This window comes from Haliotis rubra, unplaced genomic scaffold (assembly GCF_003918875.1).
Source record: "Haliotis rubra isolate DU_JTF1 unplaced genomic scaffold, ASM391887v1 Scf77, whole genome shotgun sequence".
In the NCBI taxonomy this organism is placed as follows: domain Eukaryota; kingdom Metazoa; phylum Mollusca; class Gastropoda; order Lepetellida; family Haliotidae; genus Haliotis; species Haliotis rubra.
In genome coordinates this window covers 154,782-215,729 of record NW_025767490.1, presented here as the reverse complement: position 1 = coordinate 215,729, position 60,948 = coordinate 154,782, and the positions used below count along the sequence as shown (strand labels likewise).

At 41.2% G+C, this 60,948-nt stretch overlaps 4 protein-coding genes and 1 long non-coding RNA gene across 6 annotated transcripts; 3 read left to right on the top strand and 2 right to left on the bottom strand.

Moving 5' to 3' along the window:
* The first annotated feature begins 2,438 nt into the window (after positions 1–2,438).
* LOC124260611 (calmodulin-4-like) lies at positions 2,439–5,775 on the top strand. The gene is made up of 5 exons (XM_046694933.1): positions 2,439–2,707; positions 2,756–2,977; positions 3,271–3,374; positions 4,139–4,679; positions 5,080–5,775. Exons 2-4 carry the CDS (start codon positions 2,822–2,824, stop codon positions 4,338–4,340), a joined length of 462 nt encoding a protein of 153 aa, XP_046550889.1. The 5' UTR covers positions 2,439–2,707; positions 2,756–2,821; the 3' UTR covers positions 4,341–4,679; positions 5,080–5,775.
* An 8-nt stretch (positions 5,776–5,783) lies between these two features.
* Positions 5,784–16,324, top strand: LOC124260610 (calmodulin-4-like). Its single transcript, XM_046694931.1, has 4 exons — positions 5,784–7,130; positions 12,251–12,556; positions 13,330–13,433; positions 15,888–16,324. The coding sequence occupies exons 2-4, from the start codon at positions 12,254–12,256 to the stop codon at positions 16,090–16,092; spliced, it is 612 nt and encodes a 203-aa protein (XP_046550887.1). The 5' UTR covers positions 5,784–7,130; positions 12,251–12,253; the 3' UTR covers positions 16,093–16,324.
* A 3,348-nt stretch (positions 16,325–19,672) lies between these two features.
* On the top strand, positions 19,673–35,458 carry LOC124260609 (cytochrome P450 2D19-like). Of its 2 annotated transcripts, none has more exons than XR_006894132.1 (8): positions 19,673–20,290; positions 23,440–23,662; positions 28,419–28,545; positions 30,555–30,714; positions 32,125–32,261; positions 32,748–32,844; positions 33,351–33,583; positions 34,372–34,581. XR_006894132.1 is itself a non-coding variant. In XM_046694930.1 (8 exons), the coding sequence occupies exons 1-8, from the start codon at positions 19,939–19,941 to the stop codon at positions 34,554–34,556; spliced, it is 1,491 nt and encodes a 496-aa protein (XP_046550886.1). In that variant the 5' UTR covers positions 19,681–19,938; the 3' UTR covers positions 34,557–35,458. The 2 variants fall into 2 exon arrangements, 1 of the variants encoding a protein (XP_046550886.1); XM_046694930.1 differs by having other exon boundaries at positions 19,681–20,290; positions 33,374–33,583; positions 34,372–35,458.
* A 540-nt stretch (positions 35,459–35,998) lies between these two features.
* LOC124260612 lies at positions 35,999–37,216 on the bottom strand. The gene is made up of 2 exons (XR_006894133.1): positions 37,005–37,216; positions 35,999–36,919 (listed from the first exon to the last, which is right to left on the bottom strand). It is a non-coding gene; the product is annotated as an uncharacterized LOC124260612 (long non-coding RNA).
* Positions 37,217–37,928: 712 nt separating this feature from the next.
* On the bottom strand, positions 37,929–45,650 carry LOC124260608 (cytochrome P450 2J6-like). Its single transcript, XM_046694929.1, has 8 exons — positions 45,054–45,650; positions 42,694–42,916; positions 41,787–41,913; positions 41,403–41,559; positions 40,229–40,365; positions 39,665–39,761; positions 39,132–39,335; positions 37,929–38,626 (listed from the first exon to the last, which is right to left on the bottom strand). The coding sequence occupies exons 1-8, from the start codon at positions 45,448–45,450 to the stop codon at positions 38,451–38,453; spliced, it is 1,518 nt and encodes a 505-aa protein (XP_046550885.1). The 5' UTR covers positions 45,451–45,650; the 3' UTR covers positions 37,929–38,450.
* Between the last annotated feature and the right edge of the window lie 15,298 nt (positions 45,651–60,948).

The window sequence follows — 60,948 nt, the reverse complement described above, 5'->3', positions numbered from 1 at the left end:
AGAGAGCGAGGAGTGAAAGATAGAGACACAGCGATAGAGAGCGAGAGAGATAGAGAGGATGAGACAAAGAGAGCGAGCGAACAAGAGATAGATGGTGAAATAGAGAGAGCGAGAAAAAGCGAGAGCGAGTGTGAGAGAGTGATTGGGTGAGAGAGCGGGAGAGCGATAAAGTGAGAGTGAGTGAGAGAGAGCGGGAGAGAGAGAAAAAGTGTGAGAGAGCGCATTGACATCTATCGTCAAGTTATCTATCTCGCACACACGGTACATAGACAAGCTTTTCTCGGATGTGCTTTTTAACATATCAGGGCCACAGGGTCAGCGTTTAGTCGGTGATATGATGCAGTGTGTGACAGGAAAGCCTTCTTAATGGAGCTGATTTATTGCCTTAGTAATATGTCCCTGATGGATTCCATCGCCGATGCAAATGTCTGACATTGTCCAACAACTTAGCATATTGCTGTGCCAGATAGAGCTGATAGTACCCACTCTTTATATTGTGTCCATAAATACCAGTTATGCTTAACATGACCCTGGTATCATTCCGTTCCTATGGAGGGGCGGTGGAGTAGCCTAGTGGTTAAAGCGTTGGTTCGTCACGCTGAAGACCCGGGTTCGAATCCCCACATGGGTACAATGTGTGAAGCCCATTTCTGGTATCCCTCGCCGTGATGTTGCTGGAATATTGCTAAAAGCGGCGTAAAACCAAACTGAGTCAGGCAGTCCTTTCCTATGGCGTTATCCTGCCGAGATTCAGCTCATATTCGCACGTTAATGGGTGATAGTTACATACATGCATTATGATCGATCGTTACAAGAAAGACCAGGGTTGATCAGTTATGACTAAGGTCAGCGTGGAAACCAAAACATACCACGTGCACAGACCCATTCCTCCGCCCAAGTTAAGACGGAGGTCGTTTTAACACTTCATTGAAAAGTCGTCAAATATCTCATAAGACTGATTTTCACTAACCACAGTAACTACACTTGCTTTAATAGTACTACAGCACAAAACACTGATTTCTGGGCCCTGCTGGCCCATGTCTATCTTCAAGACGTGCACGTATGGTAACTGTCTATCTCCAGCAGCAAGATGTCACAAAAATGCAATGGCCAGTCATCGGCCCTGACGCCTGGGATGTAATCGGACGACGTGTATGCCGACGTTCTCTACCTTAACGGACTGGCCCATGTGCTGCAGATAGAAGGAATAGACTGACTGACTCACTGAGTTTGGTTTTACGCCGCTTTTAGCAATGTTCCAGCAACATCACGGCGGGGGACACCAGAAATGGGCTTCACACATTGTACCCATGTGGGGATTCGAACCCGGGTTTTCGGCGTGACGAGCGGACGCTTTAACCACTAGGCTACCCCACCGCCCAGAAGGAATAGACGATAACTTGACGAATTGTCATTGAGAGATCCATTTTGGAGGAATGGCCTATTGTTGATCACATCATCTCCTTCAAGACATGAAGATCCGGTTTAGAATTGATCTTCAGTAACCCATGTTTGTCGTAAGAGGCGACTAACGGGGGGATCACTTAGTTGACACATGTCATCGTATCCCAAGTAGGTATATCGATGCGCATGCTGCTGATCACTGAAGTGTCTGGTCCAGACTCGATTATTTACACACTGCCGTCAAATAGCTGGAATATTGCTGAGAGCGGCTTTAAACAACAAACAAACACAGAAATCATACGTTCACAGTATAAACAACACATCCATGTTGTTTTGAAGGTTATTTGCGCCTTTACAATACACATCTGTTGCCTGAAATGTAACACCTAGTGCTTCCTTGTTGACTTTATTCGACACCTCTTCGTATTTTTTTATCAGATTTTTCCAATATCGACTGCGTGTTTTTCAAGAGTACACGTTACAGTAGGCTGCGGAATAGTATGCCTTCGGAAACTTGGCAAAATACCAGAAAAATATAATTTTTTTCCACCGTTACCAATACAGAAAGTCATCCACACTCACCAAAGCATAGGGGCGTTGGGGTAGCCTAGTGGTTAAAGCGTTCGCTCGTCACACCGAGGACCCAGGTTCGATTCCACCCACAATGTGTGAAGCCCATTTATGGTGTCTCATTGCTGGAATATTGCAGCGGCGTAAAACCAAGCATCATTCACAAAAGCTGACTGGTTTAAATGTGTCTGACTGGTTTAAATGTGTCTGACGTGTGTTGTTACTGCCCTATCATGCCCCCTTACACGTATACAAATAGATAAAGTAGAGTGAACGTATTGAACGTATCTCTGTAGTCACACTCCTAATGTGGAAATATGGACATCCTGTTTGTAGAGCAGATTAGACGCTAAGGATGTTAACACGGATGTGGTCGAGGATGTTGCTACTTGATTGTGGAGATGTGTCCTGGTCCAAACAGGAGCTAATATACTGCATCCGCCAGTTCATCACTTGACGTGAATATTCACACACCATACAGCAGTCACAAGACGAGTGTATTCACACATCAGCCTGACGTCACAAGACGAGAGTATTCACACATCTTCCCGGCGTCACAAGACGAGTGTATTCACACATCAGCCCGGCGTCACAAGACGAGTGTATTCACACATCTTCCCGGCGTCACAACACGAGAGTATTCACGAATCTTCCCGGGATCACTAGACGAGTGTATTCACACTTCTACCTGGTATCTGGAGAGGGGAGCATTCCCATATCTCCCTGGTACCTTAACCTGGTACCTTGAGACGAGAGAATTCACACATCTACCCGGCGTCGCGAATCGAGAGTATTCACACATCTACCCGACGTCACGAGACTACCGTGGCATACAATTTAGGCCAACATGGCCCATCTCTCCCACGAAGAAAAGATGGCCTACACTGAGATGTTCCTGAAGGTGGACTCAGAAAGTGGGGATGGAGACGGCGCGCTGACAATTGACGAGTTAGAGAAGCTGTTGATATTCTGTGGCCATAGGGTGCCTAGAGCGGACATTACCGTAAGTTCATCTCATCATACCCATTCAATCGTATTTCACCCATGTCATTATGTATTTATCTGACTGTCCGTCCGCCCATCTGTCAGCCTGTCTGTATGTAAATTGTTTATACAGTAGAGATTACCGAGGCAATATTACCATAAACCGTGGAAAACCACTGAGACTAAAGTAAATTAGTACATCAAATTATACTTATCGCATAATGACATCCTTTTGGCATTTAGGCTCGTTTTTCCATAAGTACCATCTGTTATAGTTATGTTTACTCAGTAGTTCAACGGACTTCTTTCCAGAAAGTCTTTGTACAGCTGGATACCGACGAGAATTGGAAGATCACACTGGACGAGTTCCTTGCAGTCCTCCCACGGTTATCTCCCCCTGATTCGGCAGATTTTATGTGAGTTGATAACAGAACACATGGTTGGGATATGTACATACATAGTGTATGCCAGGCATAGTTTGAGGTTTGATGACGCTAAAATGAAGGATCGGGGAACAATAAACCCAGGTAACGCATGTTAGCTAGTTTGGGAAGACATCTGGAGTGATACCGGCCTTCATGGTTTACAATATTGGTGACTTGATAGACCAGTTGACATCCGATAGCTTAGGACTACTCCGTAGAATGCATGTCATTCATCTGCCACGTTTGCATCTCTGTTATCGTCTACATTAACCGGAAATAATTAGACATAAGACATGTCCATCAATACTGAATTTAGAGAATGTTTGAGTGGAATGCTGCATGCAACAGCTAGTTGTGAAGTCACTGTGACACATGAACCGTCACATCTATACGATGGAACACCGTTTTAGTCATAATCTCCATTGCTATAACCTGTTGTCATGCTGACATGATATATTGTATTCATTGTCGGAGAGGATACTTAAAGGATACTTTTGGATGAAAACTATTTAGAAATAGTAGAATAGTCATATAAAGCACACATTTACCCTCAAAACAAATCTTGTCTGATTTTATTGTTATTAAAAAGTTACAATCGATTACCCTGCCTCTACAACCATATCAACGTCATGATGACGATGACGTGCACGAATTGCAATGAAGTGTCATTGTAGTGATATCAACTAATGAATTTGGTATGTGTTATCAATGTTAATGCCGTGAACTATAAGTCTTAACCTCACATCCTGTTACAGCGCTGCCAGAGTTAGACGTATATTTGACGTATATGACGTCAACAAAGATGGCTACGTGACCCAGGAAGAGTTTCAGATCATCATGTCCAAAGCAGGTCAACCACTCAGCAAGATCCAGATACACGACCTTATAGCCAAGTGTGACAAAGACGGAGATGGCAAACTGAACTTTGAAGAATTTCTCACTCTATACGTAGCCTAATAACGGCATAGATATCTGCTGCAATCTGATCTGGCACACGTGGTCCAATGCGAGTCGAAGCATGGACATTTGGACTGGTCACGGTGCGCCTATGCTGTTCATGCAGACTGGATACCCAGTAACGCTGATAGATAACCTGATACTTATAAACTGACGTACAAAAGAGAGTACCCACCCGATGCTTACCATATATGTAAAAATATTAACGTTTTTGTGACATCCGTGTCACAAACATTGTTTCCTTGTTGGCAAAATACCATAGACGTCGTACAATACTGAGGCGGTGTAAGTCACATTCAAACACTTTTCAAAAACATTTCGTTGTTGTTTTTCTTAAAGGTCACATGCAACCAAAAAATCAAACATAATTAAAACACAGTTATCACTTATTCATGACATATAATATACATTGCTGGTTATGAAAAAACATATAAACAAAATTATAAGCGTACAATCGCCAATCAAAAGTGCAATATTTTGTACTTGGGTTTACTTCCCAAGAAACGAAGCAGCCGGGATACCGAACCCAGTCAGAGCGGGTGGGTGTGCACTCAAGTGTAACGGCTGGCTCATTTGCAGATGCCCTCACGGCTCATTGTGTGTGTATATATAGAGATGTTGGGTTTTGTAAATACATGCTCATTTTTTGTGTATAACATGTTGCAATCAACAGACATAATAACATGTCATGTGTACAAGTATCACACCTGCCTGTCTGTGTAATTACATAATGTGACAGAATAATCTCTTCAAATCCAAACGTGTACTGTCTTTTATACCTCAGTTATATCGTCTAATGAGATTCGTCCTGATTACGTTGAGGGGGTGTGTCATCATCATGCCCTGCTCGTGGGTTTCGTCATTGTGGTTAACTTCTAAGTAGATCTGCATAGATTCAGACTTTTGTCCAACATTGAGCTGGCATGCCGTGATGTATTTAAACATGGTATAAACCTCCCTCGCTCTCATGAGCTTCAAGACAGTTACCTGTTATCAGTCCTTGCTTCAGTTTCAACTCTTCCTGTCCCATTTTCACTTTGAAACAGTTCATATTAATGTCTGAAAACCGTTCATATTAAGGGCAGTGCTGATGATTTTAAGGGGTGGGGTGGGGTCACCCGTTTATTCTGGGGAGTTTGGGGGTCGCCAATTTTGTACACTTGGACCAGGGGTGTGGGGTGTCAGTGATTCTGTACATGACAAATTTTAGGGGTTAATTCACATTGTACATGCGTCTGCATACAAATCATCATCACCCCACAATTTACCATTTTGCTGATATATACCCATACCAATAATGGTTGCCGCCTCCTTCAATTTCATGAATAGGTTGGGGGTATTGGCATGAGTATATTTCTTTGATATTTTCATGCACATAAGCAAGTATTGATCAGACAGTCTGTTTCTAAATACGTCATTTTGCGTTACCTGATGCTAATATTACAACTGTTATACTGTCCTTCATCAATGTCTAACACACAGTCATACAGTAATCAAAATCCCTTGTCGAAACCAGTGACAAACATGATTGAATCATACTGAATAATTATGATGCTTTGTGTTGTCAAAATGACATCAGATAATCCAGTCACTTAACACTAGATTTTCCCCTGCGTTCTACGACAAGCCGGACAAAATGCTAAAGGACAAAATGGCGACTGTCACGCGCATTGTCAGGTGACCTCGATAGACAAACGTTGCTAGTATCATAACCATATCAGCTAGATATTGACGGAATGGGAATCAAACGGTATGAAGACGGGATGCAGTGTCTCTAAATCGGCGCTCATGTGTCATATCTTGGTCGGTTCCCAAGCTGTGGGTCGTCTCACTCGTGTCCAAAGGAAGTAAATGTCCTTTCCCGTGGTAATGCTCTATGTCGTTGCTACAGAATACGGACCATTTTGTAGGGCGTACCTTGTGTCACGTGGCTTTCAAAGCTTATAACATCGCGGAAGATACATAGCGGTGTTTGTACTATTCTAAATCTTGTCTGAATCATCTTTACGTCCTGCTTGTATACTGCTATCCTGTGTTCATGCATTACTCATAATCAGAATATTGTAAAGCTTCAAAATGGTCACATCTGTTGCCTGCATTCCGCAAGACTGATGGGACTCTCTATATGTGCAATATTAATCCATATATGTTTAATACATGCTATACTGTGTCCAACCTTTTGTAACACTGGTTGGCGATGGGCTTGCATTTGACGAGTGAGTGAGTTTGGTTTTACGCCGCTTTTAGCAATATTCCAGCAATATCACGGCGGGGGACACCAGAAATGGGCTTCTCATAGTGTACCCATGTGGGGAATCGAACCCGGGTCTTCGGCGTGACGAGCGAACGCTTTATCCACTACGCTACACCACCACCCCTGCATTTGACGAACCTTTGAAGACAGTTGAATATGTTCGTTCTGGAATTGATTCATGCATCAACTCCAAATACCATTAAACAATTAATGTCTGTAAAATTCAATTTGTTAATGTCCTTAACAGCTATTTATATAATGTTTACGTTAAGAAATGATAAATCGTATGTCATAGGCAATAAGACAATATTTCTGTGAATACAACTGTCAACACAAATGAGTGCTACAGGGATCTGACGTGGCCTGATTCTGTTGGATGCACATAAAAATGGCGACAGATTAATGAATACAAGCTGGCGGTTGCTCCTAACACAGTATCTATTGACGCATATCTACATACATACAGGATCTCGGGATATTAGGTGTCTTGTGAGAGACGCACTATACAAGGTTGAAGCTGTGGAATACAATGCAAGGTTTGAGTTTTCTCTTGATTCTGTCTGTGTATACAACGTTATAGATGGACATCGTGACGTGTTTTAATGAAATTGCAAGGCATTAGTTTCTTGTAGATGTTTCAGATCAATTTAACCTCATCTCATCGAATTTAGTAGTGTTACTAGGCAACGAAGTGGTCTATTTTGCATCAGTTGTTGACGCTGATGATTAATGTATTATTGCTGATGTTTAGCTAAAACATATATAGGTGAAATTTGTGAGGTAGTGAGTCTTGTTTTAAGCCACCTTTAGTAACATTCCTGCAATATCAGGGTGTACCTGAACTGGGCTTCACACATTGACTTATGTGGGGAATCGACATGGTTCTTCGGCGTGACGAGCGAACGCTTTAACCACTAGGCTACCCCACCTTGTGGAATATGTGCATGTGTTAGTTGTGAGTATATAAATATTCAGGTATTTCTTTTACCTTTCTGACTACTTAATGTTCTCCAGGGCCACATTTCCCTTACTGAGTAGAGTATAATAATAGTGTCGAATATCTAAATACCTGGGCATATATAGAGAATGTTACCCAAGTGTCTACTGATATCAAATATATCCACAAGAGTTGAAAAAGTTACAAATATTTTTACCTTTTTCAAAAATCACTCTTCATTAGTTTTCAATGGAAAATGTACACCTCTGAACACTGTACTACCATTAGACTTGCAGTGTAGCGATGTCATAGCATTGTGACGTCATCAAGATCATGACGTCATAGCATTGTCAGGGCATTGTACAAAATCTACTGTCAAAACGACATCTCCTTGGAGATATCGTATGATCTCAAACAAGCAATATCTCCTGTGGAACCCTGTTTGGATGATAAGAACTATAATTACATACATATTGGGGTTACTTAACTATGTTGAGTTAGTATACGTCCTTCTAAGATGCCTAGCGGTTAGAACAATCGAAAAAAAAAATACATTATCAGACAATAAAGGTATAGTTTTTTGATGACGCAACAATTGAATGACGTTATCCCGTCACTGCGCCATTCTAGTGTGCCCCCTCGTAATCGAACCATTTTACATTACGTCACAATGTAAGCGACGTCACGATGCATGTCAGTTGTCATCGCCTCGTACGGCCTCCTACAGTAAACTACACCGTTGCATCCACTTTCTTGGTTTGCTGTTGCTTCACGCAGCTAACATCACTGGTGGAAACATTACGTTTATGTTTTACGACGGTTAAAATGTGTCATTTCGACTCACAAGTTTTCAGCGACACGGTAACGTTCGTAATGTTTACATTCCCACAATGCAATTGTGGAATGTCGCTTGACTACTCAACTTCCTCTGGATGTACTGATCTAAACTTACGCTGGTAGTAGAAATGCAACGTTCATATTGCCCCATATGGTTTACGTTAATGACAGATGTAATTAAAATAATTCAGAGAAGATATTTAATCCCAACGTAAACCGTCATCAAACTGTTATCATTTGTTTTTTTCTGGTAACGTTCGTCTTAATGTAGGGGACAGACACATCTATAGAACAGCGCGCCAGTTAGCCCTGTGCGAGGATTCTTAATTTAGGTCACCGACACCGTCGTTTGTTTTCTGCCTTAAATTAATCGTAATTATCTTTAGAAAGTATTAAATTTGGCATCTTAGAAAGAAATACACTTCGCCCTACCATTCTGTATAGTGTAATAAAAACATTTTCGCCCTGAACTATTATAACGTTAAAGCACTCGGACGCAAGCGTCCTCGTGCTTTAACTATAATAGTTCAGGGCAAAAGTGTGTTTTATTACACTATACATGGTGGTAGAGCGAAGTGTATTTCTTAAATAGTGTGCAATGAGACATGAACACAGCTGCTTCTGTCACCCATAGCGGCGAAATACGACGAGGTGAGTTGTAGGGATGACTATTGAGGGGAAAACAACTACTGCGATACCGATAGTCTATTGTAACCAACTATTGCAATGCTATTGCAATAGTTTTTTCTCCTAGATTCCTCAAATGAATGTATAGTTTATATGAAATAAAAACAAGTTGAAATGAAGTTACAAGCAACGATGAGGGCTCCTTGGCTTTAGTTCTATCTAGCCTATTGTGTCTGTCACATATTTGATGAAAGTTGTAATAGTTTTAGTTAATATAAATCATTTCACTGCTAGTCGAATGCTCTTCGACCGTATGTACTGGAAGGTCTTTAAGTTTTGATAAATTCATCACGAAACCTTTTTTTCTTAGATTAAAAAATATCATTTGGGTATCATGAATCTCAAAACAGAAGAACCCTTTGTTCAAACAGCTATCTTAATTACCTCTAACAATCATGAAGAAGATATATACCAAACGTAGAACAGAAACTGATCAGCTAACGTTTGAGATACATACGGATAACTTTCATTGTGTTCTCTAGAGAACCGATGAAGATAGCAACTAAAGTGTGGAAAATATAATTTCACTTGTCCCTCTGTTGTCTTTGGAGATACATCACTGCAATCAGTAGTTATAATCGACACTAATAGCCCACTTGTACAGGTACATTTTGGTCGAAATCGGACGGTTGGTTTGAGAGTAACGGGTGTTTGAATTGTATTTGAGGGTTATGAAAAATTCGTCCAAAACGGAGCCAGAACACGTTTTTGACAGGCGAGCGGATCTTCCAAATTCAGCCGGGGTCGCGGGGGTGATGTACACATGGCAAAAAACTGAAAACAAAAATAACTGCCAAATGGTACCTTTTAGCGACTTGACCCGTCCAGGCAAAATTGTTTGGAATTCGATTGTGCATCTGCACAAGAGATTTGGAAGTGTTGAAACGATTAGTTCTTGAGATATTTGCTGTCAAACTTTGAAATTTTGGAATTAATTTTAAATTATCTCCCCTTTGCTATTGGGCCTAGAGCCTAGAGATTGTAAAGGGGAATATCTTCATCTCGGTGGGCATCTCTGTGATTTTTTGTAAGCGATTCGGAGCATTGGTTTAGGAGGTATGTTTGGTACAAAAATCGACGGAATAATAAATAATAATAATATTAATCCGAACGATTACAATAGGTCAGCCTAAATAGTTTCAGTCTCTTTTAATAACTGACAAGAAACTTGAAACCCTGATCAAGTAAACAATCAAGTTTGTTTAAGAGGTAACAGGGGCGGATAACTCTAAATCAAAGTGAACGAATCTGGTACTTCCTGTATTTTGCGCCGCACATTTATCAACGAAAGTCAATTACTAAACTATCGATAGTCACACATACTATTGATAGTTTTTCGTTTCTACCATCGAATAATTGCTATCGGAGACTCAACAATTGCAATCCATCGATAGTTCGATGCATCGTTACAGCCCTAGTGATTTGTCTTGGGTTCGAATTCAAGATTGGTTCTGGTGTTTTTAGGTCTGTCAAGGTGGGTGTGTGGGTCCAAAAGCTTTCATCAGTTCGTGCTCCCCCTTCACATTCCATCTTATACAGATTATGTGCAGTCAGCCAAGCCGCATGTTGCAACATTCATTCCCCATCAGCTCGTTCCCATGGCAACTGTGGGGATGAAAACTAAGCAAGCACACCATGCATAATTATATTGGGGTGGCGTGACCAAACTATAACTATGGTACGCATCATTCTCAACCAAAGGTTGGTTGGTTTGTTGTTTAACGCCGTACTCAGCAATATTCCAGCTATATGGCGGCGGTCTGTAAATAATCCAGTCGGGGCCAGACAATCCAGTGATCAACATCATGAGCATCGATCTACGTAATTGCTATACGGTGACATGTATCAACCAAGTCAGCGAGCCTGACCACCCGATCCCGTTAGTCGCAAGTATGGATTGCTGAAGAATAATTCTAAATCGGATAGCTGGAATATTGTTGAGTGCGGTTTAAAACTAAACACGCTAACTCACTCATTGTGGACATCTTCAGGTAAGGAAGGACTGTATTAGAGTGAAAGATCTCATTTTAACCATATTGATACCAGTTGGACGAGACTGGCTCATAGGTCAGCATTTGCCTTTTGAGTGACCTATTGTTTTGATGGCGAGGTCACGTAATTGGGGAAAGCGAGGGAAACATAATGACATTTCTTTCCCATGAAAGATTGCAGAAGCGTCGGCGAGGTAGCCATAATGCATAAAGGGACATAACTCCTCCATGCTTAGACCAGGCTCACCTGGCGGGAATTCGCTTTGGGCCTAGACAGTCTATATACATATTTTGCTTAGTATCATTTGATTTTTTTAGATGGTGGTGTATTTGTGTTTGCAGATTTTTGGTTCTGTTGCCAGCGAATAGTCCTTTTGTAACGCCTTGGACAAATCCAGCTTTCAAATGTACTTATTACCCACCATTTGATATCTTTCAAGATATAACTACATTTGTGATAGTGAATATACATGTATTTCACTTATTTTTCGACACAACTGTTTTCACATAGTAAGTAGTCTTTAAATTAAAAAAAAGTGAAATAGCTTTTTCGTTCACTTGAATTTGAGTTGTATAAACAGCAATGTATATTTTTTATGAAAGACTTTATGAAAAAAATCAGCCGTTCGTTTGTTTAGTTATTTAGTTAAAATATATATTGAATAAGGTTACGAATAATTGAGAACCCCAGTAAAACACCCCATCATTTTCAAATACCATCATTAGAGTTCCAGCAAAATAGTTCAGTTAAAATAATACGTCCTTTTAGTAAAGGAAGTCGTGGCTGCTTACAACCAGTACATGCACAACGATATGTACATGTACATTCTGAATTCAGCATGTCTTTTTCAACTGTAGCTATATCGTGGTCTTGTCATATTCTTTGTAATTTCAATTGCATAGTTTCTGCATTAATATGATATTTATTTGTCTGAATTATTAGTCTATCTGTTAATTACCTGTTAATTGAAAGTGTGTTCCTTGACTTCTGTTATATCTAATAAAGATTCCTGCTTTGCTTGAGAGCCTTTCGGCGATCCCGAAGCTAATTCCCCGAAACTAGTTTTAGGAAGAATCAGTTCCCGCTAACAAGACTGTTTCACCTTCGTCAACGGAAACATGTCTTCATAGATCAGTTGTTATTAACAGTTTTAAGTCCTGTAATCTCGTTCTTGTTAGTAAATTCGATTGTCTCCAATTCCAGAATATGTCCACCAGGAGTCAAGCCAGGTCCTCTCTACCCCTAGCCCTTGCCCCCCTCCCCGGGCAGTCACTGACTTCCAGTCCTGGAACGGTCGCCGTACACCACCAAACACAGGTCGTCTCGAGTAACGCACCCAGCCACCCAGTCGGGAGAAATCAACTGCCCCAGGAAGAAAGGAAAGTGTACATTGACCTGTTTCTGAAGGTGGACTCAGAATGTGGCAATGGAGACGGCGCGCTGACCATTGACGAGTTTGAGAAGTTGTTGATTATCTGTGGCCATAGACTACCGAGAAAAGATATTGCTGTTAGTATTATATTTATTTTCTCATGCTGGTGTGGAGATTTATTTAGACCTGTTCATGCCCTGAACAAATATCAGAAAATTCCTATACTTGAATATTGCCGATCTCACTGAATTCAAACCTTAGTTTCCGCTTCCGGTGAGGACATCAGTAACATACAAGTTACACTGAAACGATTTTGATTGACCAATGAAATTACTATATGAATTTGACATCAGCCAATCAGAAAGGAGTTTACACGAGCTATTTCGGCACGAGCTATTTTGGCGACTTCCATTCCAGACTACGCAATAATGTCAGAATTTTTTATAATTCTCGAGTCAGGATATGAAACCTAAACAAAAGTTAGGGAATGTCCCAGGTTGTACGGTAGTACAAAGTCTCTTCTGTTCAAATGTGTATCGAATTGAAGCGAGAGTTGGACCATGATTTGGTCGGAATGAGTCGTACAACCCCTCAGTGTCATTATCCCACATTGACGTTTTCGAGGTTGCATGATTAGAAAACCCATTCCGAATGTCCCTTTCATCATATGGTGGAGGACGATGGGATTGGTCAGTATTTTTGATGTGACGCGTATCTTGAAGTCCTCAAAGCATTGTTTAGCAGCCGCTTGAAGTAAGATCTGTTTATATTATTTTGAGTAATGAGATTTGATTAAGTTCGGTAATCAATCTCACGGAAACATAGATGTGACTTGTATTTCACATATAACAGAAAAAACTAATAATAATTACAGTTCAAACTTTGTTCATTTGAACTGACTTCTTTCCAGCTCGCATTTGTGCAGATGGATACTGACGGAAATTGGAAAATCACGCTGGATGAATTTCTTGCTGTGGTCCCAGCACTAGCTCCACCAAACTCTACAGAATATATGTGAGTAGGAACGAGACATGCCTTCACTGTTACAAACCATTGCAGAGTTGCCTCCCTTAGGCGTACCGGAAACCTTCATACGTAGGTCCCAAATTCCAAGTTCGCACAGATTCTATTTTGGTATGTCAGTACTATGTCCGTGTTCAGTGTTTCATCCAAAGTATCAAGGTCTAAGACCTCCATCACCTCTGGTTTTCTTCATCCATAAAGCTGACAAGCCATGATATAAAACCATTAAACCACAAGCTCGTCACGCCGAAAACCCGGGTTCGATTCCATACATGGGCAAAATGTGAAGCCTATTTCGAGTGTTCGCTGAAATATTGCCATAACCATACCCCCACACTCCCTCATCAGTATGACATTCAATGATATGCCTGAAATGCCGTTGTAATCGGCACAAAATCAAACTTAATCTCTCATTCTTGACTGCAAGATATGACAGGGTAAAGCAAAACAAAATACAAAACACATACAAAACAAAGTAGAAGGATAACGTCATTGTTTTTTCTTAAAACATACCAATTCTCTAAACCTAAATACCTCTCTCTTAAACACTCCCTGAATTAAAGTTTGAAATCTTTTTTAATTTTAATGTATTCAGTATTTCACTTTTCATGCATGTTTGATGGAATGCGTCCATATTAAAGGTCCTTAGGATTAAAAAGAAGGTTTTATGACTCACGAGTGAGTGAGTTTAGTTGTGCGCCGCTTTTTAGCAATATTCCAGCAATATCACGGCAGGGGACACCAGAAATTGGCTTCACACATTGTTCACACATTGTGATCCGTGTCATCAGTTCCCAATTGCGCAGATCGATGCTCATGCTGTTGATCACTGGATTGTCTGGTCCAGACTCGATTATTTACAGACCGCCGCCATATAGCTGGAATATTGCTGAGTGTGGCGTAAAACTAAACTCACTCACTCACTCATTGTGATCCGATTCCACTTAAAATAACGAACTGTCGGATTATCATAGGGATAAAGCAAGAATCCGGTTATGGTTGACATAGTAAGACTTGAGTTTCGCAGCAGCGCCCCGGGCCAGAACTGAAGGCTATAGCTGTTGGACGAATATTTTACATTGTCAACCAAAACCGAAGAAAGGTGTCTCATCCGACACTTGAAACAACCGTTATGAACGCCGGTGTGTCCAACTTACGTTTGCCTCAGTAAAGGTATTACTTCGGTAATTTGGACCTTGACAATTGTGTTTGACAGAGTGTGTTTCTATGATGGCATGCGTAAGAGTGCTTTACCTCTCTTACAGAAACGCTCGTAAAATATATCTGGCTCGGAAACATATTAAGTTGGACAGATTAGCTTCAATACAAGGGGGACTCAGTGAACTCGGTTATTCCGTACCTAGCGGGATTTAGATTTGCTTCATTTAGGGATTTTGTATTGCGGGGAAGGACTGTTTAGGGACTTTGAGACAGGCTATGTCACTTCGAAAGAATCTGTTTGGTGGTCAGCTGGTTAGAGTATTACTTATGGGTTCGATTCCCGTCATAACCGCCTCCGTGGTGTAGTGGTTAGCTATATAGAGCGTCCGCCCGGAGAGCGGAAGGTCGCGGGTTCGATCCCCAGCTGCGTCATACCGAAAGACGTTAAAATATGGTACTTGTTTGTCCCTGCCTGGCGCTCTGCATTAATGGGTACAACAAGGACTGGTCGGCTCGGAGTCCGTATAATGTGTCTGAGTTGGGCATTCATGCTTAATTGCGGCATGGTATCTCAGTGGGCTAGCATTATAAAACCAGCTAAAGTCTGGGCTAGTACAAGCAGCCACACATACACACGCATGTACGTGAAATATTCTTAAGTACGACGTTAAACAACATTTAACCTCGCCTCACCTCGATTCCCGTCATCCACAAATGTTTCTATTCAGTTCTGTTTCATCTCTCATCACCTATCGGTTTATGTTTAACATGAAACATGCTACAGCCGCGATCATGCAGACTAATAAATCTAAAGTATGTGATTAGAAATTTTGTCCAAGTGGTTACCAACAACCGCCCAGTCACATACCTGCCCTGAAGATGTGTGCTGGGAAGATCCAGATGGGAAGAATAGACATAGTGACTTCACTTCCGTGTAGACCCGTGAAGATCCGGGTTAGTATTGGTCTTCAGTAACCCATGCTTGTCGTAAGAAGCGACTAACAGTATCGGGTGGTCAGACTCGCTGACTTGGTTGACACATCGTATCCCAATTGCGTAGATCAATGCTCATGCTGTTGATCACTGGATTGTCTGGTCCAGACTCGAATACTTACAGAACACGTCCATATAGCTGGAATATCGCCGAGTGCGGCGTTATACCAAACTCACACACTCACTTCCGTGTCGAATGGGTCCGGATATATTATGGTAATAAAAAGGTTATATCATACCCTGGATTGTTGAGGATGTTCCTGTCAATGATAACCACAAATTATGTTACAGCGCTGCTAAGATTAGACGCGCATTCAACGTCTACAACGTCAGGACGGCTGGTGGCGTGACGTACAAGGAGTTCCCGGCGCTCATGGCCAGTGCTGGTCATCCCCTCAGCGAGATTCAGATCCAGGAGTTGCATGCAAACGGTCAAAACGCCGGAGAAGAACAACTGGACTTGGAAAAAGCCCTAATAGTTTATGCTCCAAAGTAATGACATCTGAAATTAACTCCCGAAGCTTTCTGAACAAGGGACTGTATACGGCTTGGAGCGGGCACGTGACTTTCTTGTGATCATCGGTTGATTGCCTGAAGCTGGATTGCCTCAATGGTCGGAGACGATCGTTGTTGTCCTCATGTGAACAATAATATTCAAAGTACAACTGTGAGTGCTTAACGTATACTAACATTCCTCATAAATGCGGAATGAAATAAATTGATTCAAAGGAAAAAAACACTTTTGTACTTTTGTATACCGTTCCCTCGAAGGTATTCCCCGCTGTGATAAAGCTGTTACATTGAGTGGCGTAAGACGAACTCACTCTCTTTCGGAAATGCCGAATCGACTAGTATAACTACAAGCCAACGCTCATAATGAGTAAAAGTTAATACTTATATGGCAATGGAAAAAATGTTTGTATGTCTGTGACAAATGCATGTGTGGATGTTAAAAATGGGGCGTGGCTAGTAGTTGGGTTATGTTTGCGTGCGTGCGTGCGTGCGTGCGTGCGTGCGTGCGTGTAATCCACAACTTTGTGGTGAGGAGGGGTAGGAACGGAGCTGTTAGCAAAATATATTACAGTCCCGTCACCCAAAACACTAGATCGCATACTCTAATGTTAAAGTAATAAGAGCGAATTCAATGCTACAGGATCACTTGGTCACTGTAAGGTTGAAAAGCGAAAGAATACTGTTCCAAGTCCAAAATGTCATGGGTGGCCATCTTTAACTCTTGGCAACTGATGTTTTTGGTAGTCTGTCATACAAACCCGGTAACAAATATACCCAATACAGCCCCTGGAAGACAAGAATATGTGGCAAGTCTAGATTACCACAGATTTTCACAAAATATATTAGGGTAACTCTCTGGGTACCTTTTTACTATATTTTAGGAATGTAATTTTCCAACCTTTTTCTAAGTGTATGTTCATTTCAGAGACTAGATGTTTGTCTAGGCTTTTGGTGAATTCTTTGAAGACAAACATGGTAATCTATTCATGATCGGACTTTGCTGACCACTGACTAAATTCTAGAAACTGCGATATTGCTCTCGCCATCGTAGTTTTAACGATATTTCATCCATAACGTTACAACAGCACAATTCAACGCTGTCAGCCTTTGTGAAACAAGTTTCATAAATAAATAAAATAAAATAAAATGAACAAACAAACAAAAAGTATCCTGAACAAGGTGACCAAGATGATGGACTTTCCAGGCATATACATTGTACAGGGGGATGTTATTTGTTCAAATGGGAACACGGATACATTTGGTACAAGTCCAAATATGGTATTGCATGGAGCATCATGTTTTTACTGATACGGAAAGTTGGAAAATGTTCTCCACATGTCTTAAACTCCATAAGCGTAACTAAGACCTGAAATATTTAAAACTGACCAGACAACCTGTGAACAAGGGTCGCATGATGTTGAGACCAAATAATGGATCTGCTGAAATATTGCTGGACATAATACTACACCAACGATGCCAGCGTTGTTGGTAGTGTATGCTGTATCACCCAGATAATAGCAGAATCATTTTACATAACAAATATGCAGGGACCCATTTCCGGATGATCCATATTTCAGGGTACCCATCCTGTTCGACATATATGACGTTATAGTACTGTCGGAAAAAACCCTGTATTTTCTCATTTATCTCTACAATTTATGTAGTTGATATGTGCAAGTGTGAAATATCTCTTAAACTAAGTTCGGCCTAACTACAGTCTCAATGGTAGGGACACAAGAAACGTTGAAAAAGGACTTTACTGAGGAGAGATTAGTGCAGAAATGAGCAATGCGATTTTTTCTAAGTCCAAAACGAATTATTTGGAACAGACCATGGCTGTATGCAAATTAGTGTGCGACGATATTGTATTATAAAGGACACTTTTTAAGTGACCAATTTGAAATTAGACGTAGCTTTATTATAAACGATAGCTGGAGTAAAAAATAATAACTTTCATGCTGAAGCTATTAAGGATGTAGCTACCATGGAGTCTCACTGTCACTATAAAAAGAAACAGAAAGGAGGGTTCGTCTAAAAAGCAACACCTGGACGGGTGTCGCAGACGATCGTTGGGTCGGGCTTGGGGATAGAGATATCAGCTAAGATACGATAATCCTTTAGGGCAATTATACTGGGGAAGTACACGGCATGTCATAACAATTTACAAATAATATCCAGTCCTGTCGATCTTCGGGTGGTCATGCCACTTATTTACTACTATGCGTTTCTATGGTTTTCGGGTATCATACTCTTTTACATATCTCAACAGAAACTATATGAAACTATATGAAAGAAAGACACGTTAGATGTGAATCAATAGATGAGACATAGTCAACACACATGAAAAAGCACAAAATATCTTTGAGATGACCCCTTGGGCGCCTGTAGGCAGCACATGCATTTCATGCCAGGTGAGTCGACGGTCCGTCGTCATACCTGTCTGAGCGACCTAATTGCCATCTATAGTCTGATCTATTGTTTTCAGCAGCTATTCGTATTTTTTCTAAGTTTTGCCCGATTTTACGAGTAAACATGCTTTTCTGGATATCCTATTACGCATCCCACTGAATGCCAAGTTAGGCCGAAGTGGGTTATTTCGACATATGCTATTTGCAGTTGTGTAAATTTTAGGGATACAGAGTAAGAGCCTAAAAACAGTTTTTTTCTATTTCCGACAGTACTTTAGTGTCAAGTTTGTTTTAATAAAATTGAATTTTTATGTAAACGTTTGTTTTCGTTTACGGGGGAGAGTTATTTCCTGACTTTAATGAAGAAATTGAGACGAGTGCATCGCCTGCAGTTGGTCTCGGTGATATTTATAGTGTTTGTTTGTGTTATATAGAGTGTGCTTGTTTGGCATATGTGTGTGAGTGCATCGCATTCAGATTCTGTATGCACTACTGTAAGCTTAATAAGTGCTGGGAATTCCTTCATATAGTTTTCGTCCTTAATTATGTTAGAAAACCTATCACCAGATTATATAGTGTAAGTGTTTAGCTTTATTTGAAATGGCTGGCCGCTTGCCTCTGAAACCTCCCCCTGAATAAATAAATACAATTAGACACAACAACAAAATCAAATCAAAGCAACAACAGCAACAAAAACAAAAACATAAAAAAGCATCAAAACAAAACAATTCAAACAAGTGCCCTTTGCCCCCAAAAACAATAACAAACAAACAAACAAACAAAAAAAACAACCCCCAAAAAACAAACAAAACAAAAACAAACAAAAACAAAAACAAAACACAACAAAACAACAACAGAAAACAAACTTTGAAACAAAAACAAGAACAATATATTAACAAACAAAAACAACAACACGCACAAAAAACTAAGTATAAAACATCAACGAAAGACACAACCAAAACATAACCCCTACCCCTCCCAAAATATCCCGAGCCCCAACAGACCCCCTCATCCTCCCACTCGACCCGGGTCTGTTTGTGTGTTGAAGTGGGGTGTTCATTGTACTGTTAGCGCAATATCAACACAACTCTTGCGTGGCAGTTTTGTGTTTAGTGTACACGGTTGGGGCTCCTGTATCTAACATCTCCACCTGTGCCAAGGACTCGGAATATCGACATCACAGTCAGGAACACAGCTCCTTAAACTGTACCTGCACTTGTGCATCGCGTTCCATGTTGCACCAAGCATAAACTGTAACAACACACTGGAATAAAAACAGGTGCATTGCATGTCAAGGTAACCCATGTTCGCCTCACTGGCTATGAGCCCCGACCAGGGATTTTAAATGAAGATTCGCTGAGAGATCGCAGTCACTCTTCCTGGAGAAGGAGGGAGGGGTAACTCCACAGCTTCACTCAAACATGTATACAATCATATACGGAGGAATTCTGGTGGTGATTTTACTCCTGGGTTATACACGTCTGTTTCGCCAGTCCGGATGGAGGGGTAAATCACCCCCGGGGCCGTTCCGCTGGCCACTATTGGGATCCTACCCCCAGATGGCGATGTTTGGGGCAAAGAGAGTGCAGGATTATTTTCAACTGATACGTAGAAAATATGGCTCGGTGGCTAGGATATATTTTGGAAGGTATCCCGTGATTCTAGTGTCTGGGTATGATGCGATCCACGAGGCGTTCATCACCCAGCAGGACAACACTGCTGCCAGGCCAGACTTCCTCCCGGGGGTAAATGCTGTAAAACAACACGGGAAAGGTAGGTGAGTGGTGAGTGATGGCTGAGTGGGGTGAGTGAGTTTAGTTTTAAGCCTCTTTTGGGATTCTCCCAGCAATATGAGGGCGGGGGACAGAAATGGGTCTCACACATTGCACCCATGTGGGGAATCGAACCTTGGTCTTCGGCGTGAAGAGCGATCGCTTTAACCACTAAGCTACCTCACCGCCCATGAGTGAGTGAGTGAGTATGGTTTTACGCCGCTTTTAACAATGTTCCAGCAATATCACGGCGGGGGACACCAGAAATGGGCTTCACACATTGTACCCATGTGGGGAATCGAACCCGGGCCTTCAGCGTGACGAGCAAACGCTTTCACCAATAGGGTGCCCCACTACCCCCACCGAAAAGGAAGCTAGTACGTTCGAGTATTGTCCAGTTGTAAATGTTTGGTGAGGCGAAATGGTAGCTCAGTGGCTACGTCACGTTACGTCGATGGTCCGAGTTCTATTCCAGTGTAAGTACTATAGGTGAGACCAATGAAAATCCAGGTAAGACCTGATTGTGAGCAACCTATGCTTGTCGTAAGAGGCCACTGACGGGATCTAATGGTCAGGCTCGCTGACTTTATTGATATATGTCATTGTATCACAATTGCGTAGAACAAAGCTCATGATGTCAATCACTAGCTTGTCTGGGCAAGACTCGATTATGTACAGCCGTCATATATAGCTGTGATATTCTGAGAGTGGCTTTAAACAACAAACAAACAAAGCAACTAACACAATGGGTTCATCAGAAACTACTCCAAATGATGTATGCAAAATATTCATTCAGATTCGAACACGAACGTATTGAGTGTAAACCAACACGCTATCTGCTAGGCTACACACATTGCTCCTTACACAAGTGTGCCAGGTAACTACACTATAATAGTCCAGCTATATGGCGGCGGTCTGTAAATAATCGAGACTGGACCAGACAATCCGGTGAGCAACAGCATGAGCATCAATCTACGCAGTTGGGATATGTGTCAACCAAGTCAGCTGAGCATCCAATCCCCATAGTCGCCTGTTACGATCAGCATGGGTTACTGAAGACCAGGTCTAACCCGGATCTTAACGGGCGGTGTGTGTATATATGTACATGGGTCTACGTGCAAGCGTGCATGCATGAGTGGCTGTGTGCCTGCCTGTATGCCTGCCTGTATGCCTGCCTGTGTGTGTGTCTTGTATCTGGCAGTTAGTCTAAAGTACTTGGTGACATTCAAACTGCACACTGTTGGTGACATCCAAACATCCACACATGACACAGCATGTAGCATTTTTATATGTAATTACATAATGACATACGGAATTGACCTTCTAATTCAACGTACGTAAATCTACGTAATAGACAGCAAATTTCACGCCAAAAATGTCGTATTATTTGTCCATCTGACATTATATACAATCATAAGGCTATTTAGAGTATCGTGTGAAGGCGGGTGCCGTTGTTAGCGTGGGTTGTACTTTAACAGTGGCAGGGAATGTCAGTTGTGAGTGAGTGAGGTGTGTTAACGTCGTATTGAATATAGTAGCTGTGGTCACAACCAACGATTGATGTACGCCCGAGGGATGCATCTCAATACTTGACAACATTCGTGTATATTCAAATATACTGAACCACAAAAGAAACGTCGCCTTTCAAAACCAAATGCAAGATTTTGTTCTTACAAAATGGTGTTTTTAATATAATTGTATCGTTTTGTTAACATGTTTTTCAATCGAGATTGACAGTTATTACCAACATCAGTGTGTTTTCTGATGAAAAAAACATATCGACCTAACGCACCTAAAAAGGCAGACGTGGTAAAATGTTCCGTATGACATTCGTGAAAATGAAAATGCACGTGCATATCGTGACAACCCTGCCAATAAAAGCGAGTCATTTTGGTTTTGACACAATTGCCATTCCACGACTTACGAGAGATCAGAGGAACCAAGTCTTGGGACGATTGCAAGTTGCCCAGACCGCACGGAGGGTAGTCAATCATTTTATGGTTCATGTTAGGACAATCTACCGACCGCAGGAGTGGTATCACGTCACTAACAGCATCCAAGACCGTCCACACAGTGGGCGACCTTCCGTAACATCACAACGTCAAGACCGACAGATTGTTCGCCACCATCTGCAGGATCGCTTCCCCAGAGCGACGGAAACAGCATGCCAGACCATTGGGACTCGCAACAGACCCATCAGTGCCGATACAGTGCGTCGACGTTTGCACGGAGGAAACCATATCGTAGTCCTGTCCTCACCGCTTATCACCGCCCAAACCGACTTTAATGGGCAACTCAGCATCGACATTGGCGTTATCGACAACGGAGAACTGTGCTCTTTTCTCATGAAAGCCATTATTGTGTTTCCACATTCGATGTCAGAGTGAGAGTATGGTGAAGGCGTGAGGAGCTCATGGGGTGGTCCTCCAGCAAGGCAACGCTCGTGTCCACACTGCCAGAGTAACATTAGAATCCCTATGACAACATGGCATCCAAACCCTACAATAGCCTGCACTCAAGCCGGATTTGATTCCAATAAAACACCTTTGGGACGAGATACAAAGAAGACTGAATGACCTCCACCCAAGGCCGACAACTGCTGCTGGACTCGATCAGGCATTTCACAGAGTGCCTATGGCCTATGGCCTTCATCAACCGGCTTATTCATTCTATGTACAGACGACGCAACGACTTTCATCGATGCTTATAGAGGCCACACACAATACTGACTTTCGGGTATCTAAATGGTACCATTTTTGGTGATTTTGTTTGTGTGAACTCTAAATGTGATTCCCGAAAATGTGCTCACCATAATTGTCAAGTTTGAACTCAATCCTCCGGTTTTTTTTATTGTTAATTAGAGTGAATTAAAGTGTGCTATCAGTGCGACATTTCTTTTGTGGTTCAGTATATATTTATCGAAGCATTTCACACCGGGTACCCATATACTCTCTTGAAGTGAACCCGTCGTACACAGTCTGAAATATTATTTTTATAGTAATACAACCAACACACTCATTCTTCTATTCCACAGCCATATAACTGGAATATTGCTGACTGCTTCGTAAGACAACAAACAAAGTTATATTCTAATTTTGAATTACTATTACATAGACTTGATCAGCACAGTACTAATTTCTTTTCATCCAGGGCTGTTCTTTGGAAACGGGCCAAACTGGACAAAGGCTCGTACAACACTCAAGAAAGGAATCGCTGATGTTTTGATGACTTCGGCATATCAAGACATAGTGTTGGAGGAGACCAAATTCCTTATCGAGGAATTTGTGGAGAAAAAAGAAAGCCCTTTCCAGCCACGAGACAGCCTGTACATCACAGTGACAACATGCCGATACGCAGCTCTGACAGGCCAAAGGTACGATGTCCTCACCAGGTTATTTTACAAGCATGACTTGGACTGACTGACTGACTGAGTTTGGTTTTACGCCGCTTTTAGCAATATTCCAGCAACATCACGGCGGGGGACACCAGAAATGGGCTTCACACATTGTACCCATGTGGGGATTCGAACCCGGGTCTTCGGCGTGACGAGCCAACGCTTTGACCACTAGGCTACCCCACCGCCCGCATGACTTGGAGGGTAAAGGTAGTATACATAACTGTTCTCCACACCCCGTACTTTTACACAACGTCTTCGTTCCATTTCTTTCCTATCTACAACCTCTGCCAGCACGATAAGGGATGGGCGACAAAAAATGTTTGACAAATTGTGTAACTTGGTTTATGAAATATTAAACGTTATTAAACGTAATATTATGATGTGGTTTTGCTTCGAGTGAGTGAGTGGTTTTACGCCGCTTTTGGCAATATTCCAGCAATATCGTGGCGGGGGACATCAGATATGGGCTTCACACATTGTACCCATGTGGGGAATCGGGACCGGGGAATCGAACCCGGGTCATCCACGTGACGAGCAAACGCTTTAACCACTACGCTGCCCCACCTCCCCCTTTGCTTCAAAACAATCTTTTGATAAATGCAGCTGATGAAAGATCAAGCTGACCCTTCTTTGTTATTACTTTGCAAGGAAAGAATATTTTCATCTCATCGGGGCATAAGTATATATTACAGCGTCGAGGGAAACTGAAAAAGCAACTGTTTATTATTTCAAGTGGGAATGAGATGGGAAACCCAAAACGTATAGAGACAGCCTTATTTAAGTTGGAACACATGTGGGGTGGATCAAGGATTATAAGTCACCCGTTGAGCGATTAAATTAAAGGATCCTGAAGTATAGCAAACTTACACATCTACTCAATGTTTATTAATTAAAATATCTACATGTATATATGGAAGCTCCCATAGGACTCATGTTTACCCCTCAAAGAGATCACAATACCTGTTGGCAGTGAGTGAGTTGGTGACACAGTCTGGTTGCGCGCTGCTTTGAAAGCTTTCTATTTATATCACGGCGGACCGGCTAAATGGGGGAGGAAAACCCGTAGCAACTATTTTGGTGAGTGCTGACAAAAGATTCTCCTAAGGGAACTACATGATAAATGGGTCAGGGGTCTTGGTTCGCTTGGTTTCAGCATATCCCCGACAACATAGAAAATCCTTCTGTCTTTTCCTGGCCGCTGTAGTATTAATATGACTCAACAATAAACCTACTGGGCGCCTCAATTTACACGTATCACTGTGAACGTTTTACCCAGTAATGTTCTCGTTTAAATGCAACAACATATTCACGTTAGAAAATCTCAGAGGTTTTATATGTATTAGCCGCGAAAAGGAATTTAGCTGTGCCCTACGTGAACGGTAATAGCTGAGTTCTCGGCACAGTAGGGCGTGCTCGCAGTCAGACTTGTACACATATAGTTTGTTCCAAATCATGTGCAAGTTAATGTTTATGCTTTGAAATGTGTTCCAGCTATTTGATTATCTTGCTGCTGATGCTACTTCTGTTATTGCTACTACATGACGAGGAAGATACTGATTACTATTTCCAACTTGGCACAGACATAGTATCTTAAACGACTTCACATAGCTCGATCTGTTCACAGCAGTCTTCACCATACTCGAGGTTATGACTCAGGAACCCATCAGTGGTACGACCCAGAATATGCAGGGAGTGCCATGGAAAATGCTAATTTTAAAAGTCTTTGGACTAGGCACCGCACGAAGGAACAGTATTTCCCTTGTTTAGCCATACTAGGAAATATATGTCACTCCAGGTCCATATCACCAACTTTTAAAATGTACGTATCATTTGGCCAAGAATTTTGCATTTGTTACTCTGCTCATGAAATAAAAGAACATTTTAGAGACTGTGTGTAAATATGGCCATCGTTTTATCCTTTGTTACGTACGCTCAGAGATCATCTCCATATTAACATAAATTAGTATTTATTTCAGTGATTCGGGGCGGTAGGGTAGCCTAGTGGTTAAAGCGTTCGCTCGTCACACCGAAGACCCGGGTTCGATTCCCCACATGGGCACAATGTGTGAAGCCCGTTTCTGGTGTCCTCTGCCGTCATAATAAGCGGCGTAAAGCTAACCTGACTGACTGACTGACTGACTCAATGATTCAGTAATATACTACCCATCAAACGTTTAGACTCACTTAAAACACTCACTATATGTTATTTATATATGTACGGTTACATCGAAGATGAATTTCTCCACTCTACTCCACTTGGGGGAACCATCTGCAAACCTTATGCAGATGAATTGCACGAGGATCATGCATCAAATTTCTGAAAGCATGTGCAAATATCGTGCATGCAAACAGCTGCGTTTTGGTTTAAAGGTTTGTTAAGAATTCGCCAAATTTCACTGAGTTTCATTATTTATTGAACTATGACAATAATTTTTTCAACGTTACGAATTTGTTTTACAATGTATAAGTTCGTGTGTAAACAGTACCTTTAAACAGTATGGAATATATAGCAAAATCTAGTTCTGAACAGTTGACTGAAGTAAATGGCTACATTTACACAAGTGAGTCTACACTTTTGATGGGTAGTATCAGTGTTTAAAACTCACAAATTCCAAGACAGACAGCCGGACTGGTAACTTTAAAAACTTACCAGTCCGGATACAAACTTGCCTGTCCAGTTTTCAACAATAAACTGAAATTACACGTGATGCGATTGGTTATCGTAACATGAACTGTTCAATCATAAGTAGTTTAACATAACTTTCATAATACCTCAAACACCTCAAACTGACGACAAGATATAATGTCTGATATTATGAAATATTTAATGCCAGGGGTAAAAATATCTACCAGACCACCGGACAGGCTACTTTTGAAATTTGACCGTCCGAGATGAAACAAACCGTTCCGGGCGGTCGGTCAGGCGGGAATTTTAAACGCTGGTAGTATATAACTGCATTATGTTGCTGTTTGCGTGCAGCATACACTTAAGTGAAGTAGTGAGGTACATGTTAGTAGTACCATATGGCGTGGAGATCCACTTCGCAACGAACGTTACAGCATTCCTGTGTAGACTGAATATTTGTTAACGGAGGCTTCATCGACGCACGACACTGAATTGATATCTGGTTCTAACACCACATGTTATATTTGGGAGCACACCTTCTCAATAAAGTACAGATCCTGGTACTTGTGTTGGGTTGAATCCCATCCGGGATTCGAACCCCCGTCCTCAGAGTCAGGCACCTAATGAGTGGGTTAGACGGCTGGCTTTGTGTGGTGCAGATAGGTGCCTGACTCAACCCATCAGAAGTACTAGAATCTGTACTTTACTAAGAAAGTGTAATCCCAAACATAACATATGTTACATTTGACCACTTTCTGAATGACATTGTGTAATCATCACACTCTAACTTAACAAAGGCTTATAGTGGGTTAGTCAGTGCTGTGAGTATTACTATTACTACAATATCTAAATACTAAATGTGTGGACCCGTGAAGATCCGGGGTAGAATCTTCAGCAACCCATTCTTGTCATAAGAGGCGACTATGCTTGTCGTAAAAGGCGACTAACGGGATCGGGTGGTCAGGCTCGCTGACTTGGTTGACACATGTCATCGGTTCCCAATTGCGCAGATCGATGCTCATGCTGTTGATCACTGGATTGTCTGGTCCAGACTCGATTATTTACAGACCGCCGCCATATAGCTGGAATATTGCTGAGTGCGGCGTACAACTAAACTCACTCACTCACTCACTCACTAAATGTGTGACTTCATTCACTAACACGTTTATGTTCATGTGGGTTATAGTTGGAGCCATGTCTCAAACAATCTGATGACTGCAGTTGCATTATGAGCTATATAATGTGATTGTTTTAAGGAAATGATTCATATGGGTATGTCATCAACATACAAAAAAATGTCAAATAGTTAAATCCAAAGTAAATTCAGGGTTATCACTGGACATACCTGTCATCATCATGTTTTAGAACTGATAACATGAAATGAACAAATGAGACATCCAACTTTCTTAGGCATGAAGTTTTTCTCCACCAAAGGGAATGTCCTTATTTCTTACCAAAGTAAGCTTAGAAAAGAAAAATATGCCATGTTCCGCTTGCATTCCGGACTCGAAGGTTTCCTTGTGCCTCCCAATCTGTTGACTGAAGTGGGGAGAGTACTCGGGTTTGTTATCAGGAACACATCCCTTCTGCTGTGTAGAGAGTCTTCTCATTCTCCAAGTTCCAGGTGGTCTGGTCGAGTCAGCACTTGATTGTTGTCTGGGCTGCGTGTAAACGGGGCAAATACCAATGGCTGATGATCCATCCTGGCGGTGCCAGGACCACCTAAACTGTCTTTGTTGCATTTATTTACTTTGATCTGTATAATGATAACGATACTTCAGCATGAACTGTTATATGAAGCGCTACAAGGTTTAAAAGCTATTACCTTCTAATCCTGTCGGGTACCCATTCACTGCCGTATGGGTATGCTATTTTGACATCAGGTCCTCATTCATTTGTAGCAGTACTAATCTAAACGTTGAGCATATTTGTATTTTCGACCGCCCTCATTTTAGTTTATCTAAGATTTTGTTCAATGAGGAAATGACCACCCCCGCACCCCTCTGATTCCGCCCCTGCTGTCAACAGCGCCTCCGGTCATGAAATAGTGTTACAAAGGCGCTATACTGGTTTGGTTGTACTTTACACGATCAATTTTGGTTTCAGATGTAACCATGACAGCGTTGTCCTTCGGGAAATACTACGGTGTATGGCTGATTTCGAACAGAAAGGAGGGATTCTCTCACCCCTGGGGACAGTGCCGTGGCTGCGGTACCTACCGATAACTAGACGGGTACAGGGAATAGAGCTTTGTTGTACATCGGGGCTCTTAATGTTCATGTTAGACATTTGCAGTCCAATTTTGAAACTACATGACCAATTATCCTCACAGAATGTCTTGTAAAAATACCATAATTGTAATCAGACATGATTTACATATGTGTATACAAGGGAACCTTGTTTAACTATTCACAAACTACAGCTTTGCTGTAGAAAGTGTCTGGATAGGGCCCGTAAGTAGGTCACGGCATATCACTTCCGGTGACAAACAACGTTGCATTTTCGAATGAATCCTTGCAGAAATAACACATTTGCGATCTAACCACCCCGAATTAGCCAACAATTACCACTGTCAACCGCTGTGACAGCCAATAGTGGTTGTACACTTGGTCAGGTCTAGAAAAGTCATATTTGGCTGTCGCGAGATTTGGAACCAGAACTGGTTCTTGAATATACGCTTGTCACTGGAAATCTGGTACCGGAAGTAAGCTGGGCCCCGTCTCGCGTATCGCAAGTTGCGCGCGCCAGGGGACCCGGGAACCAGCTTAGTACCGGAAGTAGAGCCTCGCGATACTTACAGGCCCTATTAACGAACATGGTTGGGGAGTTGTGTAATGTCAGCGTCTCCCGCAGTAAGGGGATCCAGACAAATGTGATATCAGATATCTAGGAACAGTATTATATCATCTTGAGCTTCATGGTTATTCGAGGTGAAAACACATATTGACCTTAATTTTCCCCAAGTAGTTGCGTGTCGCACGTTAATGCATTAACGGGAGTCACATGTACTGACAAAGCCAGATGTAAGCAGTTGCAGCTTGCAGATGTGTTGACTGTGAGTGTAGAGCAGGATCAGAGCGAGAGAGCGGTGTGCTGGCAGCAGAGTGTCAGTGACAGATGTGGGGCACTATTCCGGGGACGGGGAGGGTCGGCCTGGAAGGAGACGGGGGACAACAGGGAAGGGGGTGGGGGTAGTAATGATGTGGACCGTAATGGATATAATGAGATACCGTGGAGAAGGATATTCAACTAATTGTTTCATCGGCATGGCATAAGTTGGTGAGTCAATAATGAAGCGTACGACTTCATGGATAACAACTTATTGTTTGTTGCATAGAGCGACGTTTCGGTGTAGATTCTTACATCGTTATCAAGTTAAAAGTGACTACAGCCAACTGATGAAAAGTATATACATATTGTGCTGTGACAAACATCAGATCAACGTTAACAACAGCATGTAATTTAATAACAAGTAGCATATAATTGGATGAGATCAGGTGGGAGTACGAACAACAAATAGCTCAGCCACGAAGCAGGAGGGATTAGTATAATTTATAGGTAGTTAGCTCTTCGTAGGCCGATGTTATGTAGTAAACGTGGTCTTTGTTGATGAAAGGTTTTGGGCGGCGGGTTTCGATGGCTTCTAAAAGTTGTCTTTTCGTACAATCCGTATTCTTAGTGGAATAAATATAAGTGGATTAGATGACTGAGGATGTTTTGTTGGTGGTCTGAGAGGGCTGATGTGCTGTCTGCCTTGGCTGCTGAAGTTTTATGCTCTTTGATGAGGGCATCTACGGTAGGGAGGTTTCACCTATATGGGAGTCACCACATTAACAACTGACATACATTACTCATCTGGGCGTGGTTGCCATTTAGAGATCACGTTACGGCCATTAATTTGGCTGATAACTTCTTTGAGTGTCATTTAGAAACTGGTATGATGAAGAGGATAATTGTTTATGGTTAACAACTTCTTTATTGCAATGGATTCAGGTTCAGACCCACAGAAAGTACATAGAGCTTCTATTGCAACCAAGAAGTTGTCCATCCATAACAAATTGCTCCTCTTCAGCTTGGAGGATGTTTCCCAAGGATGGGGAGTCAGTGAAAATGGTGTCGATCTACAAGATTGTAGTATTCCAGTGTTATAAATACTCAAGTTATCAAAATGTATCATCAGCTGGGTATTATTTATGTCAGTAATGTATACGTTTTATGTATGTTGACACTATCATATTTCAGTCTTACAAAACATTAACTGGAGCCTACACTGGACTACAGACCCTGATGCTGTCTGAAATCAGGAGCAGGAAAGAAAACTTCAAGGAGGACCAAACAGGATCGGTGATAGACGTCTTCATTAAGGACCAGAGGCAGAACCCGGATGTACCTTCATATTCAGGTAACACGTGCTCGACACTCAACTCGTAGTGGCCTATCTTAAACAATATCAGATTCTGATTGGCTGAGGCCCAATCTGTCATTTATGTATCCCACCTACACGCAAAGTATTGCCGAACTGCCGGTTTACATTTGCAACGTACCGACTGAAACTTTGTATCTCGAATTCATGCTGTACGACGATTTTCTCCTCATAATTACGATGAACTCCGAATGAATTTAGTCCAGAGGAATAACCCATAGAGTTCTCCTGTCGTCTACTTTATTTGATGAAAGTTAAACATAAACGAGATGCATGGGTATGTGCCTAACTGTAGTATTCTTATCGATTCGGAAGAAGAAAGTCATCCAAGGATACGCTTTACCCGCAATTTAACTGAACGTGCTTTTAAAGTAAATTCCATGTCCACCAGTCTCTCGAAGGACATGGGTGATGCACTCTCTTGCTTACGTGAACTACAACAACTGGGTCCAAAAGGTGGACCTAATATAATTAATCCGAGAAAGAATACATGCACAAATATTACATGGATTAGTGAGTGAGTGATTTTAGTTTTACGCCGCACTCAGCAATATTCCAGCTATATGGCGGCGGTCTGTAAATAATCGAGTCTGGACGAGACAATCCAGTGAGCATCGATCTGCGCAATTGGAAACCGATGTCATGTGTCAACCAAGTCAGTGGGCCTGACCACCCAATGCCCTTAGTCGCCTCTTACAACAAGCATGGGTTACTGAAGATCAATTCTAACCCTTACAAGGATTAAGTAGCATAAGGTGATATGTGTAATCTCTGACATGTCCAGGTATTTTATTTCATACGACGAATATATATATTTTGATTTTATACATACAGAATTCTCAGAAATAGCTTGTAGGAACATTATTGATATCCGACGACATCACTGCGTTTGTTTTACATGCGTCGTCTATATTGCATGATTCACTTTGTAGGGCGATACTACCAGAGTACAGTAGCCGACCTTTACGAAACCGCCTGCATGGTGTAGTGGTTAGAGCGTCCGCCCGGAGAGCGGAAGATCGCGGGTTCGATCCCCGGCCGCGTCATACCAATAGACGTTAAAATATGGTACTTGTTGGTCCCTGCCTGGCGCTCGGCATTAATGGGTACAACAAGGACTGGTCGGCTCGGAGTCAGTATAATGTGTCTGAATGGGGTATTCCTGCTTCACTGCGGCATGGTATCTCAGTGGGCCAGCACTATAAAACCAGCTTAAGTCTGGGCTAGTACAAGCAGCCGCACATACACATACACACGCATGCACGTCGTCATATGAGCGAAATATTCTCAAGCACGCCTTTAAACCCAATTTCACCTCACCTCACTTCACCTCACCTTTACGTGAGATAGAGAAAGGAATACACTGTATGCTATGTTATTGTTTTACAGATGGTGACGTTGCTGTGTGTCTGGAGGAGTGCATCATAGGGGGCGCTCCTTCTGTAGCCCTGACGGTCGACTGGGCGCTACTCTACATGCTGGAGCACCCGGATGTGCAGGCAAGATGCCAACAGGAGATAGATAAGGTGAGGGTCATCGGAGGAAGAAACGTATCAACATATCTTTCTCAGAGATTATTAACCGATTGACCGGTATATGGTCTCTGTATTTCAAAATGGTATTGTCATCTGAGTGAAGGCTGGGGGTTGTGTATGTGCGGCGGGGAATGGATGGGTGCGTCTAGGGAGGGGAGGGGTGCTAAATATTTGCAGAGAGAGAGAGAGAGAGAGAGAGAGAGAGAGAGAGAGAGAGAGAGAGAGAGAGAGAGAGAGAGAGAGAGAGAGAGAGAGAGAGAGGGATGGATGGCCTGATATAGAGAGAGAGAGAGAGAGGGTTGGCCTGATATAGAGCTAGAAACTCAGTGATATAAATCATGAGAGACCTGCCAGAGCGAAACCACAATCTGTTAGGGAAATGTTGTGTTGTCTTTCACGGAAGTACACGACTGGGGTCAACAAAGCCAGCCATACATGTGCATGTTGTTATTTCACAGTTGGGTATTTGTTTTCAAGGTCTGCGGCAAGTCACGACAAGTCAAGTTTTCTGACATAGACAAATTGCCCTATGTTAGTGCTACGGTGTTTGAGGTTCAGCGACTCGCTAATGTGGGTAGGTATATGACGAACCCAATGTATACGAACATGTACTCTGTAAACATTTATGCAATCGGTGAAAAACTAATGACAAAAACATTGTAATAAATCCTTACCCAGAAGGTCCTTCACAATGACCTTGATGCGCTCAGCTTCACAAAGTGTTTATTTTCTTATTTACCAAAAATATGATGGTTACAACAGTAAAGGTAAGTGAATTGTTGTCTTAAGCCGCTTTTAGCAATAATTCAGCAATATACCGGCGGGGGACACCAGAAATGTGCTGAGGGTGTGGGTTCGAATCCCGGATGGGACTCAACCCAACAAAAGTACTACTCTCTGGGACCCCATCCACTTAAAGGTAGTAACGTTACGACCTGTCGTACATGTAACTCAATGGTTTAATATATGATGTCGTAGCGCTATGAACCCTTAGTGGTTTTGACTCTGGATTTGACTGAGAAAGTGCAATCCCAAATATAACGTGTCATTCGTACTCATTTTCACAATATGTATTTGCAGTATGTTGTCTCTTGACTCTCCAGTTCCTGTCTCTCTTCCCCACTGCGCCGTGGACGACATGGACATCTTTGGGTTCCACATTCCAAAAGGAACCATCCTATTTTCCAATCTGATTTCCGCAAACACGGACGATGCTTATTGGGAGAATGCACAGCTGTTCGACCCGACGCGCTTTCTTGATGACCAGCATTCAGCAATTAAGATGCCCCAAGCTTTCATGCCTTTTAGCATAGGTAAATATCAGAGAGAGTGATGGCTGATTGTTGTATCTCGCCTGTTTCATCAATATGTCAACTAAACTGTGGGCACGTGTAAACTAGATCAGACAAAAATATTACAAACGTTATCAAGTGAGTCAGTGAGTTAAGATTTTAAGTCACATCGTCAATATTTCAGCTATATCGTGATTAAAACAAGTTTTGAATTCACAATAAATACATGTTAATTATAAAAACCTGACGAAGGACAGTGAAATCAACTAGAATGTTACAGTATCAAGAAATAAAACTAGCAACTCTCTATAAAATTGGATTTCAAATTTGGACAATACAGTAGAAAAATGGGCTATAGACTGCCAACAGCTGAAGGTAGATCACCATACCAAACGTCATCAAACGTTACTTGGCTGAAACCTTTCTTGGAAATGCTGCGGACTTAGTGTCCAAAACACAACTATTACAAACAGCACCATCGGGTAATATATCTTGCGTATTTCAGTTTAAACATCCAATATAATTGAATACGTTGTTTTGACCAGTAGTTAATAAAACAGTATGGTTTACATGTTATAACTGGGTATCTATGTTCTTAGTTAAGTATAAAGTCTAATACTATTTGAGTCCCCTCCGAGATTTGAACTCAACCTTATCGCCAGCAGACAAAGTCTGACCTAATCCACTCAGCCAATGAGGTTCCACTATAGTTGACGTCCGACAACTGGTAGTTACATACTGAACATAAATCATATGTATAATATTCTCTATAATCGTCTAATTTACTGGTTCCTTTCCATACATTTCAGGAGCACGAAAATGCCCCGGTTACAAGATGGCTGTAAAGGAGGCAACTGTCATCTTCGCCAACCTGCTCCAAACCCTGACTTTCTCCAGTATCGGCAAGGTGAACTACGGGGGGACAAGTGTTGTGAACATACGCCCGACTGAGAATTACATCGTTGCATCTCAGAGGAAACATGCAAGAGAATAGTTAGCCTGGACTATTGGAAGTCCATTATGCCAAGCAAAGTTTGTACGAGCACATTAATAGGATGTTACAAGATCCTTTACTTGTATGGCGAAGGCGTTTCGTTTGCCATGTAACGGTTAACTAATAACTTTAGTGAATCCAAAGTTATGGGTATACCTAATATAAGGCTTGTAACATGTAGTATATTTTAATGTATATTTCGAACAATTGACTTGCCGCTGTATGTGTTTGTGACAAGCGCAACCAATTGGGTAGAATACGCTAGTCTTTTTACCAACGAATGACCACTATTTCAGAGTGAATCATAAACAAGTGACTCTGATATTAGCTGTATAAGTGCAATGTACTTTAAACGTGTCCAAACATATATGGGCACCAATCAGAAACTACAGGATTCAGGCGTGCTATGTAATTTTTTAGTTTTGAGTCAGGTCAGTACGCACGGTTGTCACAAGAATATTAGACCGTGATTTTTGAATGTATATCAATCCACACTGAAACACTTCAGTGATGAAATCCTTAAAAGACAAATGTCTGCCAAAGAGCGATTCCACTGTACGATTTTGAATATGCCAGAATCATGTCATCGCTGATTTACGGCAGTCCGTTCTTGTGGGGTTTGCGTCTGGTTTGCTCTTTACGATAAATGGAGTCTTTTTTTGATGGTCAAGACTGGCTAGTTTCTGCATTGACGTGTTATATGTTTGAATCATTATCATAATGATTGTATCAGATGCAAAACTATAACTTGTACACAGGGATATTTACTGCTATACATGCCCATACCAACTGAGGCAGGCCAAACCCTGTCAGGAAGCTGTGAATGATCATCATCAGCATTATTATATATAAACATCATTTGTACAATGAGCAACTGTATAAAATAAACGATTCGAAAATAGGAACATGTGCCTGTATTATTTCATGTGTTTCGCCAACCCCATGGGGATACCGTGATGGAATTGGTCCCTGGAAACCGAGTATCCTTGTAAGAGTCGACTAAATTCGGACTGTGTACTCAAGCTCCATGGCTTGAGTATCATCGTACTTTCACGACGTGGGCACATAATCGTTTTTTCTGGCGCATTAAGGCTTAGACAACAAATGTGACACGGATGGTGCTTTTGGCCTGTCGTTTAACGTAGCTCGAATCAATAGCACAGCTACATGACATAATCCCGACCAGACAATCCCGTGATTGAAACCATTGGCAACACGGTATAAAATAAAATGTCAGACATCCACCAAGTCGCCGAATCTGAACACCCGATCGTCTGATATCGCCTCTTATGAGAGGGGGGGCGGTGGGGGAGCCTAGTGGTTAAAACATCCGCTCGTCACGCCGAAAACCCGGGTTCGATTCACTACATGGGTACAATTTATCAAAACGCAAGTGTTTGGGGAACTACCTCGCTTGGCAAGAGGTTCACACAATATCTGAGTAAATAAACGATGAGTTTATTACAGAGCCTCCGAATGAATACATAACTAGTCTTCTCTACAATACATAATCAAGTTTCACAATCGTTTATTGGAGTACATATATATCAAGAACAGCAATGCTATAAAAGAATTACACACGATACATCAGTGATGATAAATATCAAGGTACACCACCTCATACTTCTTCAAGATGGCTTCTGAATAGAACTCTTTTCACACTCATTGTGTTTTTAACAATGTATGCAGCGCCGTTGAGCATCTGTGATGGAAACTAGGCGCTATACAAGCCAATTATTATTATTATTATTATTATTACCTCAGTTCACGCACCACTGAATAGAGCACGGCCGACCCGAGTGGGTCGTCACACAGGATATACAGTATACAACTACATATTCAACACAGCATAGTGTTCATCAGTAAACATAAACAGTAATACAGAATATCTGAGAAATCCATGAAAGGATGCCACGTTCCACATACCTGAAGGTTGTAACATATGGTTACGGTACGATAGATCAAATTCATGAAGCGTGAAGGTTTTAACAAAGTAGAAGAAAGTAAATTTCCTTACCTGGGTGAATTTACTAGACAGCCGATTTGTGATTGTCGTTCGTATTATACACCTTTTCCAGCTATCGACGACAATCGCATTTACTAATTACACTTACTATAACGTTGTTATTGTGAACTCGATATTATATCATTTAGTTTGACCGATGCATCCATGATAAACGTGTACAATGGATGACCAGTTGCGAATATGCCACGAAGGTATGTGTAGCACGCGCGTGATTTGATCAATGTGGAATACAAACAGCCGTAAAGACGATATTGCACAAAATGTATAGCACCTTGGCTCTGTTATCTTAGGAGATACTGGTCCCGGATTATGTCCGATGTTCCCTATCAATGTGACCCTTGGCAGGTAAGTACAATAACGTGGTCAGTAGGTCTGTACACTTGGCAGGTAAGTACAATAGAGTGGTCAGTAGGTCTGTACACTTGGCAGGTAAGTACAATATCGTGGTCAGTAGGTCTGTAATATATCCAATTTTCAATAACCTCTACCGTCATAAAATATTTGCTAAGCTTTGTCCGTTTCAAAATTGACAAACTTTATGGATAACAACTTCTTTATTACGAGAGTGCAACGTTTCTATACAGATTCTTGTACCGTTGTCAAGGCTTGACAACGTACAAGAATCTGTATCGAAACGTCGCAAGGCTTGACAACGGTACAAGAACCTGTATCGAAACGTCGCACTCTCGTAATAAAGAAGTTGTTATCCATAAATTTTGTCAATTTTGTACTTCCCAGCTTCTAAAATGCCACTCAAAGAAGTTTGTCCGTCTCCTCCATGTTAATATGTGTGAAGCCTATTTCAGGTGTCCCTTGCTGTGGTATTGCTGGAATGTTGCTAAAAGCGGCGTAAAACTCTCTAACTCACTCTTATGAAAAATATAGATTACTAAGGTCCTATGTGCAACAGTTTAAAATAATCGATTCGAAAATAAGAATATGTGTTTGTATTACTTTAAACCCAATGGGAATTCGTGATGGAACTGGTTCCAGGGAACCAAGGCTCGTTGTAATTCGGACTGAGTGGTCAAGCTCAATGAGATATGGCTAGCGCTTCATCGTACCACACCGGGGAGATAATAATTATTTGTTTTCTTGGGGACTGAGCCTACAGCCAATGTGAGCTGACACGGATGATGGTTCTTTGTTTGTCGTTTAACGTCGCATTCATCAATATTCCATCTACATGACATAATCGAATCTTGACCAGACAATCAAGTGACTTAGACCACTGTACACGCTGTAGGAGTAAAATGACGACCAAGACATCGAGCCTCAGCAACCGATCTGTAAAATTGCCTCTTATGAAAAGTACAGATTACTGAGGACACAGTAAAGATGAGGACTAACATAGTTATCTACCCTTGTTGACAGTAAATATGCAATGCAACTGAAAAAAAGGTAACCATTTGCACCTTTATCCAAGGAAGACCATATTCTAACTAATGATTATATTCAGTGATTCTTGATGTACTACGATCGTTATCAGCGATTACATGTTCTTTGAGACATAGGTCGTCATGAATAGACATCAACAATACATTCACAAAGACGTGCATTGGTAGGGTTCCAGTGTGTTCAAGTGTCATCCGATGGTAGGTGTTGGTCTTCCCATTAGCTATCTTTCATCCACCCTTTGCCAGCCATCCGATACTGGAGATGAATATCATCACATGTCTTTGTGCCAAACGCAGAGCGCAAGATGCATCAACCAAATGTTGTTTGGCTAAACAGGATAGGTTACAATGTACATTATATGCCAATTACATCGGCCTGGAAGTGGACATAGTCCGGTGCGTTAACTAGGATTACATCACTCAAGCGTGACCACGTGAGATATATTGGTCTTTCTATTGGCTGTCTGGTCTCTAGGTTCTCCTGGAAACAGTGATGTTGGTGTAAGGCGGACGGATACCTGCCACGGTTCCTATTCCATCGTAGTTCATTGCATCCGTACTGGAAAATGTAAATGCCTGGAGAAGACTTGCGAACATCATCATGACTTCCCTCTCAGCAACAACTGATCCGGCACACTTCCTGGCTCCTGAAATATGGGTAATTGTGATGCTATAATATTCATACTATGATTGTTTGTTTTGTTTTGTTTGTTTGTTGTTTAACCCCGCACTCAGCAATGTTTCAGCTGGCTGACGATGGTCTGAGTACAATCGCGTTTTGATCAGAGAATCCAGTGATTGACAGCATGAGCAACATTTTGGATGCGATGACATGTGTCAACCAAGTCAGCGACCCTGACCACCCGATCCCGTTTGACAATCATGGGTTGCAGAAGACCAGTTCTAACCCGGATACCAAAACGGAACTAAATAATTATACTATAACACATTGACATAACCTTCAATACAGAAATATACTTGATTGACTCTTAACTATGTTCGCTGATAAGGATTCGCATAATAGTCGCAATTGTTGGCTTATTAACAGACACACGGTTGCGAACTAAAATTCCAAAACATTAAATTTTGGCCTTAAAAAGAACTTGTAACAAAAAAAAGAAACCCATGAAGACCCATTTATTAATATTTTACCAATTCCAAAAGGCATAAATGCTGGAGGAAATTTGACACTGTTGCCATCCAGGAACCGCGAAGGATCAAACTCTTGTGGGTTCTTCCACTGGGTCTCGTCCATGTGAGCCGATCTGATGTGGTTGAATATAATTGTGTCTTTCGGAATATGGAAACCCTTCAAGTCCATATCGGTTGTTGTTGAATGAGGTGCGGAGATATGAACTGGAATTTGAAGAAAACTTATACATTACTTTGATGAGACTTTTTCAAAAGCTACTGCAGGCTTTCCATATTGAGAAGAAATTTCTGCTTCAAGCAGAAAGTGGTGCAATTTTTGTACAGTTTTTTCCCTTTGTCAAGATTCCGTGTTTTAAGGCTTGACTCCAACTTTCGACCTGATATTGATTATTTAAATGTCAGTATAACGCCCTTGTTCGTGAGGTTCATCTGAATGTGACCGTTCATAAGACCATCCTACTGGGGTTTCCACTCTTATTAAGCTTACTGAACTAAATGAACTGCCGTAAAGCCCATCTCATTTACTCACTCACCTATTGTCACGAGACGCTGTGTCTCATATACTGCAGCACGCACATTGGGCAGTTTGTCGATGTCCGAAAACTTGACGGGACGAGATTTGCCACATACCTTGAGAACAGAGATGATATCATGTATTACACGTTTTCCAATGGGAATTACAAGTGAAGGTCCATGTGTGTTCTATTGTATGTTCATGCTTATGTCCTTGTGAGTCTAATATACCATTGATGCCTAGTCTCCTATACATGTATAACGAATCATTCATCCTCCGTAGGATATCTTCAGCCGGAAGTTTTTTAGAAACAGAAACGCTGCTTAAAATGGATCAGTCATACAATTAAGTTCAGAATACATTTTCCAGAATATTAGGCATGCCCAGCAAACAATATAATTTATTCAGTAAAAGCGGATGTAAAATGATATTTTCCCTTTTTCTGGAACAAATAATCTGATCACAAAATGCTCAGTTAGTTATCTTTTCGTCGTATCCGTGTTTGCTATAACCGTGTTCGCTATAACCGTGTTCTACTGTACTCAGCTACCATGATCCAACATCAGCCAGGGTGTGTTGTCACCTTGTCAATCTCTTCTTGGCACTTTGTTTGCACACTGGGATGTGCTGTTGCGTAAATCACAGCCCAAACGACAGTCCATCCAATGGGGGGTTCCCCTGCGGTGCAACACTCCTCCAGACTCACCGCTATATTGCCATCTGCAGGACAAATGTACCTTACATTTCAAGATTTACAGGAAGAAGATATGCACCGTTATCGTTAGAGTTGCACATGAGACATTCATCTAAATACAATAATTCCCAATTCCCATTTCCAATTCTACAAGAAATCGCATGTAATTATATTTTTAAAGTAACATAATACTGAACTCCCCCAAAAAAAAAAAATAAATAAATAAAAAATAAAAAACAAAAAAATAAAAAAATAAAAAAAAATAAAAAATAAAAACAAAATTTAACAACTGAAAGAAGCACATAACAAGATACAACATTTCGAGGACATGCGGTATTTGTTTGATCAACTGTAACCCGAACGGGTAAAAAAATGAAAATTTATGTTGAAACCTGTGTTTCATTCGTAAGTTTGGACTTAAATGACTCAAACAAACGAGTCACCTTCTTCAAACACATATACCTCCTGAAACATTGGGACAAGAACAAATATGTTTTCCATATGGTCGTCAATACACATTTAGGTTATACAAAGTAAACAAAGGGGGATAACCCTTCACAAACTAATGAAAAGGATTAACGGATTTGTCTCTCTTGAATGAAACCATGCACTTGATAGCCGGTCAAGGTTGTTTTATACTAAATCCTAATTAAACATATTCCTAAAATTCTCAATAATTTCTGGTCATACTATATATTGCAGTGTAAGTGATGAAAATGCGAGACTTAGGTGCAATATGTGCCTGTTGAGCATCTTTGTAAGCTGTGAGGTCGTGACAATAGGTCTCCAGGAGCATTATTGTTATTACATTTGCGGATGTTCTTCTCACAGTCGTTCGACATGAAGTCACGCTGGAATACCATTGCGTCAAAATACAACGCATGACGCCATACGCTCCTGAGATACCATACTATGCCTATTTATCGGAATGTAGACTAAAGTGTCTAGATCAAATTGTTCTCATATTCATATTGATCAAGTTCAATATATTACTGTGGTGTTCATATTGGCAAGTCATATTTTCGATTCTACAAGAATGTCGGCATTTTATAAAGGACGGTACCTGAATAGTGAGTTGACTCCGGGTTGCTCTTTTGCTCCTCAAGGAAGAAGTCAAGAACAGACTGTGCTCGACCCTCATAGTTTTGCTTTCTGTCTTCGACCTCTGCCTTCAACATTGCTTGAAGACCGTCGTATGCTCCTATCAAATTTCGGTACGCCTGAAATACGAAAGTTTGCGATTTACGAATCTGTAAACAAGATTTCTGTAAATATCCCATATATCTGATTTCGAAGATTATGTTCGGAAATATTACTATGTTTACTCGTCAGTGATGTTCTGCATGTTCTGCATGTGATAAGTGATTTAAGCCTATCTGACTGCTTCTAATCTGAAAAAACACTACATACAGAGCAAGATGAATGACAAGTATATGGTTTGACCCACCTTGCCAGTGAATGGAAGATACTTCAGCAGAGGTACTATGGCTAGAGGAGAGAATGTCCCGCCATACCTTGAAATATCATCTAAATACACCAGCAACCTCTCAAGACTAGGATCAGTATGTGCCAGTCTGTAAAATGTATTACACAAACAAAGTATAATACAAGCATCAGATGATATTAGTATTAGATATATTGTATTCTGTATTTTCGTATTTGACTAATAATTTCATATATAGGTTGTATCACCATATGTTCATGATTCTGACGTTTACGTCACATACAACTACAAAGCTAGATGTAACAAGCTTGACTGATGAAAGTTCATATGTGTTACCACACGCAGCTTTCACCATCATGGGTCACTCATTTACAGTAAATCAATCATGATAGCATTGATTGTATGAAAATGCCCAACACATTTAGGTTAAAGCTATGAGCCATGCGTGGATACTTTATTTACACGATCACAGAAAGTGTAACAGAAACTTCAATATTAAGTTCCATATTACCCTCCAAACAACTGGTACAAATGGTTAAAAATAGAAAATGTTTTAACTAGATTGCAAATGTGATTTACATTGAGATAAACACAAGTCAATACCATTATCATTATGATAATATTATATATTATTCCCTGGAACTCTCTAAGTGGTATGCATTACAGCTGGAATCGTTCAAGGAGGTGTTTCCCCTGGAAAACTAGGTCCGAGTTTCCCCTTTACGCTTCAAAGAGGATCATGCTTCTTCTTGACCTCCCCTGGGAGGTCTGTCTATCTCCTAAACAACGCAGTAATAATGCATACAGTTCTCCCAAGGGTCTGTGTGTTTCATCGACTTTTCAAAGAAGGTTTCTGTGCTCCTGAAATCCTCTCCAGGTCTCTATTGGAATTAGAAAAATATAAACGAACCTCTTTCCAGTGATTGCGGCATATCGACAAGTCAGGACTGCCTTCTCTATGGTGCCCCCAGGCTGAAAGCTGATCTGTCCCGCCTTCGAGAAGTCATCAATAAGTATCTTTATCTCCTCGGTTAAGATTGTTTCATATTCCACACTGTTAACAATGGTAGCAAGACTTGATCGCAGCAGTTTTCCTGGCCCTGCCCAGTCCTCACCACTGGCAAACAGAACTCCTGAAACGAAGAGTATGTCAAATATGGTAACTTGGTGTCTACAGTGTTATGTGTAAATATTTGTCTTGGGAGAAAGTTTGTAAATGCTTTGGGAGCAATATTAAAAGACAGCCACAAATTGAAGGAGAACAAATATGTCTGGCCAGATGCAAAAGCGGTCGGCGATAGCGAGAAGTGCTTTTTACTTCAATTTAGAGTTATCTACCTTTGTTATCTACATGTACACGACACGCTTTGATAGCTCGAAACGTTTCTGGGTGGGGCAGTATTTTGAAAACTGATGGTGCCTACATAAATTAACAACATGAACACCATTGAATAATTAGCCTCGAGTGTCTACTGTAACATTTTATTTTACTTTGGAAATAATGTTTTTGTAGCTTGTGTTTCAGTTTGGAAATCACTTCGTAACAACAGTGTGACATTCAACTAAAATACTACAGCATCAGTATTTTTCACAAGAACGTCTTCGATTAAACATCCATATGACATATACACAAAAAAGTCATCAATGTCATGTGTCTTCTGAAACTCTTAGATGAAAATATTTAATATTTTTTTGTCACCTAACCATTACTCCCTGGAGACTAATGAAGTTATTTATGTGACAAATAGAAAATGTGCCTTTTAACGACATGCGGAGACATCGTCTCTAGATTTAAGAAACATAATTACCGAATTTCCTCTAATAAGTGCCGGTAGGTAAAGCAGCTCACTAACAATTATGGTAATTAGACCCAGTAAGCGCCGGGTCTGGAACACCGTTGAACCAGGCGCTTAGTAGGGGAAATACGGTATATACGGACGATATTCAGATAACAGTGAAAGAGAAGAAACATGCAGCAACATCAAGCTGAGGGATACCTAAAATGAGCAAACAAAAAAACAAACACACACACACACACACAGACACACCCCGCAAAAAAACCAAAACAAAAAAACAAAAAAAACCCAACGTGGTATTTTCATATTTTCGATATGTGTCATGAATGTAAACCCTGTCTAGGTCACTGTATGGATGAAATACTTGCGATGTGACTAGAAACCTTAACTCACTGCCAAAAGGTTAACTTAGTATCACGTAGTTAATGGGTCATAGCACAGTGAGACCGCCACCGTGGTGTGGTGAGAGCGTCCGTCCGGAGAGCGGAAGGTCCCGGGGTCGATCAGCAGCCGCGCCATACCGACAGACGTTAAAACTTGTTGGTCCCTGCCTATCGCTCGGCATTTATGGGTACAACAAGGACTGGTCGGCTCGGAGTCAGTATAATGTGTCTGAGTGGGGTATTCATGCTTCACTGCAGCATGGTATCTCAGTGAGCTAGCACTATAAAACCAGCTAAAGTCTGGGCTAGTACAAGCAGCCACACATACACACGCATGCACCTCGTCATATGAGCGAAGTATTCTCAAGTACGACGTTAAATCCCATTTCACCTCACCTCATAGCACTAAAATATGTCATTGTTGTTTTTGCTGTTTAACGCCGCACTCAACAATATGCCAGCTATATAGCGGCGGTCTCTAAATAATCAAGTCTGAAAGAGACAATCCAGTGATTGATATCATGAGCATCTACGCAGTTGACATGTGTCAACCAAGTCGGCGATCCTGACCACCCGATCCCGTTAGTCGCCTCTTACGACCAAAAACGGTTACTGAAGACCAACTCTAACCCGGGTTTTCACCGGTCAGCGTAGTAATATCAAAGAAGCGGGTGTTTCGCATCTTTTCAGTTGCAGTGGCCTGTAAAACCAATGGTTGATGTAATGAGCAGCGTCAGGGTATGTCTCCATCCAACCCTGCTACTATATAGTTATTACAAGCAGGGGGCGTAGGACAACAACGTGCATTCTCGTCGACGATGCTTTGGGTCAAGTTTATAAAGCAATATATTTTACCAATATGTCTAAACTCCAATTATAGGTTTTAGTATAGGAACACAATATTTACCCAATCACTATATTAAACCAATCACTTAAATATGTTGTCCGCTTAACTCCAACCAGACTCGCTAGTGCATAAACCACGAGACGCGTTGATATAGATATAGATGTACTGCTGCATTCCTCAGTTTAACATGAAGCCAATCCCTGAAAATAGACATGTCAAACACAAGCTCACTCCCAGTACGTACCTCTCCCAATGCGTTTAACGGCCTTAACTCCCGGGACGAAGCTAGGTCTGTCGATGGTGTTCTCTTCCTGTTTCACAAACACCTCTTCTATAGCATTATATCCAGACACAACAATCACAGGATATTGTCCAAAATATATCCTGGCAATTTGGCCGTACTTCTTGTGTATCATTGGGAAGAAATGATGAGGTTTGTCTCGCCCTAACAACGCCATATTCAGGAAGGAACCCACCAGCGGCCATTTTGTTGGTCCCGGGGGTGCGCGTCCACCCCCGCCCCTGCAGCAGGTGAGGTACAGGGTACTGGCAATAAGGACCAGTACTGATATCCCCCCACATGTCAGAACGGTGATGTTCTCCTCAACCCACTTGGCTGCTACGTCTACTGCAGCCTCCATCGTGAAACACGTTATGCCAGATCACCGCGATATTTAGTTCGCCTTTGACCCTGAAAGTTGAAATCCGGGTCCAATAGTACATGCAGTAATAAAAAGGGCATGCACATTCATAAACTTGTAAACATAACGCGTTTAGCTGGAGTGTTTCGTATTTTATATTCCAGGTTCTTGTTTGCCGGGGTCAATGCAGCTTTTGTCTGACCATGCTATATATAGTCAAGCGTTAGAAAACTCACAAACACGACAGTGCAAGATATAGCGACGCATTGAAGCAGAAGTGTATCAACTCTCGCATATTTATACATTTCTTGCGCGGTCGGGCGAGTCGACCCAGGTTAGGCGAGACGGATCGACCCAGGTCAGGCGAGACGGATCGACCCAGGTCAGGCGAGACGGATCGACCCAGATCAGGCGAGAGGACCTGATATACGGTGATCATTCGATGTACTGTTGAAGGATAGCTATCTGCACTGGTATGCGGTGATCACAAGCCGGATTGTGGAAGTTTAGCCATCAACACTGGTATCCAATGATCAGTGGCCGGTTTGAAGGTTTTTGAAGTCAACCTGCATTTGAGTGTGTCTTCCGCCAGGATAATTTCGATGTGTTCTCAACAAAGAGATAAAAGGCTACCACAACGTCACTTCGATCGTTCCTACCACAGTAAAACGGCTAAAGGCAACCACCAACGTCAATTTGTCTTTTACAGCTGCAGCGAAGACGATAAAAGGCTACCACTAACTTTAATTTAGGCGTTCCTACTACAATAAACATACACATAATGTTCCGAGAACATCCAACATCCTGACTTTGGATGTTGCTACCTAGAGTTAGGACATATGTCACGTACCACGTAATTTCATTTCACTTTGTAATGCCACCAGTTTAATGCAATGCAATGTTTGACATGATGGACAAGGCATACACATATATTGTCAGGGTGGTTAGGGATGGGGCGATCTGTGTTCCTTATTATTACAAATACCATGCGTGAGGTAGCTAGATTGTTCAAATACCCCTCTCTCTCCCTCCGCCATGGCAGTGCTGCGGCTAAACCACACTCACGCAATTACTTTAAATAACCACATACTACGTTGACTGTACTACCTTGCTCGTCTATGACCCGTGAAGATCCGGGTTACATTTTATCTTCAGTAACCCATGCATGTCGTGATAGGCGACTAACGGGATCGGGTGGTTAGGATCTGACTTGGTAGACACATGTCATCGGTTCCCATATGCGTAGATCGATGTTCATGATGTTGATCACTGGATTGTCTGGTGCAGACTCGATTATTTACAGACGGACGCTATATAGCTGGAATATTGCTGAGTGCTACGTAAAACTCAATCACTCACTTTCCCATACCCAGCGTGGAGTAACAATTTTGATCAAAGAAAAAATGGATCATATATGTCTCTGCCACTATTATACACTTAATGCACTGTCGTCGGTAACCTAACCTAGTCGGATTATTTACAGACCGCCACCATATAGCTGGAATATTGCTGAGTGTGGCGTTCTACGTTACTTTACACTTCAATCGCACACAAGCTCAGTCATTTTAACAAACGTAAAAATCTAGACATGGCAGTAGAATATGTTTGTTTCCACATCGCTGATCATATGGTTCACACATAAACTTGTCGACCAGCGAGTACCGGATTCATTCGAGTGTGATTCCAACCCCTTTGTATATACCATTCAAATCATGGACACTTCGTTACGTTTCGTTACCCTTCGTTACACTTCGTGTATGTGCTTTCTCAGGTATCGCTCACATTCAGTATAGAGCGCTCAATGCCTGGCCTTTGAGCATCGCAGCTGTATCTGTCCACAGATATCGTATATCACTGACAGCTTCTTCGGGACATTAAACCTAATCTGTGAACTAGTGATCAAAAGAAAGTATAGAACCCCAGAAAAATTCACAAAAACACAAATGTAGTGATAACACCATACTGAGCCATGTCACACGGGGACAGACCAATCCTTTCCGGGAACAAACGGCGAAACAAGTTAACAAATCGCCAAAAAATCCAAAACGACATTTTCTGATGTAACACGAAATGCACGTGTATGCTGACGGTATAAAACAACCTACGCTGAGAAACACAATAGAAAAAAATACACAAAAATGTGCCACGTTTGAGGCAAATCTAAAGAAAGAGCTATCGGAATGGCCCAATAAGGACCTAACCACACCGTCATTGCCAGATTCGGTTGCACCAGAGCAACTGTCATCAGACTGATACAGCGGCAATACGTCAGACAGGCAATACGTCAGACAGGTCTAGGAGTGGTAGACCGAGTGTGGCAACGCTCTTGTCCAGCATGTTAAAAACATCTTACCAGGCAGGACATATATGGGACAAGTCACTTCTTCCACAGCCTTAACTCTGGGTACAGCAGGAAAGAAGTAAATATGTTCCCTAATGGACGACACTTCACCACGCATCAACGTCTTCTCAGGAGGTGGTCTTTTGTGGCTGCAGAAAGGGGTGTAACAACATATGCAAGTGCAACCAGTCCTCGCTTAAATACACTGGACTCTCTAGACATATAACTAGAATATGTGGGCAATTATAATATAATCAAAATTTCCCTGTAATGCATTGATGGCCTTTCCAAAGCCAAAACAGTAGCGAGGAAAGGCAAAGTAGTATTTAGTATTTTCTGCACACGCCCGTGAAGGTGCGAGTTTGAATTGGTCTTTTGGAATCCATGCTGTCGTAAGAAGCGACTAATGAGATGAGGTGGTCACCCTAGCCGACGTTCTTCAAGCTCTCCACGGCAATACACATCCCCATACAGCAAATACAGCACGGTTCCTTATGTTGAGTGTACCATTCTACTGTTGGCTTGCCATGGGTATATGTGTGAAGGCTCGTTTGTGTAACTCAAGGGTGAGTGGGTACCTTAGACCACGTTATTTAAAGGCTATTTATTCGTTCTATGTTTTAAATCGTAGAATATGTATTCGTTTAATCCATGGCTGATTTGCTCAAAATCGCTTACATCTGAAGGGTCGGTATCAATCCAGCTAGGGTCCATGCAGGTAGCAGAACTACTGTAAGTCCCTATGGTCTCTAGTATGGTGATCTACCTTCAGTTGTTGGTGATCTATAGCCCATTTTTATATTGTATTGTTGCATGTTTAATTATTGTTTTATGATAATTGCTAGTTTTAGGTCTTAATCTGTGATAGTCTAGTTATCTTACTGTCCTTAGTCGACAGATGTTTAGTTTGTCTAATCTTATTTTTGATATATACAACTCTCAGTCACGATATGGCTGAATTGATTCACGTGACTTTAAATTTAACTCACTCACTCACTCAAGGGTGTGTGGGAGGCTGATGAATGAAGAGTGTCGTAGAACTCTTATCAGAGTGTACATTAGGCGTCAGTCAAATTTAGATGATTCTGATCAGCATGAAAAGCAGACACCATCCCCAACAAAAAAATGATGCTTTCGCACTGATACGAAACATGACCTATTGGCACATATTGAAACATATATTACAGCAATATCAGAAGAGGCAACTGTTTCTACTTCAATTATTGACGGAGCTGTCACTGTTCAAAAGTTGAAACCGAGTACTGTCAAAGCCCTTGATGAATGTCATCACTTGTCCCTTGAATTGCAGTCATCATGAAACCGATATTCACATCATATTTCATGTTGCTCATGGCCATGAAAAGCTTATGTTACGAACAGTAGTTGCAGATGTTGTTGTGCTTTCAGTAAAACTCAAAACATGCCATCCGACCAGTGCATGCAGCTCTTGTACAGCATGTAAAGAAAACATCTTACCAGGCCGGACATATATGGGATAAGTCACTTCTTCCACAGCCTTTACTCTGAATACAGTGAGTGAGTGAGTGAGTTAATATTTAACGTCACATCGGCAATATTTCAGCCATATCGTGACGAGAACATATTTGACATTGAAATGGAATATATGTTTATTATAAAAACCTGTCGACGAAGGACAGTAAAACAACTAGAATATTATTAGAATTAAATCTAGCGTGGAAAGTTAAACCTAATAAAACTATTTGGACAATACAATATAAAAACGGGCTATAGATCGCCAACAACTTTAACAGAAGGTAGATCACCTTTACTCTGGGTACAGCAGGAAAGTGGTAAACATGTTCCCTAATGGACGACATTTCACCACGCATCAACGTCTTGTCAGGCGGTGGTCTCTTGTGGCTGCAGAAAGGGATGCAACAACATATGCAAGCGCAACCAGTCCTCACTTAAATGCACTGGACTCTGATGGTGTAACGGCAAATGGTAATATAGATGACTCTTCTATATTTTCAAGACAGTTAACCAGAATATGTGGGTAATTATTATTTTGGTTAAAATTTCCCTGTAATGCATCGATGACCTTTCGAAAGCTAAAGCAACAGCGACAAAAGGCAAAATATAATTTAAGACTCACTTGTGCATAAACCACGATATTGATCACCGGATACCAGTACAGATAGCTACCATTCCACAATCCGGCTAGTGATCACTGGATACCAGTGCAGATAGCTACCATTCCACAATCCGGCTAGTGATCACTGGATACCAGTGCAGATAGCTACCATTCCACAATCCGGCTAGTGATCACTGGATACCAGTGCAGATAGCTACCATTCCACAATCCGGCTAGTGATCACCTGGATACCAGTGCAGATAGCTACCATTCCACAATCCGGCTAGTGATCACTGGATACCAGTGCAGATAGCTACCATTCCACAATCCGGCTAGTGATCACCTTATACCAGTGCAGATAGCTACCTTTCCACAATCCGGCTAGCTGAAGAAGGTCCTAGGTGAAGATTTATTCTAAACTTGTTTGCTTTATCACAGAGGAACATTTGATTAAGATCTATTACGACAGAAACGTATTGCTTTAAATACAAAACATTTCAAATATATTCCTAGACAATATTCATATAAACGTTTTTATTTTCACGTTCATAAACATATGCAGGCGTCAGTTTTAGTAATATCTAATGATATACACAAAAGAGTTCCACATTATATGGTCATGACCCTATGAGCATCGATATTCGCAAGTTGTTAACCAGTATGTTAAACTCGAGGGTAGCCAAGTGGTGTGATAAATATTCTATTCTTATTGAGGAACAAGCTGGCTTTAGAGAGCATTATAGTACTGTAGATTGTATTTTTGTATTGCATGGACTGATAAACCTCTCAATTAGTAAGGGGCTACCTGTATTTCCACAATCCGGCTATGTGATCACTGGATACCAGTGCGTCAGATAGCTATTTGTTTTCCTCATTCCACAATCACCCTGTTTTCACTCTAGTGATCACTGGATGCCAGTGCAGATACCAGCTACCCTTCCACAATCCGGCTAGTGATCACTGGATACCAGTGCAGATAGCTACCCTTCCAACTAGTGATCACTGGATACCAGTACAGATAGCAACCCTTGAGTGATCACTGGATACCAGTGAGATACCCTTCCACAAGTGATCACTGGATAGCAGATAGCTACCCTTCCGCAAACCGACTAGTGATCACTGGATACCAGTGCAGATAGCTACCATTCCACAATCCGGCTAGTGATCACTGGATACCAGTGCAGATAGAATGAATTTATAGTGATCACTGGATACCAGTGCTATATCCTATGATTGCTACCACAATCCGGCTAGTGATCACTGGATACCAGTGCAGATAGCTACCATTCCACAATCCAGCTAGTGATCACTGGATACCAGTGCAGATAGCCATCCTTCCACAATCCGGCTAGTGATCACTGATACCAGTGCAGATAGCTACCCTTCCACAATCCGGCTAGTGATCACTGGATACCAGTGCAGATAGCTACCATTCCACAATCCGGCTAGTGATCACTGGATACCAGTGCAGATAGCTACCCTTCCACAACAATCCGACTAGTGATCACTGGATCCACAATCCCTAGTGCTGGATACCAGTGCAGATAGCTACCATTCCACAATCCGGCTAGTGATCACTGGATACCAGTGCAGATAGCTACCATTCCATAATCCGGCTAGTGATCACTGGATACCAGTGCAGATAGCAACCCTTCCACAATCCGGCTAGTGATCACTGGATACCAGTGCAGATAGCTACCATTCCACAATCCGGCTAGTGATCACTGGATAACAGTGCAGATAACTACCTTTCCACAATCCAGCTAGTGATCACTGGATACCAGTACATTTAGCCATCCTTCCACAATCCGGCTAGTGATCACTGGATACCAGTGCAGATAGCTACCATTCCACAATCCAGCTAGTGATCACTGGATACCAGTACATTGAGCCATCCTTCCACAATCCGGCTAATGATCACTGGATACCAGTGCAGATAGCTACCCTTCCACAATCGGGCTAGTGATCACTGGATACCAGTGCAGATAGCTACCCTTCCACAATCCGACTAGTGGTCACTGGATACCAATGCAGATAGCTACCCTTCGACAATCCGGCTAGTGATCACTGGATACCAGTGCAGATAGCAACCCTTCCACAATCCGGCTAGTGATCACTGGATACCAGTTCAGATAGCTACCCTTCCACAATCCGGCTAGTGATCACTGAATACCAGTACATTTAGCCATCCTTCCACAAACTGACTAGTGATCACTGGATACCAGTGCAGATAGCTACCATTCCACAATCCAGCTAGTGATCACTGGATACCAGTGCAGATAGCAACCCTTCCGCAAACCGACTAGTGATCACTGGATACCAGTGCAGATAGCTACCTTTCCACAATCCAGCTAGTGATCACTGGATACCAGTACAGATAGCTACCATTTCACAATCCGGCTAGTGATCACTGGATAACAGTGCAGATATACCCTTCCACAATCCGGCTAGTGATCACTGGATAACTACCTTCCACAATCCGGATAGTGATCATTGGATACCAGTACAGATAGCTACTATTCCACAATCCGGCTAGTGATCACTGAATACCAGTACATTTAGCCATCCTTCCACAAACCGACTAGTGATCACTGGATACCAGTGCAGATAGCTACCATTCCACAATCCAGCTAGTGATCACTGGATACCAGTACATTTAGCCATCCTTCCACAATCCGGCTAGTGATCACTGGATACCAGTGCAGATAGCTACCCTTCCACAAACCGACTAGTGATCACTGGATACCAGTGCAGATAGCAACCTTTCCACAATCCGGCTAGTGATCACTGGATACCAGTGCAGATAGCTACCATTCCACAATCCGGCTAGTGATCACTGGATACCAGTGCAGATAGCTACCCTTCCACAATCCGGCTAGTGATCACTGGATACCAGTGCAGATAGCTACCCTTCCACAAACCGACTAGTGATCACTGGATACCAGTGCAGATAGCTACCATTCCACAATCCGGCTAGTGATCACTGGATACCAGTGCAGATAGCTACCATTCCACAATCCGGCTAGTGATCACTGGATACCAGTACAGATAGCTACCATTCCACAATCCGGCTAGTGATCACTGGATACCAGTGCAGATAGCTACCCTTCCACAATCCGGCTAGTGATCACTGGATACCAGTACAGATAGCTACCATTCCACAATCCGGCTAGTGATCACTGGATACCAGTGCAGATAGCAACCCTTCCACAAACCGACTAGTGATCACTGGATACCAGTGCAGATAGCTACCATTCCACAATCCGGCTAGTGATCACTGGATACATTTAGCCAGTGCTAGCTACCATTCCACAATCCGGCTAGTGATCACTGGATACCAGTGCAGATAGCTACCCTTCCACAATCCGACTAGTGATCACTGGATACCAGTGCAGATAGCAACCATTCCACAATCCAATCCGGCTAGTGATCACTGGATACCAGTGCAGATAGCTACCATTCCACAATCCGGCTAGTGATCACTGGATACCAGATAGCAGATAACCCTTCCACAATCCGGCTAGTGATCACTGGATACCAGTGCAGATAGCTACCCTTCCACAATCCGGCTAGTGATCACTGGATACCAGTGCAGATAGCTACCCTTCCACAATCCGACTAGTGATCACTGGATACCAGTGCAGATAGCTACCCTTCCACAAACCGGCTAGTGATCACTGGATACCAGTGCAGATCGTAACCATTCCACAATACGGCTAGTGATCACTGGATACCAGTGCAGATAGCTACCTACCATTCCACAATCCGGCAGTGCAGTGATCACTGGATACCAGTACCTTTAGCCATCCTTCCACAAACCGACTAGTGATCACTAGATACCAGTGCAGATAGCAACCCTTCCGCAAACCGACTAGTGATCACTGGATACCAGTGGAGATAGCTATCATTCCACAATCCGGCTAGTGATCACTGGATACCAGCACATTTAGCCATCCTTCCACAAACCGGCTAGTGATCACTGGATACCAGCACATTTAGCCATCCTTCCACAATCCTCTTAGCAATGTTGTGTATTAGCATTTGTCGTAGTATTTTTACTTTATTCCAGATGGAAGGTGTCTGTAACTACACTACTCTGGGGTATAAAAGTTACACGTCAAATAGATGTCAAACTATTACGTTTACTAGTTTCCTCTTTCCTGACCTGGGTCGGCTTGTCTGACCGCGCAAGAAATGTACGTATATGAGAGATTTGATGCTCTTAAGATTCATTGCTTTGCCATATGTGGCACGATCGTGTCTATGTGTCTTCTAACGTTTGACTATATATAGCATGGTCAGACAAAGACTGCATTCAGACCTGTAGACAACCCAGGCAAACAAGAACCTAGAAGATAACATACGAAACATTCCAGCTAAACGCGGTATGTTTACAAGTTTATGAACGTGCATGCTCTTTTTATTACTGTTACTATTGGACCCAGATTTCAACTTTCAGGGTCAAAGGCGAACTAACTTCCGCGGTGATCTGGCATAACGTGTTTTACGATGGAGGCTGCAGAGGACGTTGCAACCAAGTCAGGCGGGGATGGACGCGCACCTCCTGGACCAACAAGATGGCCGCTGGTGGGTTCCTTCCTCAATATGGCGTTGTTAGGGAGAGACAACACTCATCGGTTCTTCCCGATGATACACAAGAAGTACGGCGAAGTCGCCAGGATATATTTTGGACAATATCCTGTGATTGTTGTGTCTGGATATAATGCTATAGAAGAGGTGTTTGTGAAACAGGAAGAGAACACCATCGACAGACCTAGCTTCATCCTCGGGAGTTAAGGCCGTTAACGCCTAGGGGGAGGTAAGGACTGGGAGTGGGCCTGTGTTTGACATGTCTATTTTCAGGGATGGATTAATGGTCCAGAAGCCAGAGCCCCCATAATCTGGGGGAAAATCTGGTGCAGTTCTGACGACCGAATGGGATATGATTTTTCACATTCAGGTTTGGGTTGACCGATTTTAATTAAAAAAACCCTGTTTCTGGAATGCTGAGATCATGATTTAAAATTGTGGAGGATAATATTATATATTTGCTTATTGCAAAACTAATTTTGGTAAGGTCAAAGGTCAATTTCAATAGTATGAAAGAGTGAGTGAGTTTAGTTTTATGCCGCACTCAGCAATATTCCAGCTATATGGCGGCTGTCTTTAAATAATCGAATCTGGATCAGACAATCCAGTGATCAACAGCATGAGCATCGATCTACGCAAATGGGAACCGATGTCATGTGTCAACTATGTCATTGTGCATGACCACCCGATCCCGTTAGTCGCCTCTTACGACAAGCATGGGTTACTGAAGACCAATACTCTAACCCGGACCTTCACGGGTCAATTTTACCAAAATGTTTTTCTAATTCCAGTGCATCATTTGAAGATCATATATACGTTTGATTGGCACTGTATGCGTGAAAAACCATTACAAGGCAACAAATGTTGGTACTTTGTATTTAAATCAGCAAAATAGTCCGTAATGTCAGTTCACCAGTAACAGCTCGATGCTTTACATTGTATCAACGATACCAAATGTGTAGACACTGCTGGACTACCATTAAAATCACCCAACATAACAGAAAGCTGTTAAGTGTATAATTCTATTTTTCCAGATGTCTTTCTTTGCTCATCAAAGAATGATGAGTCAGTCACGTCTTCATAATAAAAACAATATTACCTTCATATCAATTTGTATCTATTGTTCTTACTAGTCATAGTATATTCCCAGTTGACATGTTAGTCAATGTCAGCAATGTCAAGATCACGGGAACATGTTTCAGGTCGCCATCAACATGCTGAAGTACACAACAGGTTCAACCTCTTGCAGCTATACTTCCTGTACACTGACTTTTTACATACACAGATATGAAGCTGAAGAAGGTCCTAGGTGAAGATTTATTCTAAACTTGTTTGCTTTATCACAGAGGAACATTTGATGAAGATCTATTTCGACAGAAACGTATTGTTTTAAATACAAAACATTTCAAATATATTCCTAGACAATATTCATATAAACGTTTTCATTTTCACGTTCATAAACATATGCAGGCGTCAGTTTTAGTAATATCTAATGATATACACAAAAGAGTTCCACATGATATGGTCATGACCCTATGAGCATCGATAATCGCAGGTGGGATACGATGGCTGGCATCAACCAGTAAGTGAGAACAACCACCCGATCACATTACTTCCCTTTTTCGACAAAATCTGTTGCTGAAGACTAATTTGGACCCAGATTGTTTTACAGATCCAACATATCTGTGAACCTGTTAAAATGCTTAATGAATATATATATAGTAAGTCTCATGATATGGATTGTTGGTCATTCCAAATGCTGTTATTGACAACATAGTGTATGTCGCCAGTATCAACTGATCTCTGCATGAGCCGTACCTCAGAGAAGGAATTGTCAAGTTACATTTAATCACTATCTCTAAACTTTCCAAAATGAAACCACATGAGACTCAAACTGGTTCTGTATCTCCGAGTTCACTGGAGCAAATTCAGTAGAAACGGAGTTGTCTATCAAAATGTCCTTTTTCAGATATTTACGCTTCGTATAGCGTACCAGGATCTTGTAATTATGGATCGAAACATGCCCCTGATATGCTTATTTGTTTTTCAAGACCATGCCTAAATTTTTGAATGCTCCCACATTAGACAACTGTTGTTACATTTAATATTCAACTTGCACGCTGTGTAGTCATTTTATGGTATTTTTTTAAGGGGGGGTTGTGGGTGTGGGTTTTTTTTGGTTGTCGTCGTATTTGTATGGGCTGGGGCTATTCAGGATGAAATCTATCTAAGTAGGGTAAATTTATTATTTTCTCACTAACAAAGAAGTAGCAAATGAAGTGACCTATTTTTTGTTTGTACCATAAGCTCCCAGTTTTTTTTCTGGTGACTTGATTTTGTGTGTGTTTGTAACGGTTACTAAAGGTAGGGCAAAATGTGTTAACCTTTTCCGCAAACACACTTCAAATGAAGATTGGTGTCATCTTGATATCTTGTTCTCCTTATTGGTGAAATGCCACTCAGCTACATCCTAAACACTGTATTTAATCATGGTTACATTTTTATAATGTTTGCACTGTAAACATGTATTCATGATACTGAATATCTGCTTGATTTTATGGAATATAGAAAGGCTAATCTAAGTACAGTGTTGTATGTACGATGTGCTTGTGCGATCCTTAGAATAGCATGATTATATTCTCCAATTATCCATGGGGTAGTGGAAATGGAAACAAAAATGGGTGGTATCTGTTCAAGGCTTTATGGCGTTGATACGTCTCCAGACAACCTGCAGCTTTGCTTAAAATGCTAAATCAATACATTTAAAAACAAGCAAACCTCAAAGAACCTTAATCGTATAACAACATTGTGCGTAAGTACCTGCGGGTAATGCAGCTTTAAGCAGGTTTCGATTTCGAGTATTTTTACAGATATTTTGTTATTGATTTAAAGCAGGAATCATGAATAAAGGACTGCATTGTATAATGCGCGGATGCGACAGATTGTAATGCTGTCTTCAGTTAACCCCAACAAACTAGAAGAGGGTAATAACATATTGCATAACCTAAACGACTATCACGCCTCAATATGAATGACAACATCTACGTCTGTGACATCTGTAGCCCTTTGTATGATAGTTCAACAGTATCCAAGGCTAATAGAGAAAGTCAGAAAGCATTATAAATGGAAAGAAGGTAAATGTGATATATTCCATGAAGATCTTTTAACTAGTTATGTGCAAGACAGATTAACTATAATTGGCGAAACCCTCGACGGGGAAAACGTAAACCAAGGTGATATTGATAATTGTGTAAGTTTAATGTTAAGTGTCCTTAAACACGCAGGCAGATATCATGAAGTGGGAAAGCCGGCGTTTGCACGTGCAGGGCGTGATAACAGCTGGTTTGATGAAGAAGGAGAAAGATTACGGTCAGAGTTCAAGGCTGCAGAAAGGCAGTTCAGGGTAAGTAGTAATTTTGAGGATCGTTGTAAAATGGTACATGGACGTACGTCTTTTAGAAGTTATTGTAGGAGTAGAAAAAGGATGTTTGATAAAGACAAGGCTAGGGAACTATCACAATTAAGCAAAAATAACACAAAAGCATTTGGGAAAAAAGTAAAACCGATCACCAAAGGCCCCAGTATTGGAAATTGCGATTTTAGTGATTATTTTAGGAAATTGTTAAACCCTACTGATGTACCAGAGATAAGTGAGAATATAAATAATTTTAACGATGTATATAGATGGGTGGAGGAATTGGATGCACTGGTAACTGAAAATGAAGTTAATAGTGCCATAAAAAAGTTAAAATAATAAATCGGCGGGATATGATGGCATAATTAATGATTTTTTTTAGATTTTTAGTGAATATATTTTAACACCCATCATCACTAAACTGTTCAATGTTATATTTAAGACTGGATGCTTTCATACTGAGTGGACAAAAGCTGTAATAGTTCCTATACATAAGAAGGGTAATAAAAATAATCCTGAAAATAATAGGGGAATAAGCTTCTTGTCATGTATTAGCAAGTTGTTTACCCGTATTTTAAACTCGAGGGTAGCCAAGTGGTGTGATAAATATTATATTCTTATTGAGGAACAAGCTGGGTTTAGAGAGCATTATGGGGCGGTGGGGTAGCCTAGTGGTTAAAGCGTTGGCTCGTCACGCCGAAGACCCGGGTTCGATTCCCCACATGGGCACAATGTGTTAAGCCCATTTCGGGTGTTCCCCGCTGTGATATTGCTGGAATATTGCTAAAAGCGGCGTAAAACTAAACTCAGTCAGTCAGTTAGAGAGCATTATAGTACTGTAGATTGTATTTTTGTATTGCATGGACTGATAAACCTCTCAATTAGTAAGGGGGCTAAACTGTATTGTGCCTTTGTTGATTATCGTAAGGCGTTCGACTATGTTAACAGACAAGCTCTTTGGTCTAAACTATTTGGTCTTGGTATAAGTTCAAACCTTTTACGACTTCTTCGTAACATGTATAGTGATGTTAAATCCTGCGTCAGATTAGCTAAAAATAGTTTTTCAGATTTGTTTTCCTCATCACTCGGGGTTAGGCAGGGCGGAAATTTGTCACCAATACTGTTTTCACTCTTTATAAATGATATAGTTGACTACATGAGTGCTGCTTCAGATTTGGGAGTTATAGTATTACACCTTTGTATACTTTTGTTGTTATTTGCTGACGATATGGTGCTTATCAGTGAAACTATAAAAGGATTACAATGTGGATTATACATTCTTCATTCTTACTGCAAGCAGTGGGGCTTGGTAGTTAATGTTGATAAAACTAAAGTGGTTGTTTTTAGAAAGGGTGGGAGATTGTTTGTTTTGATACACACACACTATACATCAAACTATCCATTGTATTAATATGTATTAACGTAATCTTTATATTAGGCTATGAGGAATACGCAATATATTCAAGATTGAGTTTGCTTTTTCTTTTTTAATACCTTTTTAAAAGTAATCGTTATATTTGGTACAGTCGAAAAGATTTGCTTTGACTTCGTTCTGTACAGGTCCGTGGTTGTAGTCTCCAGATATTTTAGAAGTTATGTCGTTCACTGTTGAGACTGTTGATCTACGAGATCCATTCTCCCCCTTTCCTTCTGTTGACAATGAACATATAACCATTTAAACATAAATATCTTCCACCACGAGAAGTGGGAAGGAAGTTGTAGTCTAATTGTACATTTGCCATAACTGAAGTCATTTCCAACATTCTTATAGCATGTAAGTTTATATAAGAAATTGAATAACTCACTACTAATGAACTGTGTGAACTAAATGTTCATATTATTGAGTAAGTCATTGAGTGAACTCACATACTTTTCACATGTCTTATTTCGTTATACCCAAATAGAGGCACCCTTCATAAGTTTACTGCAATTGCAAGTGAGTTGCGTGCGGTTACACATATGAACTTTCAGCCAAGCTTGCTCCATCTAACTTTGTAATTTTATGTGACGTTATCAAGCGTCACAACCATGAACTTCTTTTTCATACCATTTTGCTTTTGATCTCAATATAATTCCTTCTGTTTTGTATTTATTTAATTCAAGTTGCTGATCTTTTATTATATTAATTTCATGTATCAATTTTGACTTAGTCTGTTCACTGTCAGTACTGTCTAACTTTACTTCAAGACTTTCAAGTGTTTCATTGTATTCTTCTTCTAATTTTAGTCTTTCTTTCTTTTTCTTAGATGAATATATTATTGTGTGGCCTCGAATATTTCACATAAGTACTTCAAAAAACAATTGTTCACAACAATGAACTTATGGCGATGCTGAAAAGAAGTGTCTGTTGGGTAGTCCAAGGTTTTATTTCCAGAGCACATGACAACAGTAGGTTGTATGGAGGCTGCCGTCTTGTATTCCTCCAAAACATGAACTTATGATTAAAAAGTGGGAATAGTAAGCTAAATGCAATATCTAAAGCGGAACAATTTAACTCCTTCATAACAGATACAACCTATGGTCAAATACGAAAATACAGAATACAACATATCTAATACTAATATCATCTGATGCTTTCATAATGCTTTGTTTGTGTAATACATTTTACAGACTGGCACATACTGATCCTAGTCTTGAGAAGTTACTGGTGTATTTAGATGATATTTCAAGGTGTGGCGGGACATTTTCTCCTTAAGCAACGGTATCTCTGCTGAAGTATCTTTCACGCACTAGCAAGGTGAATCAGATAATATAGTCGTCATTGATCTTGCTATATATGTTGTTTTTTCAGTTTGGAGATAGTCAGACAGGTTTAAATCACTTATCAAATGCGGAACATCAATGATGGATAAACATAATGATGTATTTGAACATTATGTTTTGGGATATTTACAGAAATCTTGTTTACAGTTTCGTAAATCACAAACATTCGTATTTCAGGCGTACCGAAATTTAATAGGAGCATACGACGGTCTTCATGCAATGTTGAAGGCAGAGGTCGAAGACAGAAAGCAAAACTATGGGGGTCAAGCACAGTCTGTTCTTGACTTCTTCCTT

Excerpts from the sequence above, each read along its gene's own strand:
- LOC124260611 (XM_046694933.1), top strand. The coding sequence starts at position 2,822 with ATGGCCCATCTCTCCCACGAAGAAAAGATGGCCTACACTGAGATGTTC. Across the intron at positions 2,978-3,270 it reads TGCCTAGAGCGGACATTACC|AAAGTCTTTGTACAGCTGGA; the intron begins GTAAGTTCATCT and ends ACTTCTTTCCAG. Across the intron at positions 3,375-4,138 it reads CCTGATTCGGCAGATTTTAT|CGCTGCCAGAGTTAGACGTA; the intron begins GTGAGTTGATAA and ends ATCCTGTTACAG.
- LOC124260610 (XM_046694931.1), top strand. The coding sequence starts at position 12,254 with ATGTCCACCAGGAGTCAAGCCAGGTCCTCTCTACCCCTAGCCCTTGCC. Across the intron at positions 12,557-13,329 it reads TACCGAGAAAAGATATTGCT|CTCGCATTTGTGCAGATGGA; the intron begins GTTAGTATTATA and ends ACTTCTTTCCAG. Across the intron at positions 13,434-15,887 it reads CCAAACTCTACAGAATATAT|CGCTGCTAAGATTAGACGCG; the intron begins GTGAGTAGGAAC and ends ATTATGTTACAG.
- LOC124260609 (XM_046694930.1), top strand. The coding sequence starts at position 19,939 with ATGTATACAATCATATACGGAGGAATTCTGGTGGTGATTTTACTCCTG. Across the intron at positions 28,546-30,554 it reads ACCTACCGATAACTAGACGG|TCTTACAAAACATTAACTGG; the intron begins GTACAGGGAATA and ends ATCATATTTCAG. Across the intron at positions 32,845-33,373 it reads TCAGCGACTCGCTAATGTGG|TTCCTGTCTCTCTTCCCCAC; the intron begins GTAGGTATATGA and ends TTGACTCTCCAG.
- LOC124260608 (XM_046694929.1), bottom strand. The coding sequence starts at position 45,450 with ATGGAGGCTGCAGTAGACGTAGCAGCCAAGTGGGTTGAGGAGAACATC. Across the intron at positions 39,762-40,228 it reads GCCAAGAAGAGATTGACAAG|GTATGTGGCAAATCTCGTCC; the intron begins GTGACAACACAC and ends TCTGTTCTCAAG. Across the intron at positions 38,627-39,131 it reads ATTTATGCCTTTTGGAATTG|GAGCCAGGAAGTGTGCCGGA; the intron begins GTAAAATATTAA and ends CCCATATTTCAG.